Here is a 64,955-nt window from a genome sequence, read left to right as displayed (position 1 = left end):
TCATAGATGCAAAGCAACAGATGTAACAGCTCATGCGTTTAATGCAAATGTATCAAGCACTGTGTAATGCGGCAAGAACGTCTATCTTGTGTACACGCTGTGTCAACTGTCGTGAGAAGTCATAGAAATACCTCAAGATTTAATGTGGTTAATTTTAATATTTTATATTCTGCTGGGACTTTAAGAATATTAAATAGAAAGATTATACCCAAAACACTGTAATTGTATACAGTGTAAACTGCAGTAAACGCATGAAATATGGCAATGTAAAAAGCCTATTAAAAAAAAAAATATTTAGCGCACTTTGTCAATTCAACTGAATTGAGACCGAATTTGGATCTATATCGGGTACGTCAGATTGCCGAGGCTTGTAAGGTAAAGGGATGCATGCTGATGTACATGAAAGGGAGAGGATGTTACAAACTCCTATTGAGTATGCACAAGTAAAGTTTTAATGTCCAACTGTATTGCTGTCGGCAGCTTAATGTGTGCAAAGGGGTTGATGTGCTAGTTAAGAGTCTGCAGAGCGCGCGTGGTCAGGTCACCTCCTTTCTCACATCACAGACCCATCAGAAATTCTTTCAAGTGTCCTTCGGCGTCGCCAAAGATGACAACAGCGAATCGATAAGTGCTTGAAATGAAAAGAAGCCGCCGGTTTGCCCTCGAGGCAAAAGATTTCATACCCGCCAGCCTTTACTGAACTTCAGGCATTCCTTTGCACCTTTCTTCGTGAGAAAAAGAAGACTCTCTTTTTTATTCTCTAGATGAAGGTAGGAGCGCACACCAACTTGTACTATCTCAATACGCCGCCTTTTCCCCTCAGTGGAATGACTGCAGGGGCGCGGTGTGCCAAAGGCGTGCATGCAAGGTTGCTGTCGGAATAGCGATGTGGGTTTCAAATTATGCGCCCTAGCTTGCCGTCCGGGAGATAATAATCACAGTATACAGGTCATCTTCAGACAATGTAGGGATGATAGCCTTCAAAGCGTTACAGAACTTGAATTTTCTCTCAATAAATTATTTAGGTTGCTTGTATATTTGTAACTATAAGCCTGCATGTTTGTACATTGCCAAAAACAAATGACATACAAATATAGGCTTTGCGATGGGGCTCTTAAAAACAGCAGTGTTATCCTATAGCCTATTAAACGACTAAACCTATTTAACCGTTTGCCTAGCAACACCAATTTGCACCAAAAAAAGCCTTATAAAGATAGTATTGGCATCTTTGAAATGTGCCATTAAACAGTGCCTGCATGCATCTTGCATATAGGATCGTTCCCCACAAATGTGTTTAAAATGTGAACCGATTCCGCCTGTAACCTCACTACATTGGAGGGGTCTGTAGAATAAGACGGCCCTTTGTCGGCTTCGTGTTTTGCTTCAGTGCTTCATTGCCACGAAATTCCCATGTGGTTGTGTGCATTAATTACTTGTTTAATGGGAGTATGACTGAAAATGTAAAAGAAGGATTAGGCACGTGAAACGTAGGCCCACGTCCGGTCTGCTTGGCTCACTTAAGATGCGAATGGAAAATCAGTCCGTATTTTACGGATCTATAAAGACCATTTGCATCTTAGCCAGCTGTTCACTTCATCTACGCATTAACTGAGATTTTCTAAACTGTCCATATCACTTTAAAAAACAGCAGAATCCTGGTCTTTTTGAAATTGTAGTTTTAAATGCATGTAGCCTATTAAATGATCAACAATTAGGCTTTGTGTTTTATACTGTGTGGATGCAAGAAGAATTTATTCCGTTTTTCATTTTGCCGTTTTTCAACGGTAGTAGTTTGGCCAGTTGCTTATGTAATTATAAACTAATTGCCTATTTATTGTGTTAACTGTAAATTACGTTACAGCACAGGTTAGTATGAGCATGGGTGGAGAGACCACATCGAATAAAATTGTATTTGTATAGCCCTTTTTACAAGCAATGTCACAGAGGGCTTGTCAGACGCCCGTAGAACTGCACCTGTGATCGGTATATTTTTATTAGAGGGCCTCAAAGAGTTTAGTTGTGATTGAAAGACACTGGTACTTTAATAGGAAAGTAATCACAAAGCAATAGCATTGCCTGTATTCAAATCACAAACACTTAAATATAATTTCATTCAATGAGTCATGACTAAAGCCATTTCATTTATGTTATGTTATACTCTTATATTTATTACTCTATTTTTATTGTTGTAAGTTGAGAGCTTCTAAGTTTACACTGTCTTCATGTGCACACGGACATACACAAACACACCCACTGAACGCACACACACCCTCACGCAGACACAACCACACGCTCCTTCTCAAAGCTCGAGAGGGAGAAAAAAATGCGCCACTCTTGGAGTGTCTGTCTGGAGAAAAAAGTTGTTGAAACTGAGGACGAACCAAGGAGAGAGAATCACCTACTGAAGAGACCGCGTCTGCTTGGCTAGGCTACTTCTAATTGCTTTGTATAGGTATCCTAACGCGCATATGACACAATCTTACGCTTGGCGTCAGATTTTTGATCAGATAAGTGGATACGCGACGTTGATAACTGTTTCTTCGGAAGGCGGACACAACTTTTATATCTTGGACCGTTAGTTTCCCGTCTTTACTTCTCATAACAAAGCCAGCGCATACCGTTGCTGTGGACTTTACATCTTTATCGGGCAAGAACAAAACAAGAGAGAAGAGTGATTAAACGCTGGTGTCCTACTAGCCAACTGGTAAGTCAGGGGGCCACTTTTAACCGAAATGTGAGTCATTGCAAGTGAAGGAATTCGTTCCACCTCGGGTTAGCTTTTTCGGCGTAATCTGTGAAAGTCTGATGTGAATTTCATCACCACCGCAGTAATTTAAAGGGACATGATAAGTGAGATCGTGGCAGGTTTCACCTTACAAGGAGGATGATAATGCTGTATCGTTAGCACTGGAGGGAAACTGGATTGAATCGGCTTCATTGTCCCGTGCTTATAATTAGGCTAATACAAAAACGTGGGTGTATTCAAAAATGTACAGGCCGAAACTCGTTCTTCTGCTGTAGACTACATTTTGTTCAAATAAAAACGTATCTTACCACTGCAGTCTGTGTTTACAAAACAAAACCTTGAAACCACTATGAAATTCTATTATTGCTCAATACAAATGTAGCAGCTAATTTAAGACTTGGTTGTGATGTTTTGACGTTGACTGGGGATAATACTATGCACAAAAAAAGAAAAGAAGATTTGCAAAAAAAGAGAGATCTATGTCTTCTATGATATCTATTTTGAGTTGATTATATAATTCCTGAAAGTAGCTAAACTATTATGTAGCCTATTTAACATGCAATGATTATAGGCCTATTTGAACAGTGACTACAGTCTTTTGTAAATACTTTATAATTCATATTAATTGCCTGAATTTAATTATTCATATCACTAATGATTTTAGTTATTCTTTATTTTTGTTATTATTATTGTTGCTGTTGTAGGCCTAGTAGTAGCCTAGTTGTGGCCTTCTAAATAGGCTAGTCGTAATATTTTATTATTAATAATATCATCATAAAACGCTCAGCCTAGAAATAACACATCTATCATAATTTATTTCTTCTTGTTTTTGACTAGCTATTGAACTGTAACACCGATCGCAAATAACGAGACTAAGCATTAGGCCTATTGGTTGTTATTATTAGGCTCGACAATCACTATTAGAATTGACAACCATTTCCGTTATGCTTTGGAAGAAATTAATAATAACATGTTTATTTATCTTCGTTTTAGGGCACTAAGCTACATTTATTTAAAATACTGTTGAAAGGTAGGTTATGGCTGGGCAAGAGTTAAGGCAATTTCCTTGCTTATATTTTCAATAACTGCATAAAACAGCATAGGCTCCTTTTGATGTATTTTAGGCGTGTTCTCCTATCCTTCTTCTTTATTATTCAGGCCAATGCGTCAACATTGTCGGTATATTAGATTTACATATATTGCCAGTGCGATTTGCTTCAGACGCGTTCAAACGGAGCTAGGTGGAAAGGTTGTATTGAATGAAATCTCATTACAGCCTCTGATTAGATAACACGAGGGACAGACAATAACCTTACACCTTCTAGTCTGAAACCCGATATTTAATTTTGCTGTGGGATACCCGATACTCTGCCCCATACTACCAGGGTTACCCAGGTATACACCATGTAGAACTTAACCTCAAATGTCTCCCTTCTTTGAATAAAATCGCAGATGTAGAGAGCAGGTGTGTGAGTAGCAGTTTCTCGTGCATAGGGGCTACGTCTAGAGCGAGGAAGAATGAGCGAAAACGGTTAACAGCATGATTGCATGCAAATTTCCCCCATCTTGAATTATCATAAGCAAACAGCGGAAGCCTTGACTAATAAAATCCCATCTGTGTTACTTCATATCGAGTTAGTTTAGAGCTGCGATAATGAATTTTGTAATATTACACCGACAGACATCTCAATCAGACACTAATCCCGTGATTTCACTGCAGAATCACTCATATTCCAGCAGCCGAACTGCTGCATCTTGGCGCAAACACATCACGGTCGCATACCTTGATTGTGGCTGTATGTGTGTGTGTGTGTGTTCTGCCATGTATTGGACCTCTTTTCGTAATGGTTAACCCTTGTGTTATCTTCGGGTCATTCTGACCCATCAGTCATTGTGACCCACCGTCGTATTGCGACAGATTTACCGCATACAAAGACAAAGTGAAGCATTTTCTTTTAACTGTTGGGCTGTCTCAGACCCCCCACATTGCAAAGGTTAAAAGAAAATTATTTTAATTTGTTTTTGTATTGGGTAAAATTGGGTAAACACAACGATGGTTCGTTATGAACCTTTGGGTCATGTGACCCGAAGGCAGCACGAGGGTTAAAAGAGCTTCAAAACAAAAAAAAACTAAAAAAATGCTTTCAGAAACACTGTTGTATAGGCTGCCATTTAATTTAAGGAATTTAAGTAATAGATAAATATTGGCTATTAAAATTCAATTATTTTAACTAGTTGAATAGTTTAGGGTTCTGATTGGGTCTCGTCTACGCATCTATAGGCTAAGCATCTGTAAAGCCTAGCTGTTCGAGAGAAAAAAAATCAGCAAGGTCAAATAAATGAACGCTGTTAAGTAGCATAGCCTATTTGATTGTGTTACTAAAATCAGACTTCTTCTTCTTTTCAGAGGCAGTTTTCAAAAATCTGATAATGGAATCCCACTGCCGTAAGCTTGCGTCAACTTGTGCACAATTAGGTGAGTATGTGAGCAAATATTATGGTGTCATCAGCATGACCAGAATTAATTAATTCTGAGCGTCATTAAACCTACATGTAACCTAGACTATAGGCTTTAATGGGCCTCCTGAGTAGCGATGGTCTCTCTCTCTCTCTCTCTCTCTCTCTCTCTCTCTCTCTCTCTCTCTCTCTCTCTCTCTCTCTCTCTCTCTCTCTCTCTCTCTCTCTCTCTCTCTCTCTCTCTCTCTCTCTCAGTCAGAACAGGTCAGATTAACAGGCCCGCTGTCCCTGAGCCGTGTGACAGGAGGTGACAGTTCCCTGTCTTGGAGTGACACCTAGCGGTTGGTCATGGAAGTGCAGGAGAACACGTTAGGCTGGAAATGGTGCATTAATTCATGTTTTAGATGTTCCTTGTGTGAAGTCCTTGAAGCAGGATACACGGTCTAACAGACTACTATAATAGTGGTAGACTATATTTTATGTGGGCTACAATTATTTCCAATATATTTTTGAGACTCTTCTTTGTTATGAGTGCATTTAATTTGACATGACTGAAGCAACTGGTGCAAGACTTCAAAAGGACTCAAATCTATTTTAAAATGTGCGAATGTATACGCCTTAAATAGCAGAATTGTATTAATTGTCATCTTTGGACTAAATTATGCAGAGACAGTTTAAATGCTTACAAGGAAATATTCAAGCTCTATTAAAAACTGCCCGGCTAATAATACGACCGGAAGTTCGGAGGTTGATTCCATTCCTATAGTTGTCAAGAACAACCTAATCTTGTTTAGTCTAAACGAATTACCAATAATTCATAATTTAGCTCACATAGAAACGATTTATCGGAGTGAGAGGGCAGCTGTACCGAGCAGGGACAATTTGTGATCTTCCATTGATTAACAATAACAAGATAAATAGACACATAATTATATGAGGTATGCAATGATGACTTAACGAGGCTTGCGAACGTAGACACCGAACTGAGGAGACACTCGAGCGCCCAGATTATTGGCGATCTTCATACAACTCTTTTACACCAGATAATATATGCAGGATAGATCGACTCCAGGGAAAACGAAATGTATAATGAAAGCCTATTCGTGAGGAGGAATATACTAATGGAGGAATCTGATGTCCTCTTAATCCTATGTAAAAAGCCTTGTCGTCCCCACCTATATTGACTGAATTACTAATTAATGGCCCTCTATGGCGTAGCGCGCATTATCTGCAAAATAAAGAGAGCGCATAAATTGTCAAATGAAGAGGGAATGGTTAATCCACTGTAGGTCTAGTATTACTTGAATTAAGAAGTGAGCAATCAACAGTCCCCTGACTTGTGTGCAATGCAGCCCACAACAGGCTACGTAACGTGCATGGCTGCTCTCATAAGCACCACAACATGCATGGCCGAGTAATAATGAATTAATTAAGATATAAGGCTGTAGTTTTGTTAATTATCACACACAAAAATAATAGCGAGTCGTTTTCATATGTATTAGCTAATTAGTTGTATTGTCTGTATGTAAACAGTGAGGTAGGTTGACGTCTCAATAGCAGGCAGAACCCTCTACCCCTTTAAGCACCTCACTTTGACCTCCCAAGGTGTAGTAAAGGGATTTATATAAATGATATGGCCGAGTGGACATGATGCGCTAAAGTCATAGTGTGGACTAAATGCTATTTTATTATTAACCGATACATGAACGCAATATTGGAACTGAATACACAAAACAGGGAGGTAATAACCATGCCATTGGTTTTTGTCTCTTCCGCCTTGGTTCATCGCCCCCTACCCGACTGCAAATGAGGTGGATATCAAGTGCTTTCATTGGATTAGGCTACATTTTAAGTTGTTAGTAGCGCCATGTGTCAGAGGAGAGAAAGTAACGATGCTCATGTTTTGAATGTTTATTCTTCCGTTTACTTAGCTGGGATAAACAGTGCCATTATATTAGGCCTATTTAAAATTTATGCTAGGTGTTGATGGTTGGCTTGATATTTGTTAGAACTGGCGATAAACCTGTTTTTCGTTTTACTGGATGGCAAGCATCAAACCCATCTCGCTTCGTTTTCTGTTCTATTGGATTATGTCCAGTAGGCGTCATTGATAAAACTAAATATTTTTTACCTGTCCGTGTGTTACCGACAATCAGGGTTAACTAAGGTGAAAAAAATTGTCTGGTACAACGAATGTTTACTTAGCGTTTACGCGCCTTGATCTAGTGGGAATTACTGACAATTCAATGAGATAAGCTCAAACTCATTTAAAGTCCCTCTTCAAAATTCTTAGGCAAATGAGAGTCTTATCAGATTAAAACTAGTACAAGTGGGATCAGTGAGAACCACGGAGGGGTGTAAAGCAGCGCTAGGGAGACATACCCTGACATAAGCATCGAGAGGCCTCATGAATGAAAGTATTTGGTCTAAGAAAAGCCACTGTTGTACCTCTTTATTGTGCTTATAGAATTGCAAGGACTACGTGTGTGCACGGTCTGACAACCATAATAATGACTTTGCTTCATCGTTTTTTGCATATTTTTGCATGTGTATGTCTCAATAGGACCGGGTATTATTAGAAATGATCTGCCGCCTATGCATTATAGACATCCTCCCCAAAGGTGTTTTTTTCCCGTTATAACTTGGATATCATGATGCTGGAATACCATTTATGTAAAGATGACTGTAATGATCAGCGTACGTTTGAGTAATGTTGCAATAGGTGCACCAAGTTTCCCTGGCAATAGCGTACAGAACACAATGAGGGTGTCTACTGCGCAACACGACCCCGGTAAAAACGTTAACATCAAAGTAGACCATAAAATTATCTTTTTCTTTGTCTCGGGGTGCAGCGAAACGATCCTCCGGCGCGTCTAGGGCACAGCATGCGTCTCATCTCTCTTTACATGCTTTTATTTGGAAGAAAAATAAGCACCAACCCCGCACAAACACACTGCCAGAAATACGTGTCTTATTTCTCTGGGCGCCGGTTGGCTATGCAAACCGTCATGTCCACATTGATGACCTGTCAGAATATGGGAGGGTGCTTGGTGACGTCAAAGTCTACAGAGAGCCACAGTTGGACAGCAAGGGCACAGGGAACAGCTGAAATGATCAGCGAGCGGTGTAGTGTGTGTATACTCCTGGATCTAATATCGCCTACCTGTCCTTGTCACTCTGATACTCAGTGCAGCTAGCAGTATCAGAGAGAGATATAAATCTTCTCTTCCTCCAGTCTAAAAAACGCTATTGTTTGCCTGCGATTTGCGAATAATGGGATTCTTCTAAGACATTTTAATCCGTTTATTCAAAGGTGGTTGTGAACTTAAATGCAATAGGAATCGCACTACTGTAAATCTTGACACCGCTGATTCCTTTTCGAATCCAACGGACGTGTTTTTTTTGTGTGTGTGGTTGTCTTTTTTTTTTGGTTCCACTGAGGGAACATAATCTGCGTCTGACAGTGCTTTCCTATCGATGAACTCTATGAGGGATCCACTGAATTTGGACCATCACCACCACCACTTGTCCGGGAATAAACTCGCATCCACGCACCACACGGCACTTGCAATGGCTTCTAGCCTGCAGCCCTTGCAGCGGTCTGTGGACTCCAAACACCGGTCAGAAGTGCATACTGTATCGGACACCTCCAGTCCAGAGTCTGTAGGTAAGCTCTATCCCTCGGTGCGAATAGGATCGAGTGATGCGTTGCGGAGAAAGACGGACATTCTAATGTTAACGTCAAACAAAAGATGGCTTCCTCATTCATACCCGCAAAGACAGTTTTGGGCGAAGAAAGTTGTAATATTGCAGTCGTGCAAATATAAGGAGCATTTCACATTGATGGGGGGCCACCTATTGTTTGCGTGATTTTGCGAGCTTCTTGGGACGCAGCGCTTGGCGTTTGTTTCACTCTTGAGCGCTTGACGTTTGTTTCACTCTTGAGAGTTCATGTTTTCTATAAACTAAGACATAATCGGACTGTAAAATGTAGGACTGTGTTAAAATGTTTTCTTCCTTCAAGAGCTTGTGACAATAAATATCGTCTGGATTGAACCTTAGGCTGTATGGCATAGGCTACACCATGTGTATGCTTTGCAAAAACTAAACTAAAGTTAAACTAAAATTGAATACTAAATGAAACTAAGAAAGCATCTCATGTATCGGTAGCCTTAACTCTTATTATGCATTTATATATAGGTAGCCTATTGTTTACACCAGTATCAGTGTTCAGATTTGTTTAATTCCAATCAAACCTATATTTAGTTTTAATTAAGATACCACCGAGAATACTTCGAGCTAGAGTTAAACTAAACTGTCTGACTGAACCTCTTGTTTATCCCCCACAGAAAAAGAAAAGGGCCAGAGTAAAAATGACGACTCTTCAGATGACCCTAAAAAGAAGCGACAGAGGCGGCAGAGGACTCACTTCACCAGCCAGCAGTTGCAGGAGCTCGAGGCCACGTTCCAGCGAAATCGCTATCCGGACATGTCCACAAGAGAGGAGATAGCTGTTTGGACCAACCTCACAGAGGCCCGCGTCAGGGTAAGCCCCAGGGAATATACAAACACCATTTATGTCTATAATTTGAGGTGATTTGTGTCTTGTAAAAAAAAAAAAAAGTTTTATGTTTTACGCACTAACTTTGCGCATGATTACGCACAGCCTAAAAAGTCATTTAACAATGTTGAAGCTGAACAATTTGGAAATAAATAAATAATCAACAAATCGTTTGAACATTTTTTCTAATTAAGCAAAGTTTGACTTTAAGATTACTAGAAGTAAAACCATAAATCTTTCGCTGTAATGTAGCCTACTAACTAGGTTACTGAGTTGAAATATAACAATTATGCACTTTTAGGACGTGGTAATGTGCCTACACTTTTTCCTATGCCTAGCTTTAAAATATTAAAGTAAAGACGCTAACTACGTTCTTGACTTTAGACATTAATTAGCATTTAGTTAGTTTTAGCGGAACGACTAATAACGGGCTAATAAAGATGTTAACTGTTGTGGATATTGACATTAGTCGCTGACAGATACCAATCGTGTCACTACATTGGTGTGAAAGAGGTGCAAAGCTTGTATTTTACGTTTGTCACCCATGTTGTGTAATTAAGGTCACCGTGATTGTCTAAGCTGGCGGAGGAATACACATCCGACACCACATTAAGATGTTCAAATGACAGTTAGGCTAGTCTGGATGTGTATTGAGATTCTACAGAAACCAAAACAGATAGCGCTGCATGAGAAACTCTGGCGTAGGTTACGACACCAGTAGCTATGATGCCATAACAAAAAGATACGTTATAATAAGGAACTTTTGGCAATTATGAAGATAAAGCAAACCAAAGGAATAGTCATATAGCCTATGGTAGCGATAGACCAAATAATACATTTTTCGGATTGATTTATACAACACTTGTATGTTATTTGATTTACATTGCGAAATAATTAATGTAACACAATATCATTAAAAATAAACATTAACGGTAGGCTATGAATTGCGCAATTGTCTGTTTCACACTTAAATTCCAAGCGAAACACTAATATAACATATCCTTTGTTGTAGGTGTGGTTCAAGAACCGGCGCGCAAAATGGAGGAAAAGGGAAAGGAATCAACAAGCCGAGCTATGCAAGAACGGCTTTGGTCCTCAGTTCAACGGACTAATGCAGCCCTACGACGACATGTATCCCAGCTACACATACAACAATTGGGCCGCCAAAGGGCTAACTTCGGCCTCTTTGTCCACCAAAAGTTTTCCTTTTTTCAATTCCATGAACGTCAACCCGTTGTCATCGCAAACGATGTTCTCCCCTCCTAACTCTATCTCCTCCATGAGTATGACCTCCAGCATGGTACCGTCCGCAGTCACCGGTGTACCCGGCTCGAGCCTCAACAGCCTCAATAACTTGAACAACCTCAGCAACCCCTCTCTGAATTCGGGAGTTCCCACGCCGGCCTGCCCCTACGCCCCGCCGACCCCTCCTTATGTGTACAGGGACACTTGTAACTCCAGTCTGGCTAGCCTGAGACTGAAAGCTAAGCAGCACTCGAGTTTTGGATATGCCAGTGTTCAGAACCCGGCCTCTAATCTGAGTGCCTGCCAATACGCAGTGGATAGACCAGTCTAATTCCTGAGAAAACACAAATCCCTAGTCACCGGAACGAGACACTACTCTTTCTTTCTTCTTTTTTTTCTCCAAAAGGGCACTAGAAGACTAAACCACTGAAACGGGCCGAACTCAGCCATGGAGTTTCAAACTTCAACGGAAGTAATTAGACGTTTTTACCTGATGAATATTTTGTTCTGCATCGGCTAGTGCAGAATACAGGATACTTTGTTTCCTATAAGCTTGTTTATTTTGAAGTTTCACATTTGGAATCAAAGGTTGTACATATCTAAATATCTTCTCCAGTTTATAGAAGCGAATGCTATAGCTCTCCTTTCCTCTCAAGGTTCAATTTAACAACGCATGTGGAAACCCCTAAAATGAATAATGTTTTGCTTGCAAACAAGGGAATGTACATACTAAACGCACTAGTTGTGTGTTTCTAACATATAAATTTATTATTAAGTGTCTGTGTGAACATCGATTTAGAATAGCAATCCTGGGTATTAAATGACGCATCAAATGTTCCTGCGAGATTGAATTGGTTTTTTTCTGTGTATACTATTTGGTACGGACTCTTGTTTCGTTTTTTTCAACATCAAAAAAATAAACTATTGTGTTTTATTTAATGGAAGTAAATATATTGTTCAAAAAGTTTGGTTTGCCATTTTTGTGCTGATCTAAGCATACAAACAACAGAACTGAACTGCAGTTCGATTAGCCGAGGCTGTATTAACTACTAGGTCAAGAAAAGGTGTCTGCATCCAATACACATAATCACTAGACGAGACTAGTGGTCCACTGACCGGTGAAGGCAAGATTTCCCGGCAGATTAACTGCTGAATACATGTCTGCCTTCTTAGCCAAGTGGAGTGATCATTGATGCTTGAAATAACACTGGAATCAACAAACAAGAATTGGACCTCACAACAAAGGCGCGAGCTTGTTAGCCGTACGCGCTGTAGAGTCTCGAGGCCTGATCCTGGACAACAGCAGAACCGAAAGACCACTGCATGTATTTCCAGGACACTAAATAAATACCCATTTGTGTTGATTAGTCTGAAGAGACGCATTATATATAACTTAGTTTGAGGACAAAACACACAGAAAAAGAAAAAAAAACTTTTGAGCTAATATCAGTCAACAAGATTACTAAAGAAAATACTTTTTAAAATAAATGTAGCTAATGCTTCTTAAAAAAATTGTAAGCAAAAATAAAAACACCACCATTAACAATATAACGTTTGATTAATTAGCCTAACTATTCCCAACGCCGATCACATTGTTATATTTCCCCCAAAATATTTTTTAATGGTTTAATTTATTTGAGCGCTTTTAGAAAAGTCGGACATGTCTAGAATTTACAGGCTAGCTTAGTTTGATTCATAAATTAGAACAAACAAATAACTGGAGGTATGTATGTAGCTTGACTTGGAGATGGTGGAGGCGGGTACGTGAACTCATGGCTGCAGGGCTGAGCTCATTTAAGGGTGCAGATGAAAAATGGAAAGGCTACCTCAGCAAGACAATCCACATCTAAACTCTTGGCACGACGGTCGATTTATGCATCGGAATACTTCAATTGAATACATGGCATCTGTTTCAGGTAAACTATCTTTGTTCTTTTGACCAAAATAGCCTACTGTATCCTGTGGCAAAAACGCCCTATGTCGGGTGTTTTTCCCACGTTATAATGTACAGTAGACCTAACAATAATATCTTGTTTATAAATGGGGGTGACAAATTATTGATTGTTTTATACAAATAAATACTATGGATCCTTGTGGTTTCCAACGAGCAGGATCATGAACCTAAATGAGAATTGGAGGACACCCCGGAAATGTATTGCAAGTATTTTCAGCAAGAACACATTACAAGTTTTTCACAAAAATGAAAAGGACGTAAATTATAAATTTCAGCCCCTGGTAACTTGAAGCAATAATAGGCTGACGGGTATGGGTTCTGACAGGAGGGAGAATACGTAGTCTGCGACTCAATACACATCCCAATCAACATCTGGGGGCTGACGACCAGAAGAGAGTCAAGTTTTCTGTCTCATTCGCCAAGAAACCGCTCAAGACGTCAGACTACAGCTCCCCTCCTGTATCGACTGCCTGCAACAAAGTAAGAAATACATTTAAAAGTTCAATAAAAATATTTTAAATAATAATAATAATAATTTTTGTGACCTACATTTTTACTACAGCGCTTGAAGTTTCATTTGGTCAATGTATAGTACAAACTGTATTGTTCTTGATGACTTTTTCCATATTAGCCTACATTATTCGTAAATAAAATGACACTAATAGCCCCTGCCTCCTGTAAATTCACATGGTATAGGCCCATGCTAGAAGCTCTAGATAACTGTGAAGGGCCTCAGTTGATTTGTCTTGCCTTGAGGTGAAAAGTCTGTCCCTCGCGAGGTGCACATTCATCCAAGAGTAAACTGAATTCGTGTTATTGGAAGCCTGTGTTATTCCAAGAGCTCATCTCACAATAATCCTTAAACTACTATCATCTCCTTCCTATTTGCATAACTTTTGTTATCAACCTTATCAAAATATTCATAATAAATAACTAGACTTCTAGATGCCATCGACTAGAACATATTGAAAATAACTTGATTCCCTATTTTCTTTTTGCTTCATTAATAATTGTTCTTAATTATTATATTACACTATTTAAAAAAAAGCGTGACAAAAGCGAGAGTGTCTAACTTCTCACTAGGATAATTAATACGGAATCAATATTCCTGTCATGATGCGCCAAACGTGAGACGGTTTAGTGGTGGAATCTATTTTGTTCTACCCTTGGTTGTATGATTTCAAACCACATTTCCGCATCGTATTACGCTACATAAACTGTCTTATAATAATTAAACCCAACAGATGATCTGTTTTGGTACATAGGTCTCCACTAGACAATGCAGTTATGGATCTTGCATTTTAATTGAATGGAGATTGTATTGTCCCCATATTATGACCAACAAACATTTTATTTTTTATTTATTAAACCTACAATTTACAATGTGTATGTAACAACATTTCCAAACTAGGAAAATGGCGTATAATGCTACATTGAATTGAAAATGTATTTGCTTGGCTCACGTGAAACAAGAAAATTAGCAAGTGGGCGGAATACACGCGGGGTTGGGTTTTTGTGAGTTGAAATTCAATGTAAACAAATTAAGTGTTGAAATAATGTCATAATCAATGCCACCATTGCAATTATTTGTTCCGTGATGATGGTAGCAAAGTGCAATTTTGTTAGTTCTGTTTAGGCTAAATTACGCATTGCTCTATATCAGATTATTGTAGGCCAAGCGGGTTCCCTTGATAAGTGCAGCTGTTGCACCGTTTAAATGTTAAAACATGGAAAGCTGATGGTTGGTTATGTCTTTGGCATCAATAGGCTACAATTTGAAAACTGAAAAGTTGTGGAAAAAACGTCAGATAGTTTCATTAAAAAAAACTGGATGGAGAAACTGTTATCATTTCTGAAAAAAAAGGGATTGCTGGTTAAATATCACGGATCAACACGGAGGCAAAAGAAGTGTAGAAGGTGTTGCAGTGGATAACAAACACGGTTCATCCTCTGCTGAGTTTTACCATACCTCTTGTGGTCAGTGGGGGGTTTGGCCATGGACCAATCACAGCACAGGGGCTGCAGCATGAGGTTACATGGGCTGACCTCACACATTCTCACCCTCACCTACAGCTGGAGACCCCCCCCCCCCAGACACACACACGCACACACACCCCTTAACAAGACGTACTCCTACACTCCTACACAGATTCCTCAGGCAAAATACTATTTTCAACCAAATTTCAGGAATTGATTATGTTCTGTCTCAGTTAACGGGGAGGTTAAATCACAGTAAGTTTTCTTGTTGTTGAGTACAACTACTTTTATACACAGAAATGTGATATGAGTCACCTTCCACATCAGCACCACAACCTGCTTAACGTTTTTCTTTTGACTGATTGGTCCAAATTCTAGATATATGTCATAGATAATGCAAATCATAGATAATGCAAACATTCTATTGATGTATTCTTCTCAGGCCATTGATGGTTATGTAAGTGTGTGCGTGTGTGTGTGTGTGCTAATGAGTTGTGTGTATGTGTGAGTAAGTGTGTGTGTGAGTGTACTGTATGTGTGTGCTCATAAGTGAGAGTGTGTATGTGCATATGTTCATGTGTGTGTGTGTTTGTGTGTGTGTGTGTGTGTGTGAGGGTACTGTATGTGTGTGCTCATAAGTGAGAGTGTGTATGTGCATGTGTTCATGCGTGTGTGTGTGCAGCTCCCTCTACCGCAAGCAGCACGTTTGTGGTGGTGGCGATGCGGTGCGTGTGAAAACAGATAACAGAGAGGAAACTTCATGACTCACACACTTCCTGGTCTTTGAAGTCAAATGAAAGCAGGCCGAGAAAACACACATCTTAGATGTTTTCAGTTCAAATCAATTTCTACACTCCAGGCACGCTAGTTCTACCGTTGAGTGTGTCCAAAGGATTTGCACGAAATAATTAATATTCCTGCAATAGCCAAACAAAAAAGATAATTCCATAAATCGAATTAATAAACATGTTAATTAGATGTGTCTCATGTTAAGGGTTCAATTGAGGTTTGTTGCTTTGAGCACAAGGTCTATGCAGTAACTCATCGCTTAAGTTCTTATGGGTACATTCATAAGACAGCATTACAGAAAAGCTCACAGAAAAGAATAACGTTCACACGAGTCTGTCATTCATGCCAGCTTCTGCATGACCGTAAAACGTAACTAGTGTAACAATATCTAAACAGAACTTCCTTACCTCATCTCTGACAGGGACGTGCCAATACATTTATATGACAACTTCCTAATTACGCAGTTACAATCAAAGGCCAGATCCATACTTCCATATTTGTGAGGATTATGAGTCATCCAAAACTCTGATCCATTTACACCAACCCAAAAATATTTAACATGTCTTTTCATGTTAACCCAATCAGACCAAAGCTCAGCCCATGATGTGACGAATCATGTTCAGACACCTTTAGTTTACACTGACTGCCGTCTCACTGTCTGCAGTTTACACTGTCTGTGGCGTCCTAGAATGTTTTCTTTTCTGCTGTCAACTGCTGGAAGATCTTTATTGACATTTAACTCTGTTCCTTTCTGACAGCCTGTCACTGATACACAGGGAAAACAGACTTCCCCAAGCACTGCATCTCACATCAGGGCTAGCATCTTTTAGGGTTTTGCATCGACACATAAAAATAAAATAAAAAACTACAGCAACATACGTAATACAATCAATCTTTGTCGAAGATCATGACATCCTTGCTGTGCTCTGACATGCTTCACAGTGCCCCCTAGAGGCTGGTTTGAGAGTTGCAGCTTGTCATTAGACACACGTTTAGTCCTCTTGTGAATTTAAAAATGAATTAGATCCCAGGCAGTTTGTATACCAGACCTATAATGCACATGAGACCCGTGGTCTAGTTCACATCTAGAATCCTGACTCCTTCACACGATCCTGTCTGACTTGCCCTCAGGGATATAAAAGTGAATTACCAACCGTAGTATAAGCAATATAGTGGAAACCATTCCTAGACAAAGAAGCCATATCTCAGCCCAGAGACTAAAGGACACAGGGTAGGAAGCGACTTATTGGATAGAAGCCCACCCAGAAGTGACTTATATGCTCAGCCTATATATGTCACAGATGGTAGAATCTCAGAGGGTTAATATAGGAAATCCACTAAGGTGTATTGATCTGTTGAAATATCCCCTCTATTCCTGATCTCCACAGGATCTGGACGACCACAGGGGAGGTGGTGGAGGAAGCCACCAGGATCTCTTCTCTCTACCGGGGAAGCCGAGCAGGCAACCAATCTGCTGTCTAAATTAGGGCATATAGGATAATATCTCAAAGTAGCATCCAGTGATGAAATGCCGTTGTTGCAATATGTGATGAATGTATTTTCAGGTCAAAGGAAAACGTTTTTCTAAGTTGATAATAATACTTAAAAGCAAAACATTGTCTGAATTGTGTTGAGTCTTATTCCAATAAAAACATGTTTGTTCGGATCAAGTCTGTGATTGATGAAAATCTTAATTAGCAAGATGATTCACATGACGGCTTTAAATCAATCTCTCAAATTTCAGTGTTGACATATTACATTAAATGAGTATGAATTATGTATATTATATATTGTAAATTATGTATGTTACATTAAATGATTAAATACGACTGTAATCTACAAAGCAAGAACCAGGCAACTTGTTCACATTATGATGACAGTAAATGTGATATCCTTTGTGTTATATAGAAGACTGACATTCAGAAGCATAAATGTATTCAATTGGGAGGAAAAATGTCCTTACGACATCATCAAACAGATTCGTAACAACGGAGTCAATTGGGAATGAAAGGAACATTATGACATCATCAAACAGGTTTGTAACAATTGAGTCCATTGGAAATGACCTGAACAGCATGACATCATCAAAAAGGGTCGTTCCTGATTGGTCCCACGTGTCAGGTTCTGAATGGCCGGTGTTCCGAGTTCAGACAACCATACCCTGTGACACCAGGCCTTCTGCAGGTTTATATCTCCTCCACATGAATGTAAACCCATCAGCTATGGGCCAAGGCCCTGAGCATAGACGAGTCCTCTCAATTGTTTGCTGTGAAATTGCTCATGTTTATGAGACACAGCACATGGGGGGAGGGGGGGGGCTGTGCAGGTGGAGATTACAAGCCTGTAAATGTGCCTCGCACTGGCTTGCATGTCTGTACAACCACCCGACGCTCACCTGCTTTCCTTCAGCCAGTTTTAATCTTTAATAAGGCAGACATGTCCAAATGCGCTCTCAGTCTAATAAACTCTGGAAAGCAATCTGTCGCCCGCTCCCTTTCCAGACACCCCCGAACCCTCCCCTCATTACCGGGCACGCGGGGAGAGCGACAGGGAGAGCGACGGGGATCGCAGCCGTAATCCTGGCTGGAAGACGTCTCACCATCATTAATGAAATGGATGGAACGGTAAAACAAGACACACACACACACACACATGCACACACACATATATACTCAAACACACACACACACACACACACAGAGGATGGAATGGGACACTGATGTGACAGCCTGCTGCAGATAAAGGTCTTGGGTTCGCTGCAGGAGATACGGATTCCCTGGAACACACAGCTCCTCATCAAGCTGATGTTTGTGTCAGTCATGTCTATGGTCTTTGTTTCACGTGACAGAAGGTTGAGGTATTCAGAAGCATAACAAACGAGTCGATTGGATCTGAGCTGAGCATTGTGACGTCATCAAGCGGTAGTTCCTGATTCGTTGAACTGTGACGAGGGACGGTCACAATGGTTGACCTTTTGACCTTGTCATAATTTGTTTCAGAGGGAGGAGCAGAGTTTTCAGTCAGAGCTATTTCCTGTATGTATGATCAATGGTATGATCTTGAAGAAGTCACTAATGTAATGTTCTGATCAATGTAGTCAACTAATTAGTCCTCCTCAGGATATTTAGTTGGTGGTTCACTTCTCGCCACAAGAGGGCAGCAAAACTAATCAAACCAATTACAACAATGAAGTGGGTCATCACAAGATAAAAAGTCACTGTATATCCCAAATTCAAGTCAGATGTTTACTTTGTAATTTCTGTAACCTCTCTACATGTTACACCTGCAGTTCTCGATGCTACAGTCATACAAAGAATAGCCTGCTTCCAGAGATGGCAAAAGTACACACATCCTTCAAGTACAGATACTCATGTTTAAAAAGACTGGTAAAAGTTGAAGCACTGACTATTCATATTCACAAAAGTAAAGAAGTATGGGCTCTGACATATAACCTGTTTAAGTAAAAAGTAGACATTACGACTACCTGTTTTAGTGTCACACTGGTAACTGGACCTCACATCAAAATAATACATTAACACAAAAATACTATAGGCTAAGAAGCAAAAGTAAAAAGTTAAGAAAAATAAATAGTTAAGTAGGCCTACTGATACCAGAATAATCTACTCAAGTACAGTAACTAAGTATTTGTACTTCGTTACTTCCCATCTCTGCCTGCCTGATCTGACATGACCTAAATATTTGAAATGTATGTGGTTTATCTAGGGTTAATGAGTCGGAAAATGTATTTTATCCTTCATAAACCGGTACATTATATTTCCACTTCCCAAACCACAACGCTGTGACAGCACCTGGTGTCCTATGATTGAAGCAATGACTAGAAATGATCGTGACCCATCACCTTGTTCACTCACACATCAGAGACGGATTGAAAATGTCACACACATATCGAGTATTATATGTCTTATATGACTCGGACTTGTGTTTACTGAAAGGAAAATTATTTTGCAAAGGAAGATAGCTTATTATAGCTAATATAAAGGTGAATATTTGCAATCCAATATGTTTGGGTCAGTGCGTCGACACTGGCGAGCTGAAAAGCCGTTTTGTGTTGTTTGATGGTTCAGTTATCGGTAAATCTCGCCAGGTGGCGCTGCACAAGAGCACATCAATTGGACTACGGAAGTGGCTCGCAAAACATCGCTACGGCAACTAGGCAACATAATAACTACAACGCGACGAGTAAACTCGCATCGCCGAGAAAACTCAAAAGCGTTATCTGGACCAATCATGGTGCCTGACGCCAATTTCATTAAACGGAGAACACCAAATGGACGGTAGCCTACCCTCCGTCTCATCTCTCGCAAAATCATCTCGTAGTAGCCTAGCCTACTCCCCTGGAGTTGGAAATAGTTTGGAAGAGTCCACAATTACTGCTAGTTTTACACTAATGCCGTTCAGATTAGTATCAGTGAAATGCACACTTTGCTGTAACTCAATTAGCAATCCTATGGTGACAGCAACAATCACCCCACCCCTGCAAGTTGCACTCATGGTGATGTGTGATGTCTGGCCTGTTGTTCAAAGGGTGTAAGGTGAAGGAAGTCTCTACTCTTTAGTATCTCCATCAAAAGGGAATAACTGCATCCATTCCATGAATGCAAATGCATTGCAAATACTCTTATAACAACATTTTCAAATTATAAAACAAGATAGATATTGGATTAGTGAAGTATAACCTTGCATGGATTATTTTCAACTGAAAATGTTGCTTTGAGCATTGATTTATCTCTGGGAGAGAGAGGGGGAGAGAGAGGGAGGGGGGAGAGATGGGAGAGAGAGGGGGAGAGAGAGGGGGAGAGGTGGGAGAGAGGGGGAGAGAGAGGGGGAGAGTAGGGGGGGAGAGAGGAGGAGGTAGAGAGGGGGGGAGGGTAGTATAATGAAGCATAATGTGTCCCCAAATTATATTTCTCCCTTGTTCCCTCTTTTGGCCGTGTCTTTCACTGTGCCCACAGTGTGTGTGTGTGTGTGTGTGTGCCAGCCAGCATGTTTGTCAAAGTGTCTGTCTGTCTGTATCTTTATGTATGTATGTGTCTCACTGTGACTTATCTTTTAGTCTGTTGGTCTGGGTGTCTGGCCAACATACTGCAATAGGTATCACAACTGCCTAGATATGAGCCAATGTCTGTCCTCATCCACAATCAAAAGAACAAGTTTTGTAATAATCAAACATGGTGTCATCATAACAGGTATCAAACCACATGCATTGGCATTCGCATGACATTTCTTCTGTCATTCAAGGACAAGATTACAAACCCACCAGGTGGCTGGGAAATAGGGATGCATAGGGTACAGGATTACACTATCAGTCAAAGGTTAAATGGTTCTGTAATTGATTTTATTATGCTAGTTTTTTGATTGGCAGGTCCGCCGATGTTATTAGCAGGCCATAAACCAATCAGACGTGTCCACAACGTGTCATTAATGACTATGGGGTGTTAGCTGAAGGGCGGAGCTGAAAAGTTTCAGGCCAAATCTAGTGAGAGCACTTTTTACTCCAGTATCTAGGTGAAAGGTCGATATGGTTATGACAGAGCTCACACATCCAACATATCTAGTGGCAAGGTAAAACTACCTGAGCAAGTTCTGATGAGGCAACGTCCTATCACTTTAACACAAAACTAGCTTCTGAACAATACTGGGAAACACATTATTTACAACTAGGTGTCGTGTAGGCTACTTCGACAGGTCGAAAACAACAGCCTTCTGATCCAGAATATCAGCCGTCCTGAAAACGGACCAAAGGTTCACATGCCTAAAGCCTACAAAAGACAAGTACTAAAGCCTCCATGTATCGACATCAAAGTAAATGTTCACACTGGTTAGCAGGGGGTGCATTTCAGGGCCGGGCTGTATTGTGTCTAGCCAAGAAATGCACCCCCTGCTAACTCTGACTAGGAAAGGGCCACATGCATGAAACTTACTCTGGTTACTCATACTAGTCCCCTCAATGTAGAGTAAAAATCATTTGATTCTGGGATATACAGAACTGAAATTACATGGGGGGTACATTTCAGGGCTGGGCTGTATTGTGTCTTGCCAAGAAATGCACCCCCTGCTAACTCTGACTAGGAAAGTGCCACATGCATGAAACTTACTCTGGTTACTCATACTAGTCCCCTCAATGTAGAGTAAAAATAATTTGATGCAGGGATATACAGAACAGAAATTACACGGGGGGTGCATTTCAGGGCAGGGCTGTATTGTGTCTTGCCAAGAAATGAAGCGACAGCAAATAATCTTCGCACTCGATCAAATTCCAGATCCCTGCTTTTTCTAAATCTGTGTGTTTGGTCACCCAGTATTTAAACATCCCTGCTTGCAACACAAACCAGAAATTACTGGATCTGAAAGCTTTAGGACCCTGAAACCACCTCCTAAACGGAGAGGGCGTGTGTATAGCAACCGGCTCGAGTTGGAAGCCATATAGCCGGGCGTTCGCGTATAATTGCGAGCTACTGACAGCTACAAGAGCAATGCGAGACAAGGGGTGTAGCTGAGACAAAGCGGAACCGAGTTAAAAAAAATCACCTCATTAGAATATTATTTTGTATTAGTTTACAGGAAAGCACGCAGCTAACATGTCGGTGCTGGCTTTGCAAGAGTATGAATTTGAGAGACAGTTCAACGAGGACGAAGCCATCCGATGGATGCAAGAAAACTGGTACGTCCAATAAAGATATGAATGATCCTACTGTTAATGTAAGTTACGGATATATGTAGTTCGAACAATACATTTGCTTCATGTTCCCGGAAATAAAAGTCAGGTAAGAGCATCTGAATTAAAAATAGAAATCAATGAGGCTTCATCAAAGCTGCATGAATTCAGCCCGGATCCTAATACAATCCCTTCTTACATGCAAGATAACCTACTGTTCTCTTGTCATCCGCAAATACGAGGCTGTGCTCATCCGAATAAAACTACCCATGCAGTAGTTACAATGAAGCAAGGAAGTGTCCCTTGGTTAGCCGATTGAGCAATGCATTTTATTGTTAGCCTACATCTTGTTCTTTTAATCCATTCGGTTTAACATGATAGGGTGGTTCTCAGTTAATCAGGAAAATATGCCCTACAGGTTTCAAAGATGTGAGTTTATCTTTGGCATAACTGATTGTCAGATCATCAAGGTGGTGTTGGAGGATAGGCTTGTCAACAGTTATATGTCTCCGTGATGACGAGAGAATTTCTTGCGTTCATCTATGCCCACAGGGCCGTATGGTTACTGTTATGAATGAAGCGGAACATTGGCAGGCACTGACAACCATTGGTGTGCATCTTGTCAATCGTCTGTTGTGTTCCAAGAAGTCATTAAGGCCACACAAAACCTGCCGTAAATAGTCACAGACGTCTTCCGAGATAAACCACGATGACAAAATGAAAAACTTACCAAGTCGGTCGCTATCTGTCAATGTCCTTATTATCATCAGCCGTAGCTTAGAGAGGTTGTCACTTTATAGTTTCCGGAAACTGCTTAAAACGGTGACTTCGTTACTTAAACTAAGTTTGTCATCACGACAAGCATAGGCCTAAGACACTGACCATCGACTCTTTTATTTATTCTACTGATGATAAACAACGTCTGTCAGTGATGGCCTACAACGGTGGTTTTGTAACACCCATCTCTTTGTCAAGAGATTGAGAAGATGAAACGTGCTTTTTGGACTAATTTCTTTTGGACAGTATAATCACTGTCCACCATATATCTACATTAAATAATGGGGTTCTCAATTGTCCTGTAGGAAAGAACTTGAACTTAAAGTAGGTTAATTATCCATGTATAGCCTATAGCAGGCGATTTTATGCAAAGCGACAAACAGGAATATTGAGAGCAACGTCTTTATCTGCGGTCAAATGCTCGACCACTGAGCGATACCTATCTCTAGTAGAATGTTGTTTCGTGTTAACCAACCATACTTTTTATCTTTTGACGCGCTGGACCGCGTGGAAGCTTTTTGCGGGAGCTGTCCATATCTTGGTACTGACCACTGACCAATCAAATTTATCTTATGATGTCTGCTGACAGAGCTTTAGCCAATCACAGTGCAGTTGACCTGTGCCGTGGACTCGCCTTGGCAGCGTGGAATGTTAGACGCAACTCACGCCTTTAAAGGGAGGAATTACCACCACAAGTTCATTTTTCCTTGTTTTGAACTAATAATTTAGGCAATTTAAAGATTTACTCTAAAGTAATTGATCACTGAGTGCATTTGAATCAAGATAGACGAGTAAGGCATGTTTTAAATACCAAATATCAAGAAGAAATAATTGTACACATATTTGTATGTATTTTTGAACCGTGGACCAAAGTCAGCTTACTTTCTTCAATTTATACATCTTTGACATAGTTTTTACCACACAAGACAACGTGTTTGTCCACAAATTTTTGTGAGTCAAACTGTGTCGTGTATTGTGGAATTCATTTCAGTGAGCGATTGCCTCTGTAGCTGTCAGTTGCCCTCAAATAGAGACAGAAAAGTGCATCTGAGTTGAACAAAGGACAAACCTGAAGACACTGAAGTCAGGTGATAAACTGTACTGGGTTGAGAAGTAACGATTGAAACAACATCATGGCAACCACCTATTTTCTAACAGGCTTTTAATGCAGAGATCTTTAGAAGTGTTAGTACCATAGTTGAAATAATTTAGATGTTTTGTCCTTTTTCTAAATAAACCAACTGTGATGTGGTTTACCGACTTCAGTCAGTGTTTCTTTGGTAAATCGGTTCTAGCCTGTCGAGACTCGAGGATGAATATTGTGTAGATTGTAGCTATGGCCTCAAGCGAGGGACCAGTGTGTTTACCAAAAAATAATAATAATTTGCTTCCCAAGGTACGCTCTTGCTTTGAGGTGAGTGTTACAAGCTGGGGTTGCACCACTGGTGTTTTTTTCACTGGTGGCTCCAGGCAAAACCATGAAACCGGTCAACATTGTACCGTAAAGCTCTTTATTTTCCATATAGTAAATCATATAGTGGCCCTTATGCACCCATTACAAAAAGCATAATGAAGGAGATGCTTGATTAGGGAATAGGCGATGCTCACAGCAACGTCATCGTAACCTACATCATCGTCCCAAGGAGCCAACTCCCTGTCTTGTCCCCAGACCCTAAGGAAGGTGACACTAGAGACATCGGGAACGTTTTTTAAGTGTGTGTGTGTGTGTATACACACACCCGAGGGCATGCAAATCTTAATATACAACTAGGGCATGTTATTGTGTACCCATTACAGTTTATGCTACTGGCTAGCTGCCTTTGCATTGAAGTAAGATTGGGTCTCGGTGTCCCAGACAACTTTCTGGCCTCCCGCCACAAAGATACAAATACTTAACCTGCTGAGTCATGCTCTGTTTCCAGTGGCATCACCATGGCACAGGGTCAAGGTGGTTGCTTTGATTCTGTTACACCTCAACAAGACCGCCCACTGATACACGAGACTTGTGGGTCACTGTCTTTCGTTCTGCAAAAGATCCCAGACAACTCATGCAGTTCCACGGCTGGGGTTTTCTTGTGACAGTGGATACTACGTTGAAACGCATATTACATTTACATTTAGTCATTTAGCAGACGCTCTTATCCAGAGCGACTTACAGTAAGTACAGGGACATTCCCCCCGAGGCAAGTAGGGCCCAAGGACACAACGTAATTTGCACGGCTGGGAATCAAACCGTCAATCTTCTGATTAATAGCGATTCCCTAACCGCTCAGCCATCTGACTCCATATTATTGTTGTTATTACTATCGATCCCTGTCCTCATCCGGAGAGTAGACGGCTCACACAGTAAGATGACTCTTGTCTTCTCCAGTGTCCCATTACAGCTCCAGTCCTCCTCCTCTGTTCCACGGCTTTGTTTCCCTGCCAGCTACAGCCTGCTGTCTGTCTTACCAGGGATGTGGGTCACACACACAGGCATCCTGTGTTTGCATTTAATAACAATGTTGATACACTGTTAGACCTTTTCAACCACGTGTTTCCATACAGCTGTTCCCTCTGTTGTAAAATATCAACACTCTTGTTGTAGCTATCCGAAAAAGGTTCGAATCTTCCCCGTAACTCTGAAGGTTCCACTGGGCCAAGTCGGCCCTCGTGATGTACACTTTTTGCAGTGATGGATCTCCATGCTGCCTTTTGGAGATGTACAGGAAGTGGTGATTGTGATAGTAGTGATCCAGACTGCTTCCACCTGGAGCGACACTCATTCTGGCTGTCGAGTTGCCCTGCTTCTCTGGCACGATTAACGTAATAAACATTAATATTATTTAGCAGACGCTTTCATCCGAAGAGACGTACATAAGGGGATTTGAACCTGCAACCCCTTGAACTGCAATTAAATGCTCCAGCACTGGGATGTAGCTTGGAGTCAAGGTATTACAGGAGCAAACTCTCTTTTAAAATGCCAATGTGTTGGATCTTATCTTGACTGGCACAGCACAGCCAGGGATGTTAAACATGCATAGGAAAAAGAACATTGGGTGCAATAGTGTCAAGATATTATTTCACGTTTCATGTCACTTAAGGACTGGGAACTTATTAGAACGTACCTTCATGACATACACTGCAATTTATAGCCTCTCTCTGCATCTCTAAATGTATATCTCAAGAGGCTCTTAGCCTACATCAATCAGTTGTATGCAAAATTGTGTTCTATGGTCCATCTATAGTACGTTTTAAATTGAATGATGAAAATGTATATATGTTAGCTACTAATATATCTTTTTATTAACCAATGTATACTAATGTAAACTACTGTATTGGACTTAAGGCTGGTCCTTCCGGAGGCTGTGTCTTATTTATATCTTACATTTACATTTAGTCATTTAGCAGACGCTCTTATCCAGAGTGACTTACAGTAAGTACAGGGACATTCCCCCGAGGCAAGTAGGGTGAAGTGCCTTGCCCAAGGACACAACGTCATTTTGCACGGCCGGGAATCGAACTGGCAACCTTCAGATTACCAGCCCGATTCCCTAACCGCTCAGCCACCTGACTCCCTTCTTATCTTATTTATATCTCCCCCTCGTCTAGTAGTTTCCTCCCCAGTCTAAAGTTTGGTCGGTGTAGCAGGTTACTCTGAGAGTAAGTGGACCCTGCTGTGTGTAACTGTGTAGTCTCCTGGCCGCACCGAAGCACCAGGGGACAAAACCGCTCACCCTAAACCCAGGGCAGCTCCAGACACACACGGACACACACACACAGACACAAGCACACACACACAGACACAAGCACACACACAAACACATACACAGACACAAGCACACAAGGACACACACACAGACACAAGCACACACACAAACACACACACAGACACAAGCACACACGGACACAAGCACACACATGGATACAAGTACACACACACACACAAGCACACATACATAGATGCAAGCACACTAATGCACACACACACATAGCCTCATCCTCACACTACAAAGTCAGGGTTACGTAATGGGTGAAGTCTCCTGCTCCAACTAATAGAGATCCAAGTTACACAGCAGGTTAGCCAGCAGCTTTATCCAGCACAGACAGTGGGGGAGGGGCAGGGCAGGGCAGGGGGATCAGCCTCTAATGCTGCCACTAAGTGGTTCCCTCACCCACTGGAAGGTCCTCAGCACCTCCTCCTCACAGAGAGGACTGCAGGAGTGTCCCCCTTCATGAGGAGCTTCAGTAAAGGTTGTCTCCTCGTCTGTGATGAACGACCAGGCTGAGGGTTACGGCTGAATGAGGGCTCGGGAGGGACATGGTAGGGTTAGGGTTGAGGTAGAGATATGGTTAGGGTTCGGACTGTGGTAAGATAGTGTTAGGACTATTGTATCTCATCTGTAAGGTTTAAGGTAAGGAAGGGTAGTGTTAATAGTAGGGTTAGCCTTAACTTTAGCAGTATTCTTTTCACGCAGGTAAAGAGTAGGTTGTTTTACAGTAACAGGCTCATATTCCCCAGTCTCCCTGCCTTGATTATAAATCATGTCCTTTTAAACGTGGACCCAGCTCACAGTGTTTGGCAGGATGGCCTGATGCACGATGCAGACACATTACAGAGAGGGGAAACCCAGACACGGGCTCGCTCGCCCAATCACCAAGCATTAGATCAGCTCTGGTGTTTGCTTAGCTTCATCCCTGTAGTTTTAGCCCTGACTCTTCGTTCCCTGCCCAGAGTCTCACCCCAGATAAGCACTAGCATGAGAGCTGACAGGAAGGCTATTGGTGCCCGCAAACCGGCAAAGTAGAACCTCTCTTAGTACTTGAGTTGTCTGGTTCCTTTTGTGTGTACTGTCCACAGCAGGAATCACCTTTTCTGGCTTTTTAAATTGGAATTTTCAGTTGGGTTGTGCAAAATGTGCAGATTTGTTTTTGGAGCAAATCACAACTGGGAGACTTAGAAGGCGGGGAGGAGGAAGTATTTGCTGAATCTGTCAACTGCATTACAAACAGCAGCTTTAACCTACAGTATTGATGCTGTATCAGCTCTGTTACACAGAAATGTCTCTCTTGCTCTGCCCCTTTCAGTCCTGCCAGTCATGAAACAGGATGATGTCACAGTGCCCAGCTTCAGTCTTTCCTGTTTGTTTTCCAAATTAAACTTGGGAGACCGCTTGACTGCAAAGAAAGTAATCATCTAAATATATCCTGTCTCAAATAGCTTTTCGTTTCCTTACTGTCTATGGGGAGTAAAAAAACAAAAACATTTGAATACTGCGAACAAAAGAAACAACTGTCAACAAATCCAGACTAACACATTTAGGTTGCTGCTAATGAGATGCACAATCCCGATGGCAGGTAGACTCAGTTCTCCTGAATGGATATTTTAAGGATTGTGTCACTGTGATGTCAGTGATCCAAGACGATTCATCTTATGCATTTTTCACACCAGGAACCATGGTTTTACTAAGGTATTTTTAAAGTGTCTATGCCCTTGATTTGACCCATTTATACTGAATCTACTACACAAATGAGGCCATACTTGATCTATGGCCAGGGACAACGTCTACTGAAAGTCACCATGGATGTTTGGACAGAAGGAGCCGCAGAGTCTTTCTACAAACCTGTGAAAACTTATGGTTGTTAGTCTAGTGGAAGTCCTGTTGGTGTACAGTTATACAGCATCTACCATGCTGAACGTGGTAAAGCTTGAGGAACAGAAACAGCCGCTACTCCAGCTGAACCTCCGACTCTTAATCCTCTCGCCACAGTGAAGATACTGGAAAGAGCGGAGAGATGATGTGAATTGACACTGACGTGTCAAATGCATTCCTGCTACTGGAAGCCGAGAGTAGCCCACAGCTGGCTCTGCAAAGGCAGCCCTCCGCTGGGTCTGTCAGCGTTGACCGTGCCCCAGGTTTGCTTTGACCGTAGAGAGGCGTTTGGTCCTCTTTGGTCGGCCACTCATCATGAATTATGGCAGATAATCTACGGTGCTCCTCTGTGTCCGTAACCCAACAGGGAGTAGCAAACTATCATTATTTTATGTTCGAGTAGGATTAATAATCATGTACTCTGACCCTTAGTTGATTTCTGACTATTTGTATCCACTGTTGTTGGGCTAAACAATGTGAAATCATTATTGTGGCCACTGATCGACATGACCTTTGACCTTCTTAGCTCTGAAGATAGGGTGTGAGGAATTCTGGGATTGCTGCTCATCAGGAATCCGCTTGTCTTTGCCTGGCTGGGTAGCCTACAGCGCTGCATGTCTCCATTCTTCTCCTCTGCTTGTTTAGCATGGCAAACAACGATGTCATTCTGCCCTCCCAACCCGGTTGTCGTTGTGTGAAAGCAGCTTATTTTGACTTTGACTGTACTGCTTTGTCCTTTGTGCTACGGAGGTGGCTTAAATCAGTTCACAAGCCGGCAGCAAGCACAGATGGATGGCATGTTCTGTCACTAGGGGACAAAGAACGTCCTTTGTCAACGACCGAAGATGCCCTCTCAGGACATTTGAACAGCATTAATGGTATGGAAGTAGAAAAGTGTCATGCCACCAAAGAAATTATTCCAGCAAAGTATAACACTCTACTATTTTCTAAGTCTAATTAAGACCCCTAACACCTTGACACAGAGAAACAGAACAGCTCCATCATTCTGCATAAGCTGTGAGGAGATATTAATGTTGTTATGGGGGCAAAATCCTTTTCTCTAGTCATTTATGGTACTATCATACTATCGATGGCACTATAACATGGTTCTAAAGTAGCTCCTTGAACACTGTGACAAAATAAAGACGATGATTCACCTTTTTTTGCTGTTTGTCCTTTCCACACAAAAAAGTACACTCTACTTGAGCCACCTAGTCAGCGAAATAAAGCAAGAAATAGTGCTGTTTCACCATATGGAGCTGAGGGTGCAGAACTGATGTGAAACTGATGTATTTATGTTTTCCAGACTCCAGGGAATCTAGCTAACATATGGGTCTGGCTTTCTCACGGTTTCTAGTGAATAAAATGTCAGAAAATGCTCGAACATGTGAAATCTTTCAGAGAGGGGTAGTTTACTGCAAATGATCCATTAGACTAGCCTGGAAACCAGACCAATCTGCAAGGTCATGGTTTATTTGCTCTGGACTCCCTCCCATTCAAACTGATTTCCCACCGACATGAAAAGTGCCGGGCCAACCACAACCGTTTATCTGGGGTAAAGGGGTGGGTTTAATTAACATGCATATACAGAGTCATTTAGTCCATTTCTTTTTTTCATTTCTTATTTTAATTATATTTTTGACCTGATGCAGAACTGATAATATCAGCATCTGAATGAATGTTGTAATCTGGAAATCCTAGAATTCACCACTTACTCTCCATTGTTATAATTGCTTCTTTGGGAATGTGATTGATGAAACATGTTCACCCTCCCCACTTTCAGCCCCCCTCCTCCTACCCAGAATCCAGTTCATCCAGTCAGACCACTTCCTGTTTATGCTGAGCTGCAAATATTTTGTAGATGATGAAAGGCCAGGTGGGGTTCCAGATCGCGTCCTGAACTCCACGTGGGGTTGCATGGCCGTCGCCTCTGATAATTTAATGTAATTATGATGACACGTGCTCACACGTACACGCACGCAGAAAGTTTTGATACCAGAAGGAAAGAGGATGAATCAGAGGTTTTAACTGGGAGGATCAAGTTGATGCAAACTGAAGTTCCACTGTGCTCCGAGGTCTAACATTATATCAACCATCTATCAATAATGTCAGCAATATTTCCTCATTTCAGTTTTTGTTTAAATCCCCTCAGATGACAAGGTAATGGCTGATCCACCGATTGTGATAAACAGAAGCACATAGGAAATCCAATTTCTTCCACCCCCCCCCCCCACCCCCCCACACAGCCCTCGTCAGTGACGTGAACCCCTCGGTCTGTTCTGTGTTCACAGGAAGAAGTCCTTCCTGTTCTCGGCGCTCTACGCCGCCTGCATACTCGGTGGACGTCATGTCATGAAGCAGAGAGAGAAGTTTGAGCTGAGGAAGCCACTGGTGCTCTGGTCTCTCACCCTCGCTGTCTTCAGGTAAACACCTCGCACAGACACAAACACCATCACATCCAGTCAGTATTTATTTTGCACTTGTTTGTATTGTGCACAACTTTTTTTTTAAAGGTTGTTTTTACCTCGATTTGCTCAGTCTAGTTGCGCTTGTTTTCAGATTCCTTGTATGTGTGCGCATACTTGGCCAGTTAAGATGATTCTGATCTGACCTCAAACCCCTCAAATCAAGATATCCTTGTCCTGCCTGCATCAAAGCGGGAGCGTTGGGAATCTGTTTTGAACCGGTGAAGATTAAGAGTTGATCCACAGCAGTCAGTGCTGCTGATGGAAACATGTCCAGTCCCCCGTCCCTGTGTCCAGGTGTTCTGACTGTGTTTCTGCCTCTGTCTTGCTGCAGTATATTTGTCCCTGTGTCCAGGTGTTCTGACTGTGTTTCTGCCTCTGTCTTGCTGCAGTATATTTGTCCCTGTGTCCAGGTGTTCTGACTGTGTTTCTGCCTCTGTCTTGCTGCAGTATATTTGTCCCTGTGTCCAGGTGTTCTGACTGTGTTTCTGCCTCTGTCTTGCTGCAGTATATTTGTCCCTGTGTCCAGGTGTTCTGACTGTGTTTCTGCCTCTGTCTTGCTGCAGTATATTTGTCCCTGTGTCCAGGTGTTCTGACTGTGTTTCTGCCTCTGTCTTGCTGCAGTATATTTGTCCCTGTGTCCAGGTGTTCTGACTGTGTTTCTGCCTCTGTCTTGCTGCAGTATATTTGGCGCCGTACGAACAGGGAGCTACATGACGTACATCCTGATGACCAAAGGGCTCAAGCAGTCTGTGTGCGACCAGAGTTTCTACAACGGGCCGGTCAGCAAGTTCTGGGCGTATGCTTTTGTTCTCAGTAAAGCACCAGAACTGGGTAAGGAGATCAGACACACCGGATGTTATTTTTGTTTTTGTTTGTTTGTTTGCCTTTATCAAACTGGGGGGGTGGGGGGTGGTGTCGTTTTCAAGAGAGGTTACCTGTAACCATAGCAACATCTAAGCGTATCAGGAACATCGTGTTAGCTACACCTATTAAATAATTACGCAGCGTACGTGATGAGCCTGTAACGTATGCGAAAATACAGACAGTTAAAACCTCAATACCGATCAGCAATCTCATTACCCAAAGTCTGAGATAATCCCCTTAAAATGCCTTTGGAGACGTGAGATGTCACATTAGAAATGTCACACTCTGTTACAGAGTACGACAGACACGTTACCCCGTCTTCTCTGGCCTGTGACGTCTGCACTCGTCTGCTCTCGTCCCCGGCCGGGCCCCTGCTTACTGGCCCTCGCCTCTTTCCCAATGTCTGTTTTTTTTTGTGTGTGTGTCTGAGAATCCATTTTCTGCCCTTGTGGTCCTTTTGTGGCCCTATTGTGTTTGCCCAGCTCTGCGGTTACTGGGTCTCCACACCCTGTCAGGTCAGAGTACGAGCCCAGAGCAGGAGTGCCCCGTCTGGGGGAGTGGGGAGGGGAGGTGGGGGCTCTGGCTGGGTGACTTCCAGAGGCTGCTGGTCCGTGACTGACTCTCTGACACCTGCAAATCAAACATGGCCACAGTTAGCCCCCGCGCTGCTCACGGTCGCCGTGGGTGACGGACACAGGTTTAGGAGCAGTGTACACACTCACTCATACACACTCACCCTCACTCATACACACACACACACTTAAACACATGAACACAGGCCCCACACTTACCATAATTTATCGTTATCCAAGCAGTCTCTTGCAATGGAATATTTGTCTGTGTATGTCTCTCATTATAACCTCTCCTCCTCCCTCCCCTCCCCTCCCTCCTTCCCCCCTCCAGGAGACACCATGTTCATCGTGCTGAGGAAGCAGAAGCTCATCTTCCTCCACTGGTACCACCACATCACGGTGCTGTTGTACTCCTGGTATTCCTACAAGGACATGGTGGCCGGTGGCGGCTGGTTCATGACCATGAACTACCTGGTCCACGCGGTCATGTACTCCTACTACGCCCTGCGAGCCGCCGGATTCAAGGTCTCGCGCAAGTTTGCCATGTTCATAACCATCACCCAGATCACGCAGATGCTGGTGGGCTGCGTGGTCAACTATCTGGTGTACGCCTGGATGCAGCAAGGCCAGGAGTGTCCGTCGCACGTGCAGAACATCGTGTGGTCCTCGCTCATGTACCTCAGTTACTTCATACTCTTCGTCCAGTTCTTCATCGAGGCCTACTTCAGCAAGACCAAAGCAGCCGCTGCCGCCAGAAAGACCCAGTAAACACTGTGGGGAGGAAGACGAGGGTCTTGGAAGGGGAGGAGGGGGGGTGAAGACCGATGACGGGAGGGAGGGAGGCAAGGGGGGGGGGGGGGCAGAGTGTCGTTTGATGGACGAGCAAAGAGGAGGAGGGGGGGAGGTAGCAGGGGGTCGTTCGAGGGAGGGAGGGGGTGGCGGTGAAGCAGTTGTTTCAGGAAGGAGGCTGCGGTGCTTTGAGCGCGAGAATTCTGCTAACGCAACAACGCACGTGTCTTCTGTCACATCACTACCGAGGAGCACAGAGGCGGTACCATGGCAACAGGCAGTCAATGAGCCCCTTGCCTGTACGTTTCCAAGCCCCCCCTCCTCCACTTTATTTGCCATATTTATGAATATGAACGAGCGAAGGGACGTTTGAATGACCAGACACAGGAACTACAGCTATTCGTTTACTTGATACGTAGAGAATTAATCGGTACTTATGAAGGTGGGTGGATTCAATGTTGGACTGACACCATGTAAGTGTTTCGTCAGTGTCTTTACTCATTGCTGTTTGTCGTCTGGTTTTGAAATGTTCTATTATTTTATGACAGTGGCGTGTGAGAGTGAAAGGTATGGCTTTTGTTCGATTGCTGCTGTGTGTTGGTGGGTGATTATATACAGTTGGGAATGAATGACTGTATTTCTGTAGGCCTATCCTGCACTGTAAACACAATATTTTCGGTGACTCTTTACTTGAAATGAGGGTCTTCACATGGGGGTCTTCATGACACTTTTATGAAACTATTCATTACACCTTCATGTGTGTTGATGTATCATTTAAAACAACTTTCATAACGTTACCGTCATGTTGTTTAAAGCAGATTTTCCAAATAAAAGTTTGTGCAAAAATCCTCAAAAGTCACGGCTTCGAAAAAGTATCAATATATGCAGAATGAATTCGCCATGGAGATTATATTATACGCTCATTACATTATACGCTCAGACACAAAGGTGTAAAATGGTTAAATTAAGGTGTTATAAATCCATATGAAGACCTTAATATAAGTAAAGTATAACCCAACTTTCTCAGGACTTAGGTTTGTTTTTCTTTCATATAATGCATATCAAGGAAAGAATAGACAGGTTAACATTACAACTAGGTTACAAAATGCATCCTAAAATGTCTTAGTTGTGCTTAGTTGAATAAAGACCATTGGAGGAATAAGAGTCATGTGATCATCCTGTAAGAGTGGCATGCTGGGAAACTGAGTCTCACCCTGAGTCTCACCTGTAACGACCTCTCAAAAGCACCGACCACACCGGAGAGTGTGCTACCATCAATTTCCAAAGACTGCATTAAAGAACACGTCTCGCAACGTCATTTTTAGGACCAGACTGTTGTTGGAAGTTTAACTGAACTGAAAGAATCCCATTAATATTAAGATAAAAAATTATAATAAGATAAAACATGCAATTGTCAAAATACACTGTAATGACTTCAAATAACCTGTATTGATTAATGGTGTCTGTTGTGCTATTGTGCATCTGCACTGTATCAATGTAAACCATTGTTTCTGAGAATCTTAACGTATGAAACCGAGTGTCCTTCTCCTTATGGTGTTGTGAGTTTTTATTTTGGTCTCGAACATGTGTACCCTGGCGTTAGGCTACACATTTTATTAATCCCTCTCTCTTATGTATCCGTCTCTCATAAATTTCATCCGGTAAATGGTATTTAGGTCAGGTAATAGACAGATGTTCTGAGAGGTGTTTACGTGTGTCTGTGTGTGCGATAAAAAAAAAATAGAAAGGGGAGTTAAACCTAGTTTAGACTTTTGTTTTTCGTGTTGTGTTTTTCTACAAGGTGCTAAACTGGTTAAGTTGCATGCGAGGACATTCTAAGTATGCCACATAACCCGTTTTAATTTAAAGAGCACAAATTCCACCTGCTGGTTTCGACTGAGATTGTCAAGCCATCACAGCGTGGGAGTTAAAACAACATGTCTTACCTTACCATGGTGTTTGAGAAATGTTGAGCTACATTACAAGTGCCATTCCTCTTCATTACAGCGAACAATGGTCTTCATAACGAAATACATTGGTATTGTTGAAAAGGACTACTAATTAACAACGCAATGTAAAAACAATTTACATGTCAATCTAAAAGCAACATAACTTTGCAACAGTTAATTGGCAATGACAACAAATCTGTAATGTGCTCCTTAAGAATGCACCAGGTCAGACTTCACTTTGGCCAATCACACAGCACAACGCTTGTTATTGACTACTATCACAGGAAGTACGAGATGAAGAGGAAATGTAAACATACTTTGCTGATTATAAAATCTGTAGGCCTACATGACCCATAGCCAAAATGACAAGCATACATTTTAAAATAAATAAAATCCAATCACTTTTCCGATATCTTCTGTAGGATAGCCTATCAACAAATTTAAAGAATTTTTTCAGATAAGGTAAGTGCAGATAGGTTACATGTGGATGATCAAAATTTGTTAAGTTTTAAGTCTTTCTAACGGTTGAGCTGGATAGCAATTCCTGATATCAGTCAAGGAAAACGAATCCAAAGATCTGTCAACAGTTAGGCCTGCTCATCAGCTACCCATGATTACCCACGTTATATTGCACGTTCCTCGTGTGCGCTCATAAAACTGAAAGACCTTCTCGTTTTTCTATCTTTTCTAATCTACAAAATACACTCACACTCCTGGCTGTGAAGGTTTAACAACTGTTTCTAGCTGCGGTGGCTATCACAGTTAGCATGACAAATCTAGGCCCAATAGTAGGCAATATGAATACTGTCAAGGTGGTTATGTGTAACCTACCATTTCCTTATTAGACACTTTTCCCACTACAGTAATACTCCGTCAGTATAAAAAGATAAAAATGGCGCCATGGATGACACAAACTCTCATATTTCCATCGGTGTGACGCTTCCACTGCAAGTCTGCAGAGCTGCCAGTCGCTTTGCATAATCAAAAGACAATTCTGCACGGATTTGCTTCCGAGATCGGCCAAACATGCCGCTTAGATGCATCACTTTGTATCGTGTTCATCCAAGCATAAAATATTGAATGTATGTACGAGAGAGTGTAGGTTAACCGAGGTGAATTGGTTTAACTCACTCAGTACTGGCCACCCGCGCCAACGAAGAGCTAGTTTTTCAGCTGGTTGAAACGGTGTTGGCTCTAGACCTAGTCGCATTTGCTAATCAGAGTCCCAAGTTAGTGACTGATGAGCGACGTGGCTAAACCTGTCACGAACAATAACCTCGGTGGAATTTTCATAACAGTTCATCGTTTGTGCATGGGGGTTCTAAATTATTTCCTCTTCCATGGTAAAGGCACGTCAGGCCTATGTAACATCACACATTGACAATTCAACGTCACTAAAGGTATCAATCCATTACACATGATATATTTAATTTCGTACATTAAATTAGTTGAAAACATGAAACATGGTAGGCCTACCAAACATGGCAGAAACGGGGTCAAACGCGTTGAAGATTGAGTGTGCGTTTGAGCAACGTCTAACATGCGTTAATACCTTCTGGCTATAGCATGAAACAGATTATTACAATAGGCAGCCACGTTACCCTCAACTTTTCATAGTATTGTGTGGGTTAGTGTAGTGTGCATTATCTTTTTATTCTATGATGCGTTCCGCGTTTTTCCATTTTAATCGTAGGTCTATATTTTACACGCGCCCATAAAATAAAAACTAAAATCAAATGTGTGCAAGTCACTCATTTATGTTAGACTTGAACTCGTGACCTTAACATTGTTTGTATGTTACGCTAAAACTCATGAATTCATGGACCTTACAAATGACACACCCGTCAGCACAAGCACGATATAGGCCTACTATATGTTCATGATTTCAAATGTGTGGACCAACTGTGAAAGTGAGGAATATAGAGGTTAGTCTTACTCGAGAGCAGGAGCTGGTGGAGAAGGGTGAGACCGGCTAAAGACACGTTTGTTGTCTACCGGCGCCATCTGCTGAACTGAAGAGGCACTATCTCAGTCATGACAACGCTGACGCCGTGGAGAAAATTACCTCAACCGAATGCGTAGATAAATGTTTAGATGAATGTTTTCAGGACTCTACATAAAAAAAACATTATGCAACAGCAGTGTCCGTATCATTAATTTCTATACTGTTAACATTCCTGCAGTTCATTCAGCTACATAAACACGAGCAAATAATTTCCACAACTGTGAGACATTCTACGGTATCAAATTTATTGCAATAAACATACATAGTACAATCCCAATTATGTATAATATTTAAATTAGTAATATTAATGTTTATATATATTGTTTTACGTAGCTTACTACACCTCCTGTATCAAGTTCCTGTAATGCGCATGATTAGTGTTGCGTGCGTACATCTGTGCTCGAAAATGTTAGCTTTTTCTTTCTTTCTGTTCGCTTTTACATTGATCGCCACTTAAAGTCCCATTGTTGCAGGACACTGCAAATAAGGGCGCCAGGTTGCTGGCTTAGCACAAAGTTCCTTTTAAGCCCCGCGCAACACGGCACCACCACAAGAGTAGAAAGGTGAGCAATGCACTCTGAGAAACCCGGTGCTTCGGGCATGTCTTCATGTCTAAATACATGTATTAAACCCCTCCTCCCACTTCTAAATTTGCCCAAAGCCCTGCAAAACAGCCCCAACTGTTTCAGGTCAGCAGCCACACAGTGACCTGAAGGATCAGAGCAAAGCCTTTGAGTGGGTAGCTAATGCTTTATTTAGGCCCCTTCATCTGTGGGCTTTTAGGAAGACAGGGCGAGGCCGGGCGCAATGGGCCAACCGCGTCCACCCCACTGACACGAGGGATGGGCTAATTTCCTGGAAGAAAAAAAGAAAAAAAAACTACATTTTGTTGGGTATCTTTATTTAGATTTTTCTCCAGCTTTCAACTCATCCCCGAAGTTTCTGGTGCTCTTCATTTGCACCCTCTACCCTTCTGCCTTTCTCTCTCCAGTTTCCATTATTTCTCTTTCTCCCTCTCTCTTTCTGTATCTCACACCATCTCTCCTCTTCTCTGTCTCTCATTCTTTCTGTATCTCACTCCATCTCCCTCTCCCTGTCTGTCTCTCTCAGGTGGATTACCTCCCTCATCCCTTGATCCGCTGGTTTTAATTCCCAACAGCTGAAGCTAAAATGTGACAGGACTGCAGCACAGAGCTCCAACACAAGTGATCCACTTTCTGCTCTCTGTTAGCAAGAAAGAGAGAGGAAGGAGCGAGAGATTATGCTTTCCTTCATCTTGACGTTCACAGATGGCGATGTGGATGTCAAGACATCTTCATCAACACCTCCTCCTCTTCATCAACACCTCCCAGCTCTCTCTACTTCTCTACTTCTGTCTCTCAACTATTCTGCTTTCTACTATTCTAATTTCATTTTGGTTCACGTATTCTATTACACAATATTCAATAAGAGTTACAATTACTGTTGATTTGCATTGATAGTTACAGGCCACACACAACAAAAGCACATACTAATGTTATCGAATACAAAACGTTACAGGCCGTTAAAGGCCAACGACCAAATAGTAAATAGCCATAAAAACAATATAAAAGCAATACATATTGGAAATCAAACCTTGGTTACCATCAACTCTATTGGCCCCTATTGCCCTCTATTGAGGAGTAATACAAAATAAATTGACACAAGGTTCCAATTTCATCTTTTTTCCAGGGGCGATCTACTCCTGTTCAGAGTGGGGCCCTAACCTGTCTGTTAACCGTAATAGAGAGCAATATATAGATAAGTGTGTCTTTCCAGGAAATCAATATCGATGTGGCCGCTGATGGTTTTTCAAGGAAAGAGCTTTGTTTACCCCTCCTCTCTAAACAAAGAAGAGGCCAGCTCCTTGATTATATGTTCTTACTGAAGCCTGAGAGAAGACGAGATATGAGGGACAGAACGTGAGGGGGCGGGGGGGGGGGGGGGATTGGTGTCCAATGTTCCAGGGAGAGACATTTGGACGAGAAGAGGAATGAGTCCTCGCTGAAGCAGAGCGGTCTTCACCTGAGGAAACACGAGTGCTGATGGAGACATTTACATTTACATTTAGTCATTTAGCAGACGCTTTTATCCAGAGCGACTTACAGTAAGTACAGGGACATTCCCCCGAGGCAAGTAGGGTGAAGTGCCTTGCCCAAGGACACAACGTCATTTTGCACGGCCGGGAATCGAACTGGCAACCTTCAGATTACTAGCCCGCTTCCCTAACCGCTCAGCCACCTGAGACAGAGAGAAGCGTGAGTGAGAGTGGTAGAACGACACTAAGAAATGGACTTCAGTTCACGTCCTAAGACGAGGGTCACAAGCTTGACATCAGCTACAGTCTCCCTGGGTAACTAGCAATATCTCCATATCTCCATTCTCCTTTTTGAATTGATTGTATTTAGGGACCTGATGTGAGGTAATCTCATCTTCAAAGGACAATTAGTTATTTCTCAGTTGCCACACTTTACTGTTGAGTTGAGACTAAAGAGGTGGTACATTCTTTCTCTTCTATGGAGAGATTTTTTTTCTGACAGAAAATCAAGTGTCTTTTTATTGTAACATAAACACCTCTCCATCTACGTGTGAATTCAAATGAAATTAAATTATGGTTTTATGACATCATTGTTATGGATTATAGGTATTTTATTACTAGAGAAAATATGCAAGCATTTGATTCAAAGCCATGTAAATCAGTATTTGGTGGGATTTTGGTTTAAACAATCTACATTCACAAAGTCACAAATATCTTCCCACTCTTTCAATGAAAAGTTTACGCTGCAAACACAATGCAGCCATTACATTCTACCACAAACACAAATGTATAGAAAATTTGAAAGGTCCAGAACTCAAACTACATATGAAAATAAATATATCCTCCGAGTTGCCTCTGCCCACGAACGCGTCAGCAGACTAACAAACTGGTTTTATTTATTTTCTAATACAATGCAATGGTAATTCTTACGGTATCCACATTATTTTGGTGACAAATATATGGTATGCTAAACAATTGATTAAAAAAATACAATAAAAAACAACGTAATAACTTGGTTACAGCATGGGGTGTGATACTGTACACTATACTGAAATATACCGATTTTATAACTCATAGTATAATACACTTCAGTAGCATCAATATTATATACTGCTTGTTACTTTCAATTATCATGTGAAATATAATTTGAACAGTTTTAACAACTTAAAGCTTATCTGACTTTCATTTCATGACATTTCAAAATAAGACACAGAGGGATATGCAGCAAGGTTACTCAACCTAAAGCATCAATTTCACATTATTCAATAAAAATATTAACATTTCTCATATAGTAAATGATGTAGTATAACTACATGTTTGTGTTCTTATAGGAGCCTTGGGAAAAAAAATTATACAAATAAAACAACTAAAATGCAACTATAATTAAGATCTTAACAGGACTGTTGAAATTAAGTTGAACTGAATTAAAAACGGCCAAACAATTGTTCTTCCAGTGTGTATGTTTGTGTGGGTGTGTGTAGTTGAGTATGGCAGGATGTGTGTGTGCGGAGGTGTGTGTGGTGTGTGCGTGTGCAGGATGTGTGTGTGCGTGTGAGCATGCTCAGCTGAGCTGAGGGGTGGAGGTTGTGGCTCGTCCAGGATATCGAGGCTGTGGGTGGATGCGAGGTGACGGACACCCCTCGTCTCCATGGTCACAGTCGCCATGGTCACAGTCGCCATGGAGCCCTCCCCGCAGAGCTCCCTCCTCCTCCTCCTCCATCACGCTGTCCCCTGGCAGAACACACACCAGGCCAGGGTCGCTCAAGGCCAGGTTAAAGGTCTCAGTAGGGCAGCTGTCCCTTCAGCTCGGTGGCAGCAGAGTTCCTGCGCTGGTCGGAGTGTTGTGTGGACACGGCGGGGGGAGGAGGGGGGGCAGCGGTGTCGGGGGTGCAGGACGGACACACGGCTCTGACGGGACAACCCTGGGCCTGCCCCTCAGCTGCATCCAGCACCACATAGAACTGGAGGACAGGAAGGAGGAGAGGACAGGAAGGGGGAGAGGACAGGAAGGAGGAGAGGACAGGAAGGAGGAGAGGACAGGAAGGAAGAGAGGACAGGAAGGAGGAGAGGACAGGAAGGAGGAGAGGACAGGAAGGGGGAGAAGACAGGAAGGGGGAGAGGACAGGAAGGGGGAGAGGACAGGAAATAGGAGAGGACAGGAAATAGGACAGGACAGGAAGTAGGACATGAAGTAGGACAGAGAGTGTTTACACATGTGAACTCACCACTTTATTAAAAACTGAAAACGACAGACATATCATCTAGGTAACCCTGGTATAGACGTATCACTTAGGTAACCCTGGTGTATCACCTAGGTTACCGTGGTGTGGTCGTACCCGTGGCGGGCTGGTGGTGTTAGGCGTGGTCTCATCTGTGCTGCTGCTCACGCTCATGTCATCCACTGACAGATGCTCCCGGAACAAACTCCTAGACCTGTGAGCCATAACACAGTCAACTTGGAACAACTGCAGTTTGAATTTCTCATCACATTAAATACATTTATTATCATCTCATTTGTGTATTTGGATTGCTATGTTTGTCGCAGGTTTCAGTGAACAACAAGAAATCTTGTTCCCTGGCGTCCTCCATGTAAAATATGTGACTTTAAATGATGGAGAAGTTGGTCCGCCGATGTATCCTGGTGATGGACTGGATCTCTGTTACACTGATCCAGGTCTCTGTTATACTTCACTTTTCCATAAGACAGTAAATGCAAACAGGCCCCATGACTCGTCAACCAGAGTCTGGAAAGATCCATTTCACAGTCCGATGTTGTCTTATAGAGTTAGTGCCTTTGTTTCTCCGATCTCTGTGACCCATCCCTTCTCTTGAGGCTGGGGTTGTGTTCAGCTACAACACAGGATGAATTTCAACAGAGGTGTGTGTGTGCGTGTGTGTGTGTGTGTGTGGAGGGGGTGTTAGTTTTAAGAGGGAGGGTGATGTGTGGGAGCTAAAACCAAACCGAGGTAGTCAACCTGCATTCAAGTGCGAAAGGCAATTTGTGGCAGAGCTATTGGGGCCCGTGTAGCGTCTCCACAGGGCTATACCTCAGCGGGTCCATTTGGGGCCCCAAAAATGACCTATTTTGCTGTGTAATTGCTGTAGAACAAGCTAAACCAAGCATGTCATTGAAAGCGTGCTTTCTCCACAGAGGAAACCAAGCACGCCCTTCTCAGAGGAGGGAGAAGAGGGGCTGTTTTGTGAGTCAAAACAGGCGTTTCTCCGGCATCGTGTCCCTAAGCAACCAAAACATCCGCAAAGAGAATCAGCCACTTACAGCCGTATCAACGGGATATAAAAACAAGAGAGAGAGGGAGAGAGAGGGGATAGTGTGTATGGTTTATATGTATGCTCTCCGCGCACACCTGCGAGCGCTACTCTGCTGTAGTGCATCCACACCTGCATCACATGACCCTCAACACACCCTGTCACCTGACGGACCCTCAACACACCCTGTCTCCTGACGGACCCTCAACACACCGTCTCCTGACGGACCCTCAATACACCCCGTTACTTGACGGACCCTCAACACACCCCATCTCCTGACGGACCCTCAACACACCCCGTCACTTGATGGACCCTCAACACACCCCGTCTCCTGACGGACCCTCAACACACCCCGTCTCCTGACGGACCCTCAACACACCCCGTCTCCTGACGGACCCTCAACACACCCCGTCACCTGACGGACCCTCAACACACCCCGTCTCCTGACGGACCCTCAACACACCCTGTCACCTGACGGATCCTCAACACACCCCGTCTCCTGACGGACCCTCAATACACCCCGTTACCTGACGGACCCTCAACACACCCCGTCACCTGACGGACCCTCAACACACCCTGTCACCTGACGGACCCTCAACACACCCTGTCACCTGACGGATCCTCAACACACCCTGTCACCTGACGGACCCTCAACAAACCCCGTCTCCTGACAGACCCTCAACAGTTTCTGAAACAGAAACTGTAGGCTGAACTGACTTTCAAATTTGGGATTTTTTTGTACTTAACTAACCACCATTCACACATTACTTGCACCTCCCCTCCCCTCCCCTCCTCCCCTCCCCTCCCCTCCCCTCTCACCCGTAGCAGTAGGTGATGCAGGCAGCGATGGAGAGCAGGGTGATGAGGCCGGCCATGCAGGCAGCGATGGCCACGTTCCTCCTCTTCTCCTGCTCGGCCTGCTGCAAATCCCACCACTGCAGGTCGCTGAACTGGCACCGCTCTCCCATGTAGCCTGACACACAGCTGGGACACACAGCAGAAAAACACCTCACACACCCTGCTAACACTTACTGTGGAATACAGGCTTGTTTCTTTGGCTAACCAAGTGGTGTTTGATAATCAAAGTATTTGGATTCAATTTAATTCACATTTACATTGACATTTATTCATTTAGCAGACACTTTTTTTCTCATTCAAAATATGATTTTGAAAAGACTGAACAGATATATTCAACTTTTACGAAGTAGCACCCTAGTCCTCAGGGCCCAGTGTCCTGTGTGTTTTAGATGTTTCCCTGCTCTAACACACCTGATTCAAATGAATGTCCATTTTAATCAGGTGTGTTTGAGCAGGGGAAAATGGCCAGGGTTGAAGAAAACTGAATTCTCAGATACAGCAGCATGGAACAACACTGCCACCTAGTGCTCAAGTCTGGTCTGACAACACACATCACCCAACACAAACACAAAACACATCTGGCGTGCCGTGACCCTAAATGTCGCTCAGAGGTCAGAGTTGGCTGAGGGCGGGGTCCTACTTGCAGGCGTAGGACTGCATCTCTGGGAAGTAGAAACAGGTGCCTTCGTAGAGACAGTAGGAGTCGTGGGAGGAGGGGCAGCCCTCCACAGACTGATGCCCCCTGATGGTGGGGTCCACTGGGCTGCGGGTTGTCACTAGCACTGCCTTGGTCTGCGTCTCTGTGGAGGAGCGGGGAGAGGTGACGTAGCTGAGCTCCACCCCTGTACACCTCAGTAGATCTAGTCTCATCGTGTTTGTGTGGCTCTTTGCTACATGTCCCAGAGGGCTTCGTATACGCCCATAGAAATGCACCTAAACTGACCTAAACCCACAAGGAAGACAAGGAAAAACTCCCAGAGGAACATGTACAGCTGTTCTCTATGAAAACGTAGTTTCTTTATGAAAATATGAATCATTTCGTAAGCTAGAGGTGAGGTTAGAGCTGTGCAGATGTTCTCAGAAATCCCTCTCCGGCTTCTTAGCTACTACTGAGCCCCTCAGGTGAGGCCTGTGGTCCGTCCTGGTCACAGAGCAGGGCCTACTCACCCTGGCAGGTAGGTCCATGTCCACTGTACCCGGCCTGACACCTGCACAGGTACTTCCCCAAGCTGTTCACACACTCCGCCTTCTCATCACACCTGTGTGATCCCAGCGAGCATTCGTCAACGTCTGGTGAGGAACGTCCACAAGTTAGGGAGTTACACAGCTCCACCATGGGCACGCATGTCTAAATCTCAGTGTGTTTGATGGGGACAGTGGGGAAAGGGGGGGTTTGTGTGCTTGTATGTGTGAGGGTATTGTGTGTTGTCTTGCACATTTGCGTTTTGTCTTGGCCAGGTCGCCGTTGCAAATTCGAATATGTTCTCAATCGGCTCACCTGGTTAAATAAAGGTTAAATAAATGAAAATTGTGCGTGTCTGAATATGTGAGTGTGTGACTGCCTCACCTGTGCAGTGGTGTCCGTCTCCAGTGAAGCCAGGACGACACTGGCAGTAATACCCCCCGGCCGTGTTCACACACTCTGAACTCTGAACGCTGCACTGAGACACGCCCACCTCACACTCATCCACGTCTGCACACAACCACAGTCACACACAACCACAGAGTCACACACAACCACAGAGTCACACACAACCACACAGTCACACACAACCACACAGTCACACACAACCACAGAGTCACAAACAGTACTTTACTTCGACAAGCCTCATGATTTAATTAAAGTCCCCGTCCTCCCCCTCCTCTTCCCTCCTCCTCCTCCTCCCCCTCCTCCCCCTCCTCCTCCCTCTCCTCCTCCCTCCTCCTCCCCCTCCTCCTCCTCCCCCTCCCCCTCCTCTTCCCTCCCCCTCCTCCTCCTCCTCCCCCTCCTCCCCCTCCTCCTCCCTCTCCTCCTCCCTCCTCCTCCCCCTCCTCCTCCTCCTCCCCCCCCTCCTCCTCCTCCTCCTCCTCCCCCTCCCTCTCCTCCTCCTCCTCCCTCTCCTCCTGCCTCCTCCTCCCTCTCCTCCTCCCTCCTCCTCCCCCTCCTCCTCCGCCTCCTCCTCCCCCTCCCTCTCCTCCTCCTCCTCCCTCTCCTCCTCCCTCCTCCTCCCTCTCCTCCTCCCTCTCCTGCTCCCTCCTCCTCCCCCTCCTCCCTCTCCTCCTCCCCCTCCCTCTCCTCCTCCTCCTCCCTCTCCTCCTCCCTCCTCCTCCTCCCCCCTCTCCTCCTCCCTCTCCTCCTCCTCCCCCCTCTCCTCCTCCCTCTCCTCCTCCCTCTCCTCCTCCCTCCTCCCCCTCCTCCCCCTCCTCCTCCTCCTCCCCCTCCCTCTCCTCCTCCTCCTCCCTCTCCTCCTCCCTCCTCCTCCCTCTCCTCCCCCTCCTCCCCCTCCTCCTCCTCCTCCCCCTCCCTCTCCTCCTCCCCCTCCCTCTCCTCCTCCTCCCTCTCCTCCTCCTCCTCCCTCCTCCTCCTCCCCCCTCTCCTCCTCCCCCTCCCTCTCCTCCTCCTCCTCCCTCTCCTCCTCCTCCTCCCTCCTCCTCCTCCCCCCTCTCCTCCTCCTCCTCCCCCTCCCTCTCCTCCCTCCTCCTCCCTCTCCTCCTCCTCCTCCTCCCTCTCCTCCTCCCTCCTCCTCCTCCTCACCCACACACAGGTCTCCGTCTCCAGAGAAGCCCTCTCGGCAGATGCAGGTGGCACTTCCTGTCTGCACCAGGCAGCGAGCGTTCACATCACAGCGCAGCGACGAGCAGTCGTCTTGGTCTGCAGCCACAGCAACAACAACTGATCAAGCTTCTTTTTCTTTTTATCCAGGGTAAAATACAAATGGTGCATGTAGTAGGTACAGCACATAACTAACGACCCAAAGTGTATGGTTGTAACTGTATTTCAGGGTTATGGTTATTTAGCACCAAGGAACCATCTGTATTTTAACCAGACAACATCATATGATCTATCTATAGTATGATCCATGGTGTGATCTATCTATAGTATGATGTATGGTGTGATCTATCTATAGTGTGATCCATCTATAGTGTGATCATGGTGCCTACCTGAGACCATCTTCTCTGTGAAGAGCGCCGGCTCCCTGCTGTGCTCCAGGGGGGCGTCGGCCTCTTCTCCGTCCGAGGAGAGCCCAGGCAGGGGCAGGGGCATGCTCTCATCGTTCAGAGTCTTGTTCTTCAAAGAGAATGGATCTACAGACTCTCCCCAATCTCCAGACTCTGTCAAACCACAAAACAAAGCAAGAACAGTGATCTCTTTGGTCGTGTCGGGAGGCAGGCAGGTGACTGTACACAATAGGAATTGAATGTAAGCATTGGAAGCATGGAACAAGAAAATCCAAAATGTGATGGGTTGATTTGATGTTTTGGTGTGTGCCCACCTGCTGGTCTGCTGGATGTGCTGATGGGTACACAGCTGTCCCCCTGGGAGGGCTGGTAGTGGGGGAAGCAGGAGCAGACAGGGCGCCCCAGTCTGCTCTCACACACCTGGGAACAGCCCCCGTTCTGGTGGAGGCACATGTCCGCTCCTGAAGGAGATCAAATCACATTTTGTTCACACACAGCCCTTCTGACGGGCCCATTGAACTGCACCTAAACCAACCAAGGAGAGAGAGATCATGCCACCAAATACAGATTAAAACTAAAGTCACGAGCCTGGCTTGAAGATGTAATCCCTTCCTTCCCTCTCCTTCCCTCTCTTCCTACCTGGCCTGGCCATGGGATGAACCACCACAATGGACGCCGGTTGAACCACGTTGCCGTGGATACGCTCCAGTTTCTCTCCGCTGCGTTTGTCGAAGCTCCCCAGCGAGCGGCGCTCCCGGTCGGAGACCCACACACGGTCCTCAAACACCGCCAGGTCAAAAGGTCTCCCTAGACCATTCAGAAAACACAACACAAAACACCAGGGTTTAGAGCATCTGGGTAGACAATAACGTATCGGTGTGTACGTGGGTGTGTGCATGTATGTGTCTATAGGTGTGTGTATGTGTGTACATCTGTGTACATATGTGTGTACATGTGTGTGTATGTGTGTACATGTGTGTGTATGTGTGTACATCTGTGTACATGTGTGTACATGTGTGTACATATGTGTGTACATGTGTGTGTGTGTGTACATGTGTGTACATGTGTGTACATATGTGTGTACATGTGTGTGTATGTGTGTACATGTGTGTACATATGTGTGTACATGTGTGTGTATGTGTGTACATGTGTGTGTATGTGTGTATGTGTGTGTGTGTGTACATGTGTGTGTATGTGTGCACATGTGTGTGTATGTGTGCACATGTGTGCACATGTGTGTGTATGTGTGCACATGTGTGTACATGTGTGTGTATGTGTGTGTGTATGTGTGTATGTGTGTATGTGTGTGTTCAACAGAAACCTCACCTACTTCGTTCTCTGTCAGCAGCCGTCTCTCCGAGCCATCCAGGTTGGCGCTCTCCAGCGCCCCGGTGCTGCTGTCGCCCCAGAACACGCGCTCCTGGAGGAAGTCCAGCGCCAGACCGCAGGGCATCGCCAGCCCGCTGTCAGCCACCACCCAGCGCTCGCGCCCGTCCAGCGCCGCACTCAACACCGCCGGACGCCGGCCCATGTCCGTCCAGAACAACTTCCTCCAAAGGGAAAACAGAAATAATGACTTGCGAGGAACAGCTGGAGTTTGGTGTGGTGTGGTGTGGTGCGGTGGGGTGGGGTGTGGTGCGGTGGGGTGTGTGATCTCATTCAGGAGTAGTAAAAATAGTTTCTGAAAGACAGTGAAGTTTTAAAATAGACACTTTGAAATAGTCTATCACTTAAGATGTTGCATGCACTAGAATTATATTTTACTTTGCAAGAGGGTGAACAGCGATTCCTCTTGGAGCGTGGATCCCTTTCCTTATCACTGTTTCTCTGTCCAGCCCGTTCAAAGTGCTGCGCTCGATAGTAGAGAGTCTGAAAGAAAACGTTTCAGAAAGGAAGGTTTTTGAGAGGACAAGAAGACTCAATATCCCCCAATTTCAGTTCAACAGTGGTCAGTAAAATAGACGTCCACAGACTGGCGTCCTGGCCCCACCCCCGGTCGGTCCAGTACAGCCTGCGGTGGACCCAGTCCACAGCCAGCCCTTCTGGGGAGTCCAGACCCTCCCTCACCACAACCTCTCTGGACCCCCCTGCCAAATCCACCCGCTCAATCTTCCTCAGAGTCGTACTGGCAAAGTACACCTGGGAACACAGACAGAAGCACAGTCACAGACGTGTTCAGTATGCACGCAGACCTGCCCACAATACAGGCAGACAGAATGCTGTTACAGGACACGACCAATAGGCGGCAGTAAACCTGAATCCTGTATTGGTCCAGTCCCATAGCGACAGAGTTTCTGTATTTTAACACAGCATGGACTCTCGTCCAATCCCGTACTTTGTTTTGGACGGGATCATAATCCAAGGCGATCACGTTTCCCTGAGGTTCGTCCAGGAGTCTGTGGTCACCTGACCCGTCAAGATTCACTCTCCTGACATCCACCGTGTTGGCAAACAGCAGGTAAGGAGCTGGTCCTGCAGGGGGTGAACAGGAGGGCATCGATACAGAAGGTTTGGCTGAAAACGTCCGCCGGTGACGATGTGGCTTTGCGCGGTTTCACCTAACCCACCTGTGGCCGAGCAACGCCTGCCGTCCTGGTGGAGCCGGTAGCCTGGAACACACTTACACTCCCAGTGGCCCAGGGTGGTGGGGGAGCACAGCTGACTGCAGCCACCTCTGTCTGCTGAGGAGCACCCTGGGGACACAAAGAGACACTCAGAGAGACAGGGAGAGAGACAGGGAGAGAGACAGGTAGAGAGACACGGAGAGAGACAGGGAGAGAGACAGGGAGAGAGACACGGAGAGAGACACGGAGAGAGACAAGGAGAGAGACAGGGAGGAGACAGGGAGAGAGACAGGGAGAGAGACAGGGAGAGAGACAGGTAGAGAGACACGGAGAGAGACAAGGAGAGAGACAGGGAGAGAGAGAGAGAGAGAGACAGGGAGAGAGACAGGGAGAGAGACAGGGAGAGACAGGGAGAGAGACATGGAGAGAGGGTGACACCCAGAGACAGGGTGACACAGAGGCAGGCCTGGAAAGGTTTCTTTGTTTGACATTGTTTCATAAGTTGTGTAGTTAGAGGTAAACACTGAAATACTCGTTCCTCAACTGTTCCTCAACTGATTTCTGTTTGTATTTATTTTTCGGTGTATTTCTATAAATATATAGTTATACGTTACAGAATTCACTTACAATTCTCATATTATTAAATACATAAATACATTGTGTTTGTACCTGAGCAGGACAGGCCATCAGGCAGGAGTGTGGACCCCTCGGAGCACACACACACAGGCCCATTCTCTGAGCTCACACAGCCCCTGTCACACTGGGTCATGTTCCCCTCGCATGGGAAGGTCTCTGTTGAGGCAAAAACACACAGTCTCCAACACTCAAACACGCGCTGTATGTCTCTTCAGCAAAACAGGCGGAGAAATTAAGGAAATGAAGAGTTATTTGGATACAAGAGAAGGTTTGGATATAAAGAAATGTTGCTCACGCACCTACACTTTATTGTTTTGCATAAGATGGTCAGACATTCAAATGTGCATTAATCATTTTACAGAGGCTCGGGAGAAAAACACACCTCAACTCTCATCTGCCAGCATCAGCCAATCACACAACTGATTTATCATTAGCCAATCACGCCACCCACCTGAGACCCAGTCTATGATCTATGATCATATTAGTATGTTTCTGCTCTTGCATCCTCCCCACCTCCTCCTTTATCTCCAACCAACACACCTAGAGGCAATCTGCTGGGGGTGGGTAGAGCTCAATGGTTAGAGCAGGCTGCAGGTTCAAAATCCCCCTGCTCTAAATGTAATCATTCCATCTGCTGCACCCTGGGAAGCCCATCTGAGTACCAGTGACTATTACAGCACACTTATTCTTTATTTTATACCTACGTTATTTTGTTGATCATTGCAATGTCATTCCGCCATGTAAAACTACCAACCATATTGAGTTGTCAGTGCTGTCTTTGAACATCTTGGAACAAAGTCCTGTCAAAGATGTCGGTAGATTACGAGCCATATTTAGAACCACCTTCCACTACCATGTCATGTAAGGAACCTAAAGCCTTCCGATGTTATCACCGTGAAAATATTCAGAGACTATTTTTGGCTGCAAAACCACTTTTCCGGACAGAGCGAGGCTTTGACAAAGGCAGATGGTTGGTGGAAAACAATCTCCTTAACCCCTGCCTCTGTGTAATCCCTTTATAAAATCAGCTCTAATCCAAACAGGTGAAAGTGTGACGACATGAGAATGGCCTTTGAGTCCCAACTTGTGATGTAACTGCCCAGGAGCATAATGTACTGTACTCTACTGTACTCTACTCTATCGTACTCTACCATACTCTATCGTACTCTACTGTACTGTAACACACTAACACTTAATACTCTCGTGAACAACCAGGTCTTCCTTGGGTTGATGACAAAGACAGGTGTCAGCATGAGGTTCGCTCATGCATGAACAAAGATGGCTGCTTTCTTTAGCAGGACATGATACATAATGCTCGTTTTACAGTAGATCTTACATTGTTATCTTTAGATTATATAAAAATGTATTATTATTACTTTCTCAGACCTTAAAGTAAACGTAACTGATTCATGCCTTCCAACCGCCATACACATGACACATAAAAAATTATCCATTTCATTTACATCCATCTCTAATCCAAGTTCTTTCTCAAGAAACAACAACACAGGAACCATAAGAAGGGATCAGTGTCATCCTTTTCATTGTCTTCCTAGACTGTAATCTTCTACACCTTGCCAAATGTTGTCTTCTAACCAGCTTAGCACGACATGACTGCTGACTAAATATGTCCCCTATTTACAACGGCGACTCATCGCCAAATCTGACTGTGTCCAGCTCAGTCCATCTCATCCGACAGAACAGGCACAGTGGCTTCCATAACGACATCAGATCCGTTGTCGGTTAAAAGATTCCCGAAGTCCACCTGAGTCATAGAAAGACAGGAGGTGTTCATACAGCAACAGCGGTCCCAACCTCAAGCAAAACACGTCATATTATGCCATCAGTGTGGATCTAGGGAGAGGGTAGGTTTCACGTTTTGTGTGTGTATGTTACTACAGAGTCTCATTATTTACTGGAGATCTCCTGGAAGGTTTAACGTACACATATTCTTCCTGAGGTGATTCTCCCAGACCCTGACACCTCAGGAAGGACCTCTGGTTTGACCTTGGTAACCTTGGTAACCCAACAGGACCTTTGCACCAGTCTGTCTGGTCTCCTTGACCCACTAGATTTATTATCCATGTCGAAGGGACTGCACCCCTTTGAAACCGAGTCACTCAAAATAACGGTTAAAATACCTCCCCCAACCCAAACATCTGAAGTGTTGATGTCTCCCGTCCGAGAGAATGTAAAAATAGCCGTAATCTAACGCCGACAAACGTAGCCTAACGATTAAGACCAAACAAATACCATCGTGTTTTGAAAGATTTGTTCAATTCAACCATCCACGCAACACAACAAAACGTTTTCCTCCATCATGACTTTACTAGAAGCCCAATTGAAGCCACTGAACAGTCTTACCTTGGCAGGTTCTCCGATCAGGCAGCAGAGCATATCCTTGGGGGCACGAGCAAAAGTAGGACCCTGGAACGTTCTCACACCCCAAGGAGCAACCATGGCTCCACAAGGCGCACTCATTAATATCTACACGGGCAAAATATGAAAAGGTGTTGACATATGCACTTGGGTTTTTATGTTGTTTACTGTATAGTACAGTATTTATATTGAAAATTCATTTCTTGAAATACTACATTTGACGTAATGAGGATTTGGCCAACATTTTTGTAGGTAAATTGTAGACTAGGTGGCTATGGTACTTCACCTTCACAGTGATTTCCATGCTTGCTGAGGGCAAAGCCCTCGCTGCACTGACAAAGACCCTGTTCAGTTGGGTTGGAGCACACGTTTACACAAGGCCCTGCGTGTCCATCACAGCCTGCATGCACAGATGAACGTTAATACATGAAATATACTATGGGAAACTTCTTCAACTCTGTGCGGGTGTTTAAAATGAGCAATGGTAACCTGGAGAGACAGGCACGGGGTCTTCTATTGGCTGGTTGAGGGGATGTACCACCTTCACATCTATGGGGGGGTGCGCCATCCGCTTCCGGTTAATTTTTTTCGCCGCTCCTCCTGTGTATTTGTTGACCTGTTTTATAGCCCGCGATGCGGCATCAGTGTAATAGACTCGCTCCATGAATACAAATATCCCCAGAGATTGAGACCTGGCGGAAAACACAACTGATCTGATTAACTTTACGTTTCAATTCTCCAGGGTATGCATGCGCCTTGTTAGATATAGGCCTAACAAATCCCACGCCACTAGAATGACCTTTGTTGTCCTATCATACAATAATTGTATCACACATGATAGCTGTCTACGTTCCCGATATTTTCATGCTAAACGTACCGGAGAGGCTGACTGATGGTGTTGATGACATTTCCGTTGTAGTCACAGGAACCAATGGCACTTCCTCCTTCAGAACCGAACTGGACCCAGAACAGTCTCTTGTCTGTTCGGTCGATAGACAGTGCCCTGAGTTTCTCAGCCATCTTTAAAACTGTAGTGGTCATCTCTCCTGCCATGTTAGAGCGCTGGATACTGGGTGTGATGCCGTCAGACAACCAAAACAGAAACCTTGGGAAAAGAGGAAATGTGATGGGATTGGGTTATGATAAATAGGGCCTACCTCTGAAAGAAATTAGTCTTTTCAGCAAGATGAACACATATCTTATAAGACTTCTTTGCACTTCCTACTGCGTATCCAATTTATTTAATGTACAATACAAGATCATGTTTAGCATTTGTGTGCAGGAGTCAGGTGGCTGAGCGGTTAGAGAATCGGGCTAGTAATCAGAAGGTCGCTGGTTTGATTCCTGGCTGTGTCAAATGACGTTGTGTCCTTGGGCAGGGCACTTTACCCTACTTGCCTCGGGGGAATGTCCCTGTACTTACTCTAAGTCGCTCTGGATAAGAGCGTCTACTAAATGTAATATGGGAATCATTTTGAGAAAGACTGAGGAGCGGACAAGTTATGTTGAGCTATGTTTGTTATGAGTTCACAAACTGTTGACTTATATCTAAGTCACTCACTGTTGGAAACTACTGTAATGCAATAAAATGGCTGGCATGAGGCAAAAATCCTCACTGGTGAAAATGGCTACCGTTGTCTAGCCAGCCATGGGAAGGCATGTGAGAGTCTGTCAGTAGGTTTGCACCTACGTGCCAGCCATGCTTGAAGAAGGGAGAATATTTCATGGCCCAGCATTTATAGCACAGACAAACAAGATGGCTGCCAGCTGCGATTGGAAAATACATTTTGTCTTGTTTCACTCTCACTTCTTGAGAGTGCGTTTCGTTGCGCTTTCATGGTAGACATTTTTTTTAAAGTTTTAGTCATTTTTTAGCAGACGCTCTTATCCAGAGCGACTTACAGTAAGTCCATAAATAAAGGAGTTACCTGTCACTCGGGTCGATCGCTATGCAACACGGCTGAGATAAATATCTTAAAACAGTCCTCTCATTTTTCTCATTTGCTTCCATTCTCTTAATAGTTCCCTTTTCTTCACTTGACCAGAAGACAACATTCTGAATCCAGTCAACCGCAAGACCCGAAAGGCCTTTTTCAGATGAGTATAATTTCTGGAAAGAATTGAGATACAATTTTCAATTAAAACTGCACATATTGCTGATGTGTTTCAGTTAAAATATGATAAAATGCATACCCCCATGCAACATGGCAAAATCACTCACACAGCATGTTTTCATATCCAGCACCAGCACATGGTTTAACAATACCATAGCCTATGGAAGCCAAACCTCCATAGGCTACACATTGGTACACTGGTCTAGGTGTTATCATACATGGGTTTTTCAGTCGAAAAACAAGCACCTGTCTCTGTGCGCCATCCATCGCAGCCTTGTAGACGACCCCAGTGGTCCTGTCAGCCCAGTATACTCTGCCCTCCTTGTAGTTGAAGTCCAGTAGAATCGAGTTTCCAACCCCGGCCACAAGCCTTTTTCTGTTCCCTCCATCCAGGTCCATGCGATAGATGGCCTTACCATGGCCGAAGATGAGGTAGGGCTCTGGAACCATTCAGGGGGGGGCATAGGTTATCCGAGAGGTAGGTCATAGATAATATCAGGGCCAAAACACAGCTGATGTCTGACCCTGTGTGGTACATTCTTAATGTCAGGTCATATATGCTCTAACAGCTTTTTCCTCTGGGAATGTCATGTTGTCTGATGTCAGTATGAAACCACGTTAAACAAGGGGCAGGGATGAACCGTGCTGCAGAAAGATCCAGAATGTGAAGAGCCCAAGGTGGGACGAGTCGTTAAGAGCACGGTTGCTGTAGACTTTGTGAGACTAATAGACGCAGTCTTTAATGGTGAGCTGCTTGGTTCTGATGTCATTGTTGAACATGTTAGATCGATGTTTCTCGCTAAAAAGCCTATTAGTGGCGGAAATGGGGTTAAGTTCAAGGCAGGCAAGCTGCTTTTGAACAAACCAGCGGTCTCCAAGCAACATCAGCTTTCACTACCTCCTTTCACAAGTGATAAAAAATATTTGCATGTGAATGAAGTTAGTCACGGCCATCACTGAATCACAAAACCCAATTCCTCTCAATTTCGATAGAAGTTAAAGTTTTATTGTATGGTTTTGTATTTCTATCTTCCACAATATCACCCGTAGAAGCAATTTCCAATCACAGAAATAAAAAATGTAAAATATTTTCAGGTGTTGATTTAAGTTACTTGAGCAGCTTGTTAAAGATCATGTCCGCACAGGAACAGGTCAGTTAAACGCACATATTTACTCTGAGGTGAAAGGTCCTAAACATGTCCTGGCTGTGTCATCCAAATGGCCTTTTATTGACACCCGAAAACATGGTAATCTAGGATAGTTCGTCAACACAGATGTATAACATTGTCCTGTGCGTCCATGGATACCGCTTCTAGTCGCCCAGGAATGAGGAGGACAATGAAGCTGTTAGCAGCGCGCAGCAAACAATGAGTCATCTGTATCTGAAATGAGTTTCCATGATGATCGCTAGTGAACTGTTAAGGCGGGTCATAGCTAAGTGGCTTGGACACAGCATGCAAGGCCAAATCAGGCAAGTTGAAGACGTTTTGCGTGTGAATGCCAAGATTGGTCTTTTTGAACGAATTATTTTGTAAAAGTCTCATTTAATCTCAATGTGAATTCTCTGTTCAGTAACACTATTAGTAGTTCATATTTGACACAATTATGCTGGACAGTTGTGTAAAGAGGTTCACATGCTGTAGATCGAAAAAAACAGATAGATTAATTGGCTGATTGGCTTGTAGATTAATTGCCTTAAGTGATTATCCAGCTACCTCAAACATTCTACAGGTCCTCTCTTTATTTACCCAGCTGAACCTGTTCCAATTAAAGTATTTCTTATCCCCCACGAGATTGCACAGCACTTCAGTATTCTGTGGATAGTCATGACATGAGTCGAAAACATCCATATGAGTTGGTCTGGTTGTTTATGAGCTTTCTGTCCAGTCATGGCGGTGGCGAAACCCAGGTTATTGTTGATAACCACTCTCGATTACAAGAGATAACCCTTCCCAGAAGTCTTCACTGTGGCATGTGGATTCTCAGTAAACCTGTGTGGCCAGACTGAACACCCACGACAGGCCAGACGGTCAGCTCAACTGGAGGCACATCACACACAGGCCCAGCCAAGTTCCTGTGACGTGTGGAAATTTGTAAAGTGTGTTTGTGACCCTCCCTCTTCAACCTTCTCCCAGGTGGTGCAGACGACCCTTGAGTATAGGTAGCCATTGACCAGCTGGCCGTAAACATATATATAAAACTGTGTGTATAATATGTTAGGCAAAATATACAGTATTGTATATTTGGGGATTTTGGAATGTGCCCAAAATCTCCCATAAAATGCATTTCGCAGCAGATGAGTTCTAACTTAACATCAAACCTGCTCAAATCAAACGCAAATACACCTTTTCCTTCCTCACTCTAAATATTTATACCCCAGATCAGATTTTACTGGGTGCACTTGTCCCTGGAAGTGTTCCAAGTTCAGGTACGACAGAACAGGTGTGAAACCCAACTCACCCACACAACTCCAGTTGCTACCCACACCCGACACGGACCCACTCCAGCATTCCCTCCCAGGCTCCGACGCTTCTGCCTTCCGCACAGAGAAACAGACCAGCAGAGCCACAACTGTAGCAAGGAACATAATCCTGAACTCCGTGGTGGTCAGCGGAGCCACTCTTCACTCACGCTCAGGCATTCCCGCCGTCAGACCGGGGCGTAGGAGAATCCCCCGAAACTCTGCAACCGTCGCCGTAGGTCTGTGGGCATCCTTGTCTGAGGCTACGGCGTAGATCGAGAGAGGAGAAGAGAGGGAGGTTCACATCCCCCAAAAAAGGAGGAAAACGATAGACAAAAGCAGAAGGTTGTGGGCACGGAGAGGAAGGGAAGGTTTATCTGCGCCTGGTTTGCCCGTGGATCTGGCTGTGTGGGATCCAGTAGGCTTTTCTCTCCAGCCCCCTGGTTGCTTAGCTGTTTTGGAAGCAAAGTACGAAATTCCTGACACCCTCGTGGTAAATTTTACACATCCCGGTCTGAGTCTGGGGGATTTTCCTCGCACAGGAGTCGGTGTCTGAAGCTGAAAGCCGAGTATGCAAGTGATGAGACAGAGCTGAAGCAAAGTCCAAGAAAATAACAGCAACTCACCCTACTCCACCCCCTCCCTAACCCCTGTCCCTCTGTGTGAGTGAGTGAGTGTGTGTATGCATGTGTGTGTGTGTGAGAGAGTGAAAGAGAGAGTCATGGAATGAACCTCTTCTTCTTTTGTGGTGTCTCTTCCTTGAACAGATGAACTCTGACTCCCATGTCTGCATGCATACATTAGCATAAACCAAGACATACCCATAGGAACATGACCCTGGGATGCAAACACTGATTTATCAGTCCAGCACTAAAACATTGCTAACTAATTGCTTCAGTGTTCCTGCCACTCTCTGGGACAACCAAACACTGTTTCACGCAGGGCATCAACGTACACATGTGCGTATGCATGTCTGTCAGTCAATTAGTATTTTGTTGGCCTGTTTTTTTCTCTTAAGGGTCACTGTCTCCTCCAGAGAATCCGGCTGTATGAGTAATACGGACAACGGATGGTTTGAGGACATGCCGTCAGGGCCTCTCTTGTTTTCTGTTTATCCAGGATAACAACCGTCCCACTTCATCTAAAACCCCTATTCATACCCTTGTTGACTAGCATATTGTTCCCGGCGATACTGCGTATAACCCACGAGTGGCTCTATGGGGCTTTCGTGAACGAGAGGACCCTAGTGTCTTCAGCCGGTATACAGGATAATGCCCTTAGTCCAGGGTAATGCCTTCTTCACATGATTTCATGGGATTTTATCCTTGGAGTTATGTTGGACTTTTACAGCCAGCAGACCCCCTCGCAAATCCATCAAATAATTTCTCTCGAGCCATGAACAAGCCAGGAACATGTTGCCTTGCATGTAGAATATAAGTTCGACCAGAAGTAGGCGGGCTATGACGATTAGCTTCTCAAAGGAGGGGCAGTGAAGGTGTCAGGCTTCCTTCCGGCTTAGAGGTTCCTCTTCCACTCTGACCACCCTACCTCTCCAGCTCATCGTGTTTGTTAAACATCCTGTGTGTTGTCATGATTACAGAACAGCTGGTAGGACAGACAGACAGCGCCCAGGCACAGCTGGCGACAGACAGGGTATCCATGGGAATGCCTTTTTCCGGGTCCACCCATGTTACTGGGATTTACAGGACCACCTGGTTAAGACAGGCATGACCCATCGATTATCGGTCGTCACCCGCTACCCTGAGAGACTGTATGAGGGTGCAGGAACGCACACATTTGTGATGTACCGCTGGGATGTGTGCGTTTCCGTCCTTGCATAGACACAAGCACAGAGACACACACTGGGGCAGTGCTTTCAGACTGACAGTGGAGGAGATTACTGTGTGAGGTGCCAGAGAGAGCTGTAACGCTGCAGAACAGATGCACCTGTCGGAGGGTGAAGACAAGGCAAGGAGCCCATCACTCATGAGATTATCACCTCAAGAGTTTAGCAGGCCCGCTAGCACCGTTAATGCATGTTATGACTATGATGGCTTTCTATGTATAATATATAGCACTATCAAAGAAAGATACATATATAGCTTGCATTCAGTGCTGTGTAAAAGACAAATATATGTTAGCCTTAGATGTTTGTTTTGTTGCCATCTGCATTTGTGTGTCAGTAGATATATTTAGTTGTTATTTTTAACGTTTCGTCTTTTCATTTGAATAGTCCTGAAATCATTTTAGCATCACTTCTTTGCAATAACAAGAACAGCGTGTATGTCACTGCATGTTTTAGTGATGAACTGCACTTGAAATGTTTCTATTACCTCCAAATACAGTTTGCTTTAATTAAAAATAAGTGTACAATATAATTTCTGTATATAAATATAAACAAAATGTACACAAACTTTACTCAGATGGTCAAATATAATGTCAAAATAGAATTGCATTTTTGTAGAGTAAGGCAACAATGAGCTTACAGCTTAAACCTTGAGCAAGTGGTACCTGTCACAAACAGATTTATGGACTGTGAGTAAAATGTGTACACCTAAAACAGACCTAAACCAGATATGCTGTTTCACAAGACATTTGGCATGTAATGTAATATAGATTACAGTAAACAAAATGTAATGTAATATAGATTACAGTAAACAAAACAACAGATTTTATAGACGTATGTAGGTGTGGCACAACAACAATGTTGTCAAAGTTCTCATATAAACAAGGCTCCGACAATCAGTAGTTATGTATCCAGCCATTCATATAAAAAAATAAGAATAAAAAGAGTATATTGAAAGATCTCCAGAGTATCTTAACTCTTAGCATAGCTGTTGATGCTTGCTCACAGCTGTCAGCTGTTAATCCTGACGTCCGTCAGCATAGAAACTCCGATCGGGAGCTGTCGCTCTTGTAGGTCATTTGAGAGTCGATGCTGGACCTGGAGCAGAGCAGCATCCTCTCTGACTCGTGAGTCTGTCTCCTCGCCCAGTGTTCGTTGGGAAGCGCGGTCCTCTGTTTCAGCGTGAGTGTCTCAAACTTCACGTAGCTCTCTTTCTCCAGCTCGTCGTCCTCCAGGGTCGTGTTGTTCCTGTTGCAGTAGAGTGCCAGGATCTTGTACACCAGCAGGATGATGAGAGGCAAGGCCACAGCGCAGGCCATGCCGCTCACGATCATCAACAACTTGTTTTGGCCCTCGTCATCGAGGACTTCCAGGGTGTAGAACTCTGTGCAGGGGTCTTTCCCCGCGGAGCTCCCCTTGGCCACCAGGCAAACGGAGTATCTCAGTCCAGGCGTGAGGCCCTCCAGCAGGACCTTCCCGCTTCTGGCCACCGTGTCCATGGTTCTTTTGGTGTCTTCCTCTTCGTCAGCAGAGTAAACCACCGTGAGCAGGGTGTCGCTGGGCAAGCCGTCGGCCGCCCAGAGCAGCACGGCGCTGTCTGTCGTCTCCTCGACCACCTTGAGGTCCTTGACGGACTTCCAAGGTTCCTTCTTGGTGCTCTTCTCGTCTGCGGCCAGCTTCTTACCGCCACCTCCCTGCAGGATCCTGGCAGGTTTGGCTGATCCCACCTGCTGGTTGGCAGTCTTCTTCAACAGGGTGGGTGGAGGTGTGGTCAGTGCTCGAATGGTGGTGGATGGGGTTGTCGTGGAGCTGGGGAGGCTGGTGAGGGCGATGAGTGGACTGGTGTGGTTGACCGGGACCGTCTTCAGTGGTGTACTGGTGGTGGTCACTAATCCAACCACAGATACTGTTATTGTGGCATCAGCGTTTCCAGCAACGTTCTTGGCTTTGCAGATGTAGTCCCCGGCATCTTTGTACGAGATCCCATGCAGGCTGATGATGGACCATCGCACTCCCTCACCGGGTGACTCTTGTACAACTGGGTGGAAACATACAGATATTTACAAAAGATTAGTAGGAACATATCAACAGATATTTATCTAAGATTGCCAAGTCTCACATTTTTTCAAACTGAGTTTTAAAAAGGATGCCAAGATTCCAAGAACCTTTCTCACCTCACAGTTCAAGGTTGACAACTATTCAATTATGATTATTATAATAATGATTAAATTTTCAAGTTACATCAAGCAAGTCCCTTTTTAAAACAAGAATTGTATATCTCTACCTGAGTTGGCGACAAATGAGCCGTCTGACTTGGTCCAGAAGAGGTTGGGAGTGGGGTAGCCCGTCGCGTCACAACGCAGCAACACGTTGCTTCCCAGGGAAGATGTGATCTTGTTGGCTGAGATCATGACTGACGGCTTCAGGCACTGGTCCAGTTCAGCCCGTTGAAACAGGACTCCAGCGAGGCCTTCAGGTCCACTGCAGGAAAGGAAGAGGTCCATAAGAACCACCGGCGTGTTTGACATTTTCGAGAGCTCGATCAGCTTAGAGATCCTGCAGTCGCAAAACCACGGGTTGTCCTGGAGCCCTGTCAGCAAACAAAGAAGAGAAGGAGGTTTTCAGTAAGTTGGGTTTGCGTAAGGAAAAGGAACTGGATCTCCATGTGCTTCAAGGTACTTGTTTAGCTTGGATTATTACTAAAACGGATGTGTCAAAGGGTGATGAGTGTCAAGCTGTTAAGCAGATCACATGTGTTCAAATCCATAGCAGAGGTCTTTCTGGATCAGAGTTGTAAAAGACTCTCAATTAAGCCCCCCAGAGCTTATAATACACCAACCTTCTGTAAAATTGCAGAACAAGTTTAACATTATCACAGACTCTCACTGACATTTAACAAGCACATTAATAGGTAAAAACAACAAAATATTTCTGCCTTATAGTCAGCAAGCTAACATAAGATGTTACGATCGTCCAGAAAGAGGTTTAGAATCAGGTGGATGGATTTTGAGTCATTTCATCTATAATCCATAATGTCATTTTACAAATGACATTATGGATTAACAGTACTGACGCTCAGGTAATACTGCAATATAGGTCTCAACTAGAGCCTCTCAAACTAAAGCTAAATTTGGATTTCATAGTGAAGGATTACCCAGAATAAATGTACACAATCACACATAGTTACTTGACGAACTGTGGCAGAACACTGTAACCATATTAGTTTGCTCTTAACTATGGCCAGGTACACAAATTGACTTTGGCTTGTTTCCAAAAAGAACTGACAGTAGGTTGTGTTCAGAATAATAAGGTAGATACATAACAGTAGCCAAGTGGATGTGATTAATCATCTTGTGTTGTCTTTAAGGAAGGCTTTTCAGGCCCTGTGGCCAGGAGAGAAATAACAACAACTATGTAAATAACACAGATTCACTTTTCAGCAGTTTTTGGCTTTGCGTGTGGCAGTCAATAACCAATTTCATGTTAAAAACGTATCTGAATAATTTATTTGGTCATATTTTACCCTGAATGTACCTTGGCCCATTTTTCCATGACTTGAGGTAATAAAACATTTAATTTATAAGAATGGCTATGAAAGGGACATTTTAAATATAAAATATCTTAATGTCTAAATAATAATCTAATGCCCTTGATAATACTACTCAAGTCAAATAAAATAAATGTGTATTATAAAAAAAATAAGTATAATGTTAATTCAAAAACTCCTTTGGTACATTAACAAAACAAGGAAATGTCACTGAACTCCCATTGTCCAATTTTCATCACATAAATAGGCCATTAAAAAGGCTCACATATCTACTCTATGGAAAGGACATTGTGTTTACTTCTAATCCAGTTTCTCCTTCAAGGATGCCAGCTTATTTTGCAAGGATAAGCTAGCTTGCCCTCAAACACCCTATTAACATTATCCAGGTCTTTGAGCGAGACACAAATTCACAGACATCCATCGAACACCCTGACATGCTCCGTATATCTCTCCCGAGTCTGTGATTACTAGAATAATTAGAAACGATTACACGTTTCTTGTACTTTCACAATGACATCAGGAAGTAACATCCAGAAAGTGGTTGTCATCTTAAAATAGCTTTTTCAACCTGAATTTAACTGTCCCTGTTTTCTAGCCAGGAGCCAAAAATACACTTTGAACATGAAACAAAGTGAAAATGTAAGCGAAATGGGAGAAAAAAATCCTCCCATCATCTCAATCAGCAAACCCAACCCAAACACACAGTTCTCTCACCAAGCACCACCTTCTGGGACACGGCGGAGGTGACCGTCGCTCCGTTAAACGGAGGCCAGATATCCACGAGGTCTGAAGGGAGCGTCGTCAGCTTGTTGCTGGACAGGTCCAGGTAAGTTATGTTCAACAGGTAGTGGGCTGCTTCGACCGGCACGTTCGTCAGCCTGTTGTTGTGCAAATCCAGCGTCCTCAAAATGGGCATCTCCTTGAGGGACTCCCAGGGGAAGGTGGAGATGACATTACCGTCCAGCCTGAGCTCGTGGAGAAACTTCAGGTTGTAGAAACTCCCAGAATCCACGGCGGAAACTGAGTTGTAGGTGATCCAGAGATACCGGAGGTCAGTCAGGTAGTAAAAGGCCTCTTTAGGGATTCGCCGGATGCCCGTTTTCTCCACGCGCAGCTTGACCGTGTCCACCGGAACGTTCACGGGGATGTCAGACATGTCCGGGTCGTTGCACAGCACGGACCTGAGTTAACGCAACGAAAGGCTTAGATGTTGTGCTTTAGGACACACACAGTAGGCCTACATCTTTCATACTAGAATACTATTTCCAGAGGAGTTCCAATATAGGCCATTACGGCAATCTATAATCCCCAAATAACTTTAAAGGGGCGATCATTAAACACTCTATGTTTAATGTTGGTAAGATGCTTACCTTATGGATTTTACATGAGGTTTTATTGTTTATTGATGACCTTAAATCACTGAGGCACCCATTGCCTAAATAGTGAACAGTGATCAAGTCTTTCCCGTGAAAAAACAAGACCATTTGGTGCATCGGTAAAGGATAATAACAATACCTGAAATCATAGTGGATGAACAAGCATGTCTGAATTCTGATAGCGTGAAAGAACTGTCCAAATACCTGGTGCCTGTTCCGTCGCTCCGTCCGTGATACACGCAGGTGCACTGGGAAGGACAGAAGGAGCGGGCCACACTGACGCAGCAGAGCAACACATGAGCGCAGAGCAGACGATGCATGGTTTCACCAGATCAGCCCCAACTGTTCACGGCTCAGGGAGGCGAGAGATCGGGAGAACATACATCTGAACTCATTCAGAAAGGAGAACCCCCCCCCCCCAAAAAAAAAACAACAAAAACAAGCACCAAAACACAAACGTCTGAGCAGAGGGAAAGAGAGACCGTCCGCGAGCGCGCACACATGCAGGAGACACATCGTACAGGTGATTCGAGAGGAGGTGAGCAGAGGGAGGGAGGGAGGAGGGGAGGGCGGGCGGGCGGGCGCACTAGGGGGCAAGATTAGCAGAGGATTTCATGGGGTTGACTAGGTCACACAAGGCGGGGGAATCAGCAATGGGGACATGCGTTAATCGCTATAGCACAGGAAGGTTTCCCTTCCCATGATCCAACTCTCCTACACCGCCACCAAGTCCCTACCCCCCTCTCGCCACCTCCCCAAGGCCAGCAAAAAAAAAAAAAAACACTTCTGACTTCTGTTTTTTGGGGTGCTAGACTTGGTTGCTCCAGCAGGTTTTTATTAGCATCTTCTTCCATGACACTAGTGTTGATCCACACTAAGCAGGGCGAGCCAGGCGGTGGCGTGAGGAATCTCCAAGTGACACCAGGGTGCAAGCTGTAGTCTGGGGCTTGACACACATCCCAACTGGGAGGAGGGGGCTGGAGACGGAGGAGGCTGTACCCTGGGTACGGTCAGATCCACAACGGGTTTCCCTCTGTTGGGTGATTAAGGATGAGAGGAAAACTGTTAGTGGGTTCTGAGAGGAATTGATTGAGGTGTGTTGACAACGAGGGTTCACTGAAATATGGTGGTTGAATTTTCTGAAGGTTGTTGAAGGATTTATGTTTCATAATGTTCATAATGATTATGAATAATTCATAATGTTTCACGTAGAGTATCTACTGAATGATGATC

General features: G+C 43.9%; 4 protein-coding genes across 7 annotated transcripts; 2 read left to right on the top strand and 2 right to left on the bottom strand.

The window, feature by feature from the left end:
* Positions 1-627: 627 nt before the first annotated feature.
* Positions 628-11,967, top strand: pitx2 (paired-like homeodomain 2). Of its 3 annotated transcripts, none has more exons than XM_062476192.1 (4): positions 628-770; positions 5,154-5,222; positions 9,553-9,749; positions 10,777-11,967. In XM_062476192.1, the coding sequence occupies exons 2-4, from the start codon at positions 5,177-5,179 to the stop codon at positions 11,338-11,340; spliced, it is 807 nt and encodes a 268-aa protein (XP_062332176.1). In that variant the 5' UTR covers positions 628-770; positions 5,154-5,176; the 3' UTR covers positions 11,341-11,967. The 3 variants fall into 3 exon arrangements, with proteins under 3 accessions (XP_062332176.1, XP_062332175.1, XP_062332174.1); XM_062476191.1 differs by lacking the exon at positions 628-770 and adding an exon at positions 2,391-2,704; XM_062476190.1 differs by lacking the exons at positions 628-770; positions 5,154-5,222 and adding an exon at positions 8,278-8,870.
* A 10,214-nt stretch (positions 11,968-22,181) lies between these two features.
* On the top strand, positions 22,182-33,549 carry elovl6 (ELOVL fatty acid elongase 6). Its single transcript, XM_062476195.1, has 4 exons — positions 22,182-22,411; positions 31,107-31,238; positions 31,963-32,114; positions 33,051-33,549. The coding sequence occupies exons 1-4, from the start codon at positions 22,329-22,331 to the stop codon at positions 33,485-33,487; spliced, it is 804 nt and encodes a 267-aa protein (XP_062332179.1). The 5' UTR covers positions 22,182-22,328; the 3' UTR covers positions 33,488-33,549.
* A 6,839-nt stretch (positions 33,550-40,388) lies between these two features.
* egf (epidermal growth factor) lies at positions 40,389-57,576 on the bottom strand. Of its 2 annotated transcripts, none has more exons than XM_062476984.1 (23): positions 56,953-57,576; positions 54,739-54,932; positions 54,307-54,488; positions 53,256-53,483; positions 52,868-53,070; positions 52,665-52,778; positions 52,364-52,486; positions 50,036-50,158; positions 49,370-49,495; positions 49,138-49,274; positions 48,793-48,941; positions 48,567-48,671; positions 48,129-48,352; positions 47,442-47,609; positions 47,117-47,263; positions 46,785-46,955; positions 46,378-46,494; positions 45,211-45,336; positions 44,811-44,933; positions 44,284-44,443; positions 43,605-43,769; positions 41,855-41,951; positions 40,389-41,479 (listed from the first exon to the last, which is right to left on the bottom strand). In XM_062476984.1, exons 1-23 carry the CDS (start codon positions 57,077-57,079, stop codon positions 41,300-41,302), a joined length of 3,489 nt encoding a protein of 1,162 aa, XP_062332968.1. In that variant the 5' UTR covers positions 57,080-57,576; the 3' UTR covers positions 40,389-41,299. The 2 variants fall into 2 exon arrangements, with proteins under 2 accessions (XP_062332968.1, XP_062332969.1); XM_062476985.1 differs by lacking the exon at positions 56,953-57,576 and adding an exon at positions 55,659-55,802.
* A 1,706-nt stretch (positions 57,577-59,282) lies between these two features.
* lrit3a (info leucine-rich repeat, immunoglobulin-like and transmembrane domains 3a) lies at positions 59,283-64,427 on the bottom strand. The gene is made up of 4 exons (XM_062476995.1): positions 63,927-64,427; positions 63,061-63,527; positions 61,084-61,389; positions 59,283-60,837 (listed from the first exon to the last, which is right to left on the bottom strand). The coding sequence occupies exons 1-4, from the start codon at positions 64,040-64,042 to the stop codon at positions 59,834-59,836; spliced, it is 1,893 nt and encodes a 630-aa protein (XP_062332979.1). The 5' UTR covers positions 64,043-64,427; the 3' UTR covers positions 59,283-59,833.
* Between the last annotated feature and the right edge of the window lie 528 nt (positions 64,428-64,955).

Source organism: Osmerus eperlanus, chromosome 13, assembly GCF_963692335.1.
Source record: "Osmerus eperlanus chromosome 13, fOsmEpe2.1, whole genome shotgun sequence".
Classification (NCBI taxonomy): domain Eukaryota; kingdom Metazoa; phylum Chordata; class Actinopteri; order Osmeriformes; family Osmeridae; genus Osmerus; species Osmerus eperlanus.
The sequence above is the reverse complement of the archived record's forward strand: the minus strand, read 5'-3'. Positions and strand labels throughout refer to the sequence as shown.

Coding starts and splice junctions, on each gene's coding strand:
- pitx2 (XM_062476190.1), top strand. CDS start 8,681: ATGAACTCTATGAGGGATCCACTGAATTTGGACCATCACCACCACCAC. Junction 8,871..9,552: donor CTCCAGTCCAGAGTCTGTAG/GTAAGCTCTATC, acceptor TATCCCCCACAG/AAAAAGAAAAGGGCCAGAGT. Junction 9,750..10,776: donor TCACAGAGGCCCGCGTCAGG/GTAAGCCCCAGG, acceptor CCTTTGTTGTAG/GTGTGGTTCAAGAACCGGCG.
- elovl6 (XM_062476195.1), top strand. CDS start 22,329: ATGTCGGTGCTGGCTTTGCAAGAGTATGAATTTGAGAGACAGTTCAAC. Junction 22,412..31,106: donor CGATGGATGCAAGAAAACTG/GTACGTCCAATA, acceptor CTGTGTTCACAG/GAAGAAGTCCTTCCTGTTCT. Junction 32,115..33,050: donor CAGTAAAGCACCAGAACTGG/GTAAGGAGATCA, acceptor TCCCCCCTCCAG/GAGACACCATGTTCATCGTG.
- egf (XM_062476984.1), bottom strand. CDS start 57,079: ATGTTCCTTGCTACAGTTGTGGCTCTGCTGGTCTGTTTCTCTGTGCGG. Junction 45,337..46,377: donor AGACGGAGACCTGTGTGTGG/GTGAGGAGGAGG, acceptor GGTTGTGTGCAG/ACGTGGATGAGTGTGAGGTG. Junction 44,444..44,810: donor ACATGGACCTACCTGCCAGG/GTGAGTAGGCCC, acceptor GCTCCTCCACAG/AGACGCAGACCAAGGCAGTG.
- lrit3a (XM_062476995.1), bottom strand. CDS start 64,042: ATGCATCGTCTGCTCTGCGCTCATGTGTTGCTCTGCTGCGTCAGTGTG. Junction 63,528..63,926: donor AGCGACGGAACAGGCACCAG/GTATTTGGACAG, acceptor GCGTTAACTCAG/GTCCGTGCTGTGCAACGACC. Junction 60,838..61,083: donor CTCATTTGTCGCCAACTCAG/GTAGAGATATAC, acceptor GTTTCCACCCAG/TTGTACAAGAGTCACCCGGT.